The sequence below is a fragment of the Silene latifolia genome, unplaced genomic scaffold, assembly GCF_048544455.1.
Source record: "Silene latifolia isolate original U9 population unplaced genomic scaffold, ASM4854445v1 scaffold_222, whole genome shotgun sequence".
NCBI lineage: Eukaryota > Viridiplantae > Streptophyta > Magnoliopsida > Caryophyllales > Caryophyllaceae > Silene > Silene latifolia.
This window is the reverse complement of record NW_027413176.1, coordinates 82999-155087: the sequence shown is the minus strand read 5'-3', so window position 1 is coordinate 155087 and position 72089 is coordinate 82999. Positions and strand designations below refer to the sequence as shown.

The window sequence follows — 72089 nt, the reverse complement described above, 5'->3', positions numbered from 1 at the left end:
TTAGTTCTCAAATCGGTTAGAGCTCTTTTACCCGTCGACCCGAGGGGAAAATTCAAACCTAATTGGGCCGGACCATATCTAGTCAAATCCATACTCCCGGGGGTGCGGTTAGAATCACAGACCTAGATGGGAATGAGTTTTCAAACCCCACAAATCTCGACCAACTGAAACGATACTATGCCTAGGATAAGACAGAAACGCGCCTCGCGTAAACCTACGTGTCGCTCTTGTGGCACTAAATAAACGGCCCCTGGCCCATTTGAATGTCACTATGCTCTTGCATCTTGGCAAACTTGTCATCCTCATATCATCAAACAAACTAAATTCGCACCTCCCGAGTAAGCAAAGCTCATGCTTATTTTCTATGTTCATTACAAGCTCCTGCTTCGAACAATTATTCTTTTACATTTACTCGAACTACGCGCCAGGGTTTGATTTCACTTTCTTTAAGTGAATACGTAGGCAATCCTTCACGGGATTCAACCCGCCATTATATATAAAATAAATGTAAATAGAAGGACATTTGCATTGCACTTGAAATTCGACAAGAATAATTAAAGAAAATGCCAACGGTTTCATAACCATTTAACCTCTTTTATTTCATTTTCTAAATAGTACGACAAATAATAAAAATAGATAGGCTAGGATTTTAAAAATCCCTCCTTTTTATTACAACAATAATAATAATAATCTAATAATAATAATAAGACTTGGGCTATTCCTCCATCTTTCCCTTGCCCTTGTCGTTCTTGTCATATTTCTTGTCACGACCTCGAGCCGGGCGCTCTTGCACCACTTCAGACCTAATCACCAACGGTCTTTCTCGAGGCCTGACCCTCCCGTTCTTGTCAACCACCATCTCTGCGACAGGAGTAGTCTTTGATTTCTTCGAAGGATGAACGACTTGAAAGCCGGCTTCTTCTTCTCCTTCGGTCAGATGCTTCTCTTTCTCTTTCTCTCCCTCGCGCACCTTGTAATCAACGGGCTCGCGCTTCCTCAGTCTTTCGCGCTCTTCCGAAGTTGCAGCCTTCCTCCACCTCAGATAAGAATCCGACACCCACAAAGCATTGGAGGAGAAGCTCAGGAACCACATGTTTCTTTGGGCCCATTTCATAGCCCACTCTCTTCGGCTCTCGGTAGTCAACGCCATGGCAGTCTGCGGGACGGTGTCAAGCCTAGGGATCATCTGCTTCAACCCGACTTGCCTCATCAACCTCTCAGGAAAGATGCACACCATAAACTCCAATCCAGGGATGCGCACGGACCTAGTGGGATCTAAAGAAGACACCCCAAAGGATGACAGACTTGAGGTGCCACCACGGTACAACCCACCCGATCAAAGGGCCGTCATCGGTCTTGACTTGTTCTTCCAATAGTCACAGACCGGGTGAAGTCCACCATGTACAAATGTCCTCATCGAAATCATACGGGCATGATAGGAAAGTGCATGAACTGGGGGCTCAAGCAATCGGAGCCGTTCCATGAGCCAAACCTACCAAGACAGGTATTACGAACAAAAAAAAAAAAAAAAAAAAAAAAAAAAAAAAAAAAAAAAAAAAAAAAAAAAAAACGAAAAAAAGAGGAAAAGAAGATGTCTTTTACCTGTAGGATAACGGGACTTCCCAAGAACGGAAGATCGCGGTTGGATTTCCTATTATCCAAACCCAAAATGATCTCCCTAAGCACGATACAAGTCACTCTGCGCACTCCATTTGCTCAATAAGGCTCAAAAGGCGAGGATCACCTCTCAAGTCCTCATCAACATGTCCCTGAAAGACATACACATGCAACAAACAGAAGCCAAATGCTCTCCTCCTGGCAACATAAGAGACAGTAGGGTCGGCCCTGTTGATGAATCGGTCTATAAAATCCAACATCCGCACGCCTTTCGAAGTAACAAGGCGATCTACCTCGAGTCTAGTCAGTCCAAGCAAATCTCTAAACTTACTCTTATACCCTTGAGCAGTAGAAGGGATGGCAGGTAAGTGTTCAGGGTCCCAACCGCCAATAGCAGCAATTTCCTCTGGAAAAGGACAGAAATCACCTCCTGGAAAGGCGAATACATGATAATTTGGATCCCAATAATCAAGGCAAGCATCTAAGAACGGTTTCACTACCTTGATGAGTTTCAAACTCAATAAAGACCCAAGATTATAAGCACCCATGTCATGCTTCTCAATGTTCGAAAACTCATTAGTCCATTCGTTCAAGCGAACCTCTAAAGTATTCATGATGATAATTTTCTCTTGAAAATTTATTATAGGAGTTTTAGGAGAAGCGACGAAGAAAAGACGGAAGAATTATATGATTCAAAGCTTCGGCAGCGCTTCTATTTATACTAATTTGCTGTTTCCAAAATCCGTCAGAACAAACCCCTCTCGGGAACAAAGCGCACTGCCGCCTCTTCAAAGGGACGCAGCTCATGCTGCGCCTCTTCCCCAGGCTCACTCCTGTGATTTCCGCGTTTGGATCTTTCCTAAGTCTATAACACGCGTGGTTTCCTATTCCTATGGGATTTTATTTTGGTAAACTACGGAAGTTTACCATGTTTTGGGATTTCCTAATTTCGCGGGCACGCATTTCGAGGCGACATTGACATTTTCGCCATTTTATCACATTTGTGTATTTAATTGTCCATTTAATTCTTTTTATTATTCAAACTTTCATATATTTATTTCATTTTCTTAATTTCTTTTGCTACATTTTCTAACTTATGAATTTCTATTTTTCTTTTTTTTCGGGGGTAACCCTCCCTACCGTCCGGTCATTTCCGGCAAATTTTTTGCATTTGGTCCTTTTGAGTCTCATTTTGCACTAATTAAAGGCCTTATATGTATATAAAATGTGTGAATCGCGTGATTTTCCATGTAAATTCCGGTAACATGACGGCGTAAACCGTCATCTACCAAACCTGTTCAAGAACTAACCTGCAGGTACAAACAAACAACCCAGCAGCAAAGGCACTCAGGCCATCATATATACAGCAAAAAGCAAATGTACAAGCAAATCGGGGCTCGCGCCAACAAGTCCAAATGTACAAGCAAACTGGGGGCTTGCGCCCCGACCAAATCAAAAATCCAAGAAAACTGGGGGCTTGCGCCCCAAACCAGGTCCAAAAATGTTTCAAAATCAAAATGTACAAATCTACAAAACTACACAAGCTACTGCTGGGCACCCTCCAACTCAGCAACTCTCGCCATCAGAGCGGCGATCTCGGCATCCCGAAACTCGAGCTCCCTCGACAAGCGAGCCGTCTCCTCCCGAGCCTGGGCCAACTCTCGTCCTGACTCGCGGTCACCCTGCAAACAGCAACGAATCGGCTCACGTCAATCAACTCAATTGGAAAACCAAAAATCAAAAAAAGAAGAAGATCGAAAAATGGGTATAAAGGTTCATACCTGACGACCTCGACCACCGACGAGTGCCTCAATGGCCGTAGCTCGTAGCCGGTTGGCCACCCTCCATAGTGCCACGAACCGAGATGGCGCGACCTGCATTTCAAAAGGAAATTCTCAGCAAATTAAACAAATTCAGTCAAACGTGTTCTTACACGAAAACCATGCAAAATGGGAGCTCACCCTCCGAATCGATCTTTGCCGATCATCCAGCCAAGATCCGTCACAGCTACGTCAAAGTCACGTAACTCGAGATCGTCGTCCTCCCGTAGCGTCGGTGTGTACTCGAGGGTCTCGGGGTACTCTGGGGGCTCGATGCCCGCCGCCTCAACCTCCTACAAGGACAAAACAACTCTCGTTAATCGATGATCCTTCGTCGTAATTTTCAAAATCAAACCAACAAGAAAACAAAGGATACTCACCACTACCGGCCAATAGGCCAACCTCCCGTAAAGGAACGCCGAGTAATCCTCCTCAGGGAGAAGAAGGTCGTCGCCACGGCACCGGCCAGGTCCGCCTCCCTCTCGGCCTCGGAAGGCTCCTAAACATCGTCCTAGGAGGATCGACGGAACCGTCAACGCGCCCCGAAAGCACCGACGAGCCAACCGCTCGCCCGGATACCATACAGACCCATCGACGTCCACAACAAAGCAGCCGACTCTCGAACTCCTAGGACGAAGGGTCTCCGCAACAAAGGGAGGCGCTCCAGCGTACTCCGCCCAAGGTCCTGGCACCCACTGTGACAATATGAAGGCAAAGGTCATTCCTATGATCAATTGAAAACAAAATATGAGAAGATGTGAATAAATACAAATGGGATACTCACGCTGCTCAGCTGAAGGGCGTTCACATCCCGCCGGTAAACATTGTGAGAAGAACGCTTGCTCTTCGTCCGGCACATGACCCAATCCCTCACCACGGGATAGGCCCTCTCCAACGGCTCCGTCCTCTTGGGCGCGAGGTCCGGAAAGTAAGAGTACACCCACGCCTGTAAAACAGAATAGTCAATGACGATCTTTCGATCTTTGATAAAAGAAAGGAATTTACGTTGATTTAAAGGTAGGTTCATACCTCCAACAGTAGTCCAGGCCCGACAGCGCCAGGAGAAGTCCCCTTCTCCATCAGCTCTGGGCGAACCATGGCCCTCATGAAGCGGATGAGGACCGCAAAACCAGCAAAGATGACCCGGTCCCAACGCCCTAAGGAACTCGGTCGAAAAGAAAGGGGAGAAGCTTCGTCGACAACCTCTCACCCTTGTCTCCGAGGTAAATCGAAGACAAGAACCACCGAGCCACGACGAGCCCTCTCGCTCGGGTGCAGACAAGGAGGAGGAGCCGTCTCCCTCCCATCAATCACCACCGATGCCAGGGTCTTCCCCGCAAAGTAATCTCGAACATAGGTACTGGGTACCAAACCCGGCACGCAACAACAGCCTTCGGCGACAGGTTCCGGCCGATCAACCTCCTCGCCTCGGCCGAATCCGCCCTCATGCCACCTCCGGCCACACCATCTCCTCGATCCCCGCACGGCAGACCAGAAATCATGCCGTAGTCCTCCAAGGTGACTCCCACCTCACCGAAAGGCAGGTGAAATGTGGAAGTCGTATCCCAGAATCGATCCAAGAAAGCGCGAACCAAGCTAAGGTTGGCCCGCAACTTCCTCTTCATGATATCCCTCCAAACCTGAACCAGAGGACCAAACGCTCCGCGCTCAATCATGGCTCTCTCCCCCTCCGACAGCCGCTCGTAATGCTCCATCGCCGTCGTATACCCCGAGAACGACCGGATGTTTCCGGCCTCCTATTAAAATTTGAAACAAAGCTATCTTTAGTTTTGGAATAAATTTGGAAGAGATTTGAACAAAAATGGAAAAGGATAGGTAAAGAGTTAGGGAATTCCTACTTACCAAGCTCTTCACCGTCCTGTAGGACAAGTGACCCTCTGCAGCCCACACAAGGTGCCTACTCTCCCAGGTCTCGGCCCACGCAGGAGCACCTCTCAGCTGGCGACCCCCTCGTCCGAGGTGGGCCCGTCTCGGAATCTCCTCCTCGTCAGCAGCCTCCTCCTCGGGGACCTCCTCTGCAGCAGCCATCACCGCGGCGGTGAAGGCCTGCTCTAAAGCCTCCTCAACAACAGCGGCGTCTATGTCCATGGGATCTCTCCCAGAAGAAGAAGCGTCGTCACCTGCAACGATTAAAGCAAATCCAGGCCGCGTCACATGACGACAAGCCCTTGTTAAGTAGTTTTCGAGCCTTCAAGGCCCAGAAATCGCCCCTTTCCGGCCATCCTTGGCCATGTTCCCGCCAAACCCGATCACTCATGTGATGGATAGGGTCAAGTCGAGTCAAAGTCAAAACCTAGTTCCGAGTTCGAGTCGAAAATTCGGCAGCATTTCGCTATAACGGCGATTATGCCCTAAAAAAAGTGTCCTGCAAAAAGTTGTCACAAACCAAATTTCCGAGATGACAGGAAGTTTACCCATCATCCAAGGGTCCCAACTATCAAATTTCATCACAAATGGGCAATCCTAAGGCCATTTTCGAAGCAATTTTCGATCTAGCTGTGAAACCGTCTCAAAATTCGCTCAAGGGCTCAAAACTTGATGAAAATTCGAAGTAAATACATGGTTATGTTCCTAACATTGCCTACTACTCGTTTCTAGTATCAATTTGGCATGACAAATCCATTTGGGGGAAAAGCCCCAAATTTTCGATCAAAAGGGTCGAAAACCCTAATGTTCGCAGCTCAAAATTCGGCAAGTATGAATGATTAATGCAAGATTAAAGCACATACCTCGATTAGTCATATTTTAAGCAAGCTTTTGAATCCAACCTTGATAGAAATGGTGAAGATTTGAGAGAGAAATTGAAGGATTTGTGTTTCGAATGAAATGGAATAAAACCTTTCTGATTTCGCGTTTTTACGCGGAATTCTTTGAATTGGAAACAGACGCAAAGCGGGCGCTGCGCCTCTTCCAAGAGACGCAGCTCTTGCTGCGCCTCTTCCTTTGTTTCCCTCCTGATGGATTTTCAAAAATCCGTTATGAGTTCGTTACTCGTGGGCCCATCTTTGGTGCGCCTCTTCTTTGATAACATTTTATCACTTTGGTCCGTTTCGACGATTTCCTCTCGTTCCGCCCGCATTTTATCCAAAGTCGACAAAGATTTTGCAAAGATTGTCCAAATTCATTTTATCCCGCGCAGCAGTATTTCGCAGTATTGCTCAACCATTTTGTCTGGCGCAGTAGTATTTTGCAGTACTACTAGTCGTCGACATATTCCCCAACAAGAGTTCGCTTGAGACCGACGCAAGCAGATTCAACTTCCAAATTTCGCAAGAATTCGCTCGAGACCGACGCAAGCGGATTCCCACAGCAGTTTCTACCAACGTCCTGCTGCTTTCAATATTTCTTGTTTCCCGCGGAGTTCGACGGTGTCGTTCTCCGTAAGTTCCTATACCCAAACCTTAGTTGCCTTTAGGTCGAACTCATATTTGGCCTCCTTCCCGTCAATGCTTTCCTTTAGGGTCCCACACCCTAGCACATTCATATATTACCTTTAGGTCTTAACCTTAGCTCCTATGCACCTCCGAAAGCATCTCGAGGAAGAAGTCTCGGTATGGTCCTTTCTTATGGTCAAGGCGAGCCTCCTTACGTAGTCTAATGGACTTTAAACGACCCTCCCCGATAGTCGACAGACTCTAAAATGTTCCCGACGACAGGTCCTTGGCTCAGACCCCTTGAGCCGCCTCGCGTCGCCATAGTCGTCAGGTTGTAATCTTCGATTGACCTGATGGCTATACTTTGACTTTCGCCTTGTCCAAGCCTCGGTCAAAGTGGGGGCTCTGAGACACCTCGTTTCGCACCCTCGCAAACCACCCGGTGATGATTGGGCCGCATGTTTGATTCGCGGAACGATTAGTGACAGTTCGTAAGATTATCGTCAAGTGATTGCTCAAATATAAATGTCAACCTCTTAGTTGTCATCTACGTGCCGATACGGTCGTTTTGGCAGTAATTAGAGTACATTCGGAGTCCGGGTCAAAAACCGTCTCCATTTTCTCGATAGTTTGTTAAATCCCGAGTCGGAATGTTCTGGAATGTTCCGGATATTTCTATTCCATATGTTATCAAATTTTATCTTTTGGCAAATAATATCCCGTAATATTCAAAAGATAATCAAATTAAATCCGTCCTACCATAACTAAAACGCGGAAATCTTTCTTAGCGGAGGAAACCTCCGGGAACAAAGCGCGCACTTCTTTGCGCCTCTTCCAAGAGACGCAGTGGCTGCTGCGCCTCTTCCCAGGCCCTTCTTTGCATGATTTACGTATCTTTTTTATATCTTTCCGAGATTCACTTCCAAAGAGTCTCCGAAACCCTATTCCTTCACGTGATTAGTATAAATAGGAGCTTTCGTTCCTCATATTTCTCACGCGAGTGTCCGCCCTTCTCTTCTCCCTTTGCATTCTAGACTTTGTTCTTACTAATTGGCGCCTACGTGCTTGGACTTCCGACCACGTAAGCTCGGATCTTTCCGGGTACCAGCCTCTCCGTTGCATGACCGACCAATTTGACCACTACACTCAATCAATCTAATTAATCAACTTGTTAAATCGTTTTCCTCTTTCGAGGGCACTCTTTCCTTGCATTCGCGTCGAGCATCACTAATCGATTTTCTTAGTTCTTCTCGTTACAACATGTAAGTCTGAGGGTGTAATTCCTTTTATTTATTGTATTTTATTTATCGTATCACAATTGTAAGGTTTGTGTCGAAAGTATCTCATTAAAACCGATTTCTAAAACCGTCTTTAAAACCTGTTTTGCGGATTTCCAGTAGATAGACAGTCGAGAAAAGACGCAGCAACTGCTGCGCCTCTTCGAAGGAGCGCAGCACCTGCTGCGCCTCTTTGTGAGGCTGCCGCAGTCCCTGCTTCTTTTCTTCTTCCTCCGTCCTCTGCAATTCGTATTAAATTTGTTTGTTTTGTTTGTTCGTCTGTTAATTCTCCGCCATAAAACCATAATAATTAGCATGTATATTGTATCATATATTTCATCATTCATTTACATGTTTAATTCATCTAATCCGACTTAAATCCCTAATAATTCATATTTGCGGGTTTTCGTCACTAATAATATTCAATTCGAGTTCTAGGGATTCAATTCGTTCATGTTGAGTTTCTGGGATTCATTGTTGATATATTTTCATCATGTTCATTGTTAATCCGTCATCAATCCATCATATTTAGTCTAAATTAGATAATCACTTGTTTGGTTCGTTATTTAACATCGACCCTTCACATGTTCAATCCGTTTATTTCCGTCTCATCCATGTTTATTGTTTTATGACTCAAATCACATGTTAAATAACATGCTAATCACTTTCATCCGAGTACATAATCTAAATCAATCCCTTAAATTCGCCAATTAACGTTAACAATTGCAGTTTTGGTTTCACAGCCAGAGTTCGTCCTTGGAACAGACGCAAAGAATCGCGCGCCTCTTCCAAAGGGCGCAGATGTCTCTTCTGTTCCAGGACGACTTCTGTCCCTGAACTCCTTTTCTGCCTTGACCTAGATTAATTAGTTTACGTATCAATTAACTAATATTCGTAATATCGCTAATTCCTGTTCGTTAATTTGTTGTTTTATTCCTTTATTCCTTTTTTATCAAATCATCCGTTTTAGCGGTACTTTCGACATAAATCGCCTAATCCGTTGTAATTAATGTAATTCTTTTTATTGTAGTTATATTAATTTATTGTATCCCTTTCATTTATCATTTGTATGCTTCCACATGTAATTCAATATTAAATCCTACTTCGACCCCAATTGTTTGCTAACTTAATTGTTCACCGACTTAGCTAATTTCACATGCTAGGATTAATCTAATGGATGTTGCATTGCATGCATATAGCCGACGATATATCAAGTACGAATAACTTCCCTAATCATTAGTAGAGGCCGCTATCGAGGCGGGCGGGATTAGGTGTTCGATCAAAAGAGCTTCCTAATACGTACCCTCACCCCTTACTCCAGATCTCCGTGAGCACCCGTGTTCATTGGCATCCACGAGAGTCATTCTAGACATAGAATGCTAAGGGTAACGATTGCTTAGTGTTCATGTCACTACTTTGTGTCTTGACATGACACGAGGTATTCGAACGGTTCCAATTTCCCATAAAAATTGGTGGCGACTCCATACAAAATGCAAACGCTTGTTTTCGAGCCCCTTCACTCCCAAGCGCCCCCGTGGGCGGCCCGCTGTCCACACTTTCCCGTGGGATAAATTTGACCAGCTCCTGGACGAGATGGCTGATGCCGCGGAGGCTGCGGCTGCGGAGAAGACGGAGGCGGCGAAGGCGGCTCAGATAGCTGAGGCCAAGGCGGCCTATGATGCAAAGGTGAAGGAGGCTGAGGGGCTAGAGGCACTTGAAAACGTCGAGCCCTCTTCTGAGCCGGCCGCCGAAGATGTCGCTGCTACTGATGGAGGGCAGCGACAGGCATAGGGAGACGGGCGGTCGTCACCAGACTCACCCGGCGTCTCGGATAGCTTTAGCTGTTCGGGGGCCAATTATTGAGCCTTCTCTCCCTGCCATCTTTTGGCGCTTCAAATCACAAGTCTGTAACCTTTTGTTTTTTTTTTGTTTCCTCGCTTTTTGTAAAGCTTTGGTAGGTAGAGTTTAGGCTATCCTTATGGGGACGGCCGTCGTCTGTACTCTCCTTGCAATTATTTTCAATAAAGTTTTGTTATCGGTCCTCGGCTTTGGCCGGGGCTTTGATCATCATTCTTCACTTGTCTTTTTGCGTCATTTAATTGAGTGCCTTCGTTTTTACCGTCGGCATGGCCGAGGCAGTTGGAATGCCTATCTCAACTGTGTGACGTCTTTTTGAACATGACATATTGGTCGTCTCCTTTTTTACTCTCGGTCATTGTGTCCCCGTCGCTCTCGGCTAAGGCCGAGGTAATCGGGGTTATGGCTCGATAGCAATTCTTCTAGCGTATCGGTCATTGTGTCCCCGTCGCTCTCGGCTAAGGCCGAGGTAATCGGGGTTATGGCTCGATAGCAATTCTTCTAGCGTATCGGTCATTGTGTCCCCGTCGCTCTCGGCTAGGGCCGAGGTAATCGGGGTTATGGCTCGATAGCAATTCTTCTAGCGTATTGGTCATTGTGTCCCCGTCGCTCTCGGCTAAGGCCGAGGTAATCGGGGTTATGGCTCGATATAAATTCTTCTAGCGTATCGGTCATTGTGTCCCCGTCGCTCTCGGCTAAGGCCGAGGTAATCGGGGTTATGGCTCGATAGCAATTCTTCTAGCGTATCGGTCATTGTGTCCCCGTCGCTCTCGGCTAGGGCCGAGGTAATCGGGGTTATGGCTCGATAGCAATTCTTCTAGCGTATCGGTCATTGTGTCCCCGTCGCTCTCGGCTAAGGCCGAGGTAATCGGGGTTATGGCTCGATAGCAATTCTTCTAGCGTATCGGTCATTGTGTCCCCGTCGCTCTCGGCTAAGGCCGAGGTAATCGGGGTTATGGCTCGATAGCAATTCTTCTAGCGTATCGGTCATTGTGTCCCCGTCGCTCTCGGCTAAGGCCGAGGTAATCGGGGTTATGGCTCGATAGCAATTCTTCTCTTTGAGTGCCCGCCTGGTGGCAATTGTGGAGGGGACACTTCGATGGAAAACTTGGGTGATTCATTTGTTTGTTATGATCGTGCGTTGGGGTGTCCACAATGGGTTTGGCTTTTCTTGATATGTGCATTCGGCCAGGAAATCTGCAAGTGCTTGCCCTTTTATCGAAGGCCTTGGTTTGTACTGAATGCCGAAGGCAGAGAGTTCAACTGCCCATTTGATGAGCCTACCGGATTGTTCGAATTTTTCCAAAGCTTTCTCCAATGGCTGATCGGTTAGGACCGTCACGGGGTGTGCGTCGAAGTAGGGTTTTAACTTCCTTGCGGCAGCGACGACGGCGAAAGCTGCTTTTTCAATTAGTGGGTAATTTCTCTCGGCGGGTAACAGCGTGTGGCTGACAAAGTAGATTGGGTGCTGCTGTTTGTCCTCTTCCCTGATGATCACAAAGATCGACCGTGGCCGAGGTGATCTGCTATATATAGGTATAGCGTCTCCCCAAAGACCGCCCGGACGAGTTGGGAGAGTCTCGAAGATGAGCTTTCGGTTGTTTGAAAGCCGTGCTCTGTTCCTCCCCAGTGAAGTCTTTATTCCCCTTCAACACTTTGAAGAATGGGGTGCTTTTGTCGGCTGACCGAGAGATGAAGCGGGCGAGAGCCGCCATTCTCCCTCGATCATAACCTCTTTTCGATTCCTTGGTTCCGGCAGTCAGGATTGCTCGGACTTTGTCCGGATTGGCATCTATGCCTCTGGCACTGACAAGTACACCTAGGAATTTACCTGCCCGGACACCGAAGTTGCATTTCATTGGGTTGAGCTTCATCTTGTATTGTCTTAGTGAACAAAATGTCTCGTGTAAATCGGCCAAGTGCTCGCTGTCAGACTTGCTTTTTACAATAGCATTGTCGACGTAAGCCTCAATGTTCCGTCCTTTTTTATTTTGGAACACTTTGTCCACCAGCCTTGTGTACGTTGCTCCGGCGTTCTTCAAACCAAACGGCATCATTTTGTACATATAGGTGCCGTTAGCAGTGATAAATGCGCATTTAGGCATGTCTTCCTCGGCCATGAATACCTGGTGATACCCCGAGAAGGCGTCCAAAGCGGACTCGAGATGGTGTAGCTGCCGTGGCGTCAATTAAACTATCTATTCGGGGCAAGGGATAACAATCTTTGGGGCATGCTTTATTAAGGTTGGTAAAGTCTACACACATTCTCCATGCCCCCGATGACTTCCTCACCATTACAACATTGGCTAACCACTCAGGGTAAGTACAAGGCATGATGAAGCCCGCCGCTAGTAGTTTATCTACTTCGGTTTTGATGGCCTCATCCTTCTCGGCTGAGGAGTTCCTCATTCTCTGCTTGACTGGGCGAGCGGTGGGGAGTACGTTCAGCCTGTGAACAATCACCTCCTTGCTCACGCCTGGCATCTCGGCCGCTGAGTAGGCGAAGACATCTTTATTCTTCCTCGCAGTCCGGGAGGGTCGGCTCAATTTTGGTTCCGAGTTGACACCGACGATTCGGTGCGGCCGGTCAATCTCTACCTCCTCGGTCTCTGCTCCTTCGACCATGCCGACGGTCCGGTCGTTTCCGGATCTGGGGGTGTACCGTATCTGGAAGGATTTTAATTTTGAAGCGCCAGCCCTCACCCTCTCTAGATACTTTATCGTCTCGTAGTCCCGAGCTTCGTACTCTCCTCTGATCTGGTTGGTCAATAAGAGCGAATCTGTTTTCACCACGACATGCTCCGCCCCGGCGGTTCTGGCTAGCTTGACTCCGGTTATCACTGCCTCGTACTTGGATTCGTTGTTTGAGGCCAAGGAGGTAAGCTTTAAGGCGTGCTCAAACACGTCTCCGTTCGGGCTAAAAATAACGATGCTGGCCTTCGAGCTATCCGCTGTGGAAGGGCCGTTAGCGTGTATCTCCCATACGCCGGGATCCTTCTCGTTCCTCGAGACGAGCTTATGTGCTTCCCCCCGGTCCGAGACGTATATCAATGTCAGGGCCCGGATGGATATCACAGCGTCGATTTCGCTCAAAGTGACCCGACCTATGAGAACGTTGTAGGCAGACGTGCCGTCGATGACTACGAATTCAGACATAACATTCTTGGCTGCACCTCCCTCGCCGAACCTCACCGGCAATCTGACTGACCCCAGGGGTACCAGACCGACCCCAGCAAAGCTGTACAACGGGTTGGTGCAGGGGCTCAAGTCTTCAACTCTCAGACCGAGGCTGAGAAAGCATTCTCTGTACATAATGTTCGTGTAGGCGCCTGTGTCAATCAGGCACCTCTTCACCAAGTGGTTGGCTATGTCCAGGTGGATCAGTAAGTGGGTCGTTTGTGAAGAGCGATGACTCCCTCGTAGTCCTCCTTCCCAATGGTCATATCGGGGATGTTGGGAGCGGGGGTGGCTGTGTTGGGCACAAAGTTGATGGCCTAATATGGTTCATTCAGGTGCCGTTTGTGCCCATGAGCGGACCCACCGTTCCCGCTGCCCCTGATGACAACATGGATTACTCCTATTCGTTCAAAGACGGACTTGCTATTTGACCCGCCGGCATCTGGTTTTTGGCCTCCGACAACATATTTGCCGAGGCTCCCCTTCCGGATCAGCTCTTCAATGGCGTTCTTCAGATGTCGGTAGTCGTTGGTTAAGTGACCGGTGTGGCCGTGGTACTCACAGTACTGGCTCGTGTCACCGTCACTCCTCGGCCTAGGGGGTCTTTCCCACTTCTGACCCTCGTTCTTGCTCAAAGCGAAGACCTCGGCGGCCGATATGACTAGGGGGGTGTGATCATCGTATCGTTTTCGGTAGTACGTTCCCGAGCTCCCCCCGGCATCCGCCGAGTTCTGTTTTCTGGCAGACTTGTCCGACCGTGACCTGTTATTGTCACGGCGTCTTTCTTCGGACCGTGACCCGTTGTTGTCACGGCGTCTTTCATCCGGGTTGTCCTCCCGGCGGCTCTTCTTTTCTGAGTGTTCGGCCTCGCTGGGGCCTACCCAGGTCTTGTGATAGTCCTCTACCTTGATGGCTTGGTCAGCCATCTTCCTGGCGGCGTCCAAGCCCAGGCCCCCGCACTTGATGAGCTCATTTTTTAAGTCTCCCCTTGGGAGGCCCTTCATCAGCGCGAAGGCCGCCAGTTCGGGATTAATTTCTCGAATCTGCTGGACCTTTCCGTCGAACCTCTTCACATAGCTTCGCAGAGACTCGCCCCCCTTCTGTTTGATAGTTAGGAGGTCCGACGTCTCCACGGCCCTCCTCTTGTTGCAAGAGTACTAGGCTAGAAAGGCGTCCCTTAGGTCGGCGTAATAGTATACCGTGCCGTCGGGAAGCCCTTTGTACCAACTTTGAGCCATCCCATGTAGAGTTGTTGGGAAAACTCGGCACCAGACCTCATCGGGCTGCTCCCATACCGACATGTAAGACTCGAAAGCCTCAGCGTGGTCGGCTGGATCACTACCTCCTTTGTATGATATGAGTGGCAACTTGAGCTTAGTCGGCACCTGGACTTCTAGGACGTAGGCGCTGAGGGGCTGTCTGACCACGTGTCGAACGACATGCGGCGATCGGCTCCTCGCATTCCTAATTCGGCTCCTCCCCTCGTAGCGGGAAGGACTCCTTCGACTCGGACTTCTTCTCCAACTCTGCTGAGTCGGACTCCTCTGGCTCCTTTGGGGTAAGCCTCGTTCGTGCTGCGGGGACGCTGTCCTCCCACGAGTGCGGGAAGGACTTAGGTCTACCACGCCCACTTTGGGCTCCCCCGGCGACCTGACTGGGTCAGCTTCTCCTAGTGCTCCGTTCAAATTTCTCGGAGTCACATTTCGGGCCCTGGTCTCCTGTACGGTTTCCGCCGCTCTTGTCGGCGTGACAGTGTGAGCAGGCGTATTACCAATTAGGTCCAGGAGCATTTTCAGTTTTGCTATGTCAACCACATGTCCCATTATGGTGACCTGGTTGGCAGGCAACGGTGTGTCTGGTATTATTGGCATCCCGAACTCCGGTTGGATTACTCCGCCGGTGGAGGGCTGCACGACTCCAGAATTGTTGAAGGTATCATCTTGGTAGAGTGCGGTTTCGTCGGTCACGACTGCGTCTTGTTGTTTCGACATCTTCTTAGCTTTTTGGGTGGGTTTTTGTTGTTTTTTTTTTTTCGTTTGGGAATGAATGTGACTAGCTTCTAGTAGCGTTTCCCACGAGATTTGCCAATTGTTCCGGTGTAATTCCGAGCGAGATATTTGTTACCACTCGTAGCTCGTAGAATGACGTCTTTGCTTGAATCCTTCTTTCGGTCTCCTGAAACGATGAACAAACCGAGGGCTCGGCTTGGGGCCGAGCGAACTCACTCCGACGCTCAAGTCAGTAAACTTATGGGATAAGTTGTTGTTACTTGACTAAATGTGTATTGTAGAGAGATAAGGAAGATAATACCAGATGAATAGTGATTCTTAGGTTAAGTTGTGGATCCTTTCCTCAATGAAGGTTGAGGAGTATTTATAGACTTTCACCTTTTGTCACGTAGTGGCCAAGTGGCCAAGTGGCTAGCAGGTGGAAAGACTGATCTACCCCTCGGCCGAGGGACCTATGGCAGGCCGGCGGGCCCTGTTGACTCACCGCCGAGGGGTCTTGGATATGAGTACGCGGGTATGTGCCCCGGCTGGCAGGTTGCCATGCCGAGACCCAGGTTGACAGGCCGATGGGCTGCATCGGCTAGACTGTCTTAGTCGCTGACTTGCTGTGGTCGTCTTTGACCTTGCTCAATATGTTGACTTGGTCAGCGGTGCAGAATATGCCCCATCATAAGTATTTGTGTTGATTATTACGTTTTTAATTGTAATTTAATTAGGTTTTGGTGAAATTGAGATTAAGGGTTGTGTAAATTGGGGGTTTTGATAGTGATGGTTGTGTTGTTGATTTTGATTAATATTAGTTTTGTTAGTTTTGTTGATTTTGTTTATTGTTTAGTGAATTAGTATAATGTTAGTAAGGTGGAAGTTATTATATGTTAGTAATATTGAATATAGTAAGTTAGTATAAAGTTTTGTTTTTTAAAGGTAGTAAATTATTTTAATTAGTTTGATGTGGAGTATTGTTTTTTAAAGGTATTAGTATAGTTAGTATAATTTTAGTTAATTAGTATAAATTAGTATAATTTTAGTTAATTAGTATAAATTAGTATAATTTTAGTTAAGTATAAATTAGTATAATATTAGTTAATTAATATAATTTCAGTTAATTAGTATAGTTAATTAGTTTGTATGGATTATTATTGTTAAAGGTGGTTCTATGTTTTATTGTTAAAATTATGGTTTATATATTATTTAGATTAAAATGAAGAGATTGGAACGTGGATGGATGTACGAAGAAAGAGTAGATAAGAAGAGACGTCCTACCGCTAGATTTATAAAGGAGGTTCGTGGATTTATTGAATTTGCTAAACAAAATGATGAATATGATTTGGTAGAAAATAAACATCTTTATACAAATGGGTTTTGTCCAAACTATTACAATTGGATTTCTCATGGAGAAGCATATTCTCCCGAACAACCTCAAATCCAACAAAATGAGAACCCATATAGAGATATGGTTGTTGATGCCTTTGAGTCTAATATTTTCAATAATGACGATCATCTTGCAATGAATGAAGAAGAACCACCAAATCCACAAGCAAAAGTCTTTTTTGACATGTTAAAAGCTTCTGAACAACCACTATATGAAGGGAGCAAAATGTCATTGTTACAAGCCGCCTCTAGGATAGTAACGGTGAAATGTGAGTTTAATATGCCATTTAATGCCGTTGATGCCATTGCTTCTTTGCTTGAGGATGCTCTCCCCGAAAATAATGTCATGACCCGAAGTTTCTACAATACCAAAAAAATCGTTAAAGGTCTTCAACTTCCGCATCAAAAGATTGATGCAAGTCCCGAAGGATGTATGCTCTTTTGGAAAGATGATGCTTTCCTTGAAAAGTGCAAGAAATGTCAAAGAGATAGATATGAGACAAGGGAGGGAGATATTGTTTTGAGGGGAAAAAAAGGCAACAAGGGTGTTAAGAGAGGTGGAAAGAGTAAGAAACCAATATCAATAAACCCGCCATTAATTTACTTTCCACTCGCTCCAAGACTTCAAAGAATGTATGCAACAAAAAATATTGCCGAACAAATGAGATGGCACAAGGAAAATCCTCGTACTCCGGGAAAGATGTGTCATCCGAGTGATGGGGAGGAATGGAAGCGTTTTGATATGATCTATCCTGATTTTGCCGATGAACCCCGCAATGTGCGACTTTGTTTGTGTACAGATGAGTTTTCTCCATTCGATCAGTTTGGTAAGCCTTATTCATGTTGGCCTGTAATGGTCACTCCATACAACTTACCACCTTGGTTGTGCTTGAAAAAGCAATTTATCTTCCTGTCACTTATTATTCCCGGTCCAAAAAATCCAAAAAGTAATTTAGATGTTTATTTACAACCATTGGTGGAAGAGTTGAAACATTTGTGGGATGTTGGTGTGGAAACATATGATGTGTCCAAAAAGCAAAATTTTCAACTAAGAGCTTCACTTTTATGGACAATAAATGATTTTCCCGCTTATGGAATGTTATCGGGTTGGTCTACTGCTGGGCAAAAGGCATGTCCTTGTTGCATGGAAGAGAGTAAAGCATTTTATCTCCCTAATTACAAGAAAATAAGTTGGTTTGATTGTCACAGACACTTCTTATCGGAAAGACATGGACATAGGAGGAACAAGAAAGCTTTCTTAAAAGGTAAAGAGGTGCGTGACGATGCTCCGGATCGACTTCCGGGGGATGAGGTATGGGAGTTGATTTGTGATTTTCCAACTACTGTTGATGGTACAGAAGAAGAGTTTAAAGAGTTGAAAAAAAAATGGTTGGTTTAAAAGAAGCATTTTTTGGGACCTTCCGTATTGGAAAACAATGTTAATTAGGCACAACTTGGATGTAATGCACATAGAGAAAATTTTTTTTGAGCTACTGATTCATACGATTATGGATGTAGAAGGAAAGTCATGTGATACTATTGCTGCAAGAAAAGATATAAAGAAATTTTGTGACCGTCCCAAATTGCACATTCGGAAAGACGGGTCAAAGCCAAAATCCATTTTTACTCTTGACAAAGCTCAAAGGAAGGTATTGTGTTAGTGGGTACGAAAGTTGAAGTTTCCAGATGGATATGCATCGGATTTTAAACGATGTGTTGATATGAAGAAGCTAAAGTTGCAAGGCTTGAAAAGCCATGATTGTCATGTCTTCATGGAACGATTATTACCCGTTGCTTTGAAACATCTTCTCCCGACTACCGTGTGGAATGCAATTGTTGAGATTAGTCAATTTTTTCGAGATTTATGTTCCTCCTCAATATGCGTTGAGGACATGATACGTCTCGAAGAGCAAATACCAGAAATATTGTGTAAACTTGAGATGATCTTACCTCCTACATTTTTTAATTCCATGGAGCATCTACCGGTTCACTTGCCTTATGAAGCCAAAGTTGGAGGACCCGTCCAATATAGGTGGATGTATCCATTTGAAGGGTAATAAAAGTTAACTAGTATTATTGGCATTATAACTATTATTCTTTTATACACTTTAATTTTTTAACTTTATCAACTCTAATTAAGCTCTATAATTATATTATAGGTTTCTTAAACACATGAAGAAGAAAATTGGTAACAAAGCTCGGGTAGAAGGTTCTATATGCAATGCATATTTAACAGAAGAGATTGCAAATTTTTGCTCGCTTTACTTTGAAAAACATATAGAAATCAAGGCAAAATACTTGAACATTGACAAAGAGGATGAAATTGATGCAAGTTTACCCGAGTTTTTTCAAACTCATGATGATGAAGGTTGCTCAACAATTGGGGGAACAAGATATTTGGATGACAAAGAATATAATCGTGCTCACCTTTACGTTCTATCTAATTGTGAAATCTTAGAACCATATGAAATGCAGTTTGTGACTGATTTCATGAAAGAGCATCCTAATGTGAGGAGGGATGATGTTTGGAATAAACACGAGGAGCAATTTCCATCATGGTTTAAGAAGCATGTTATTGAGTTGAATATCGAAGATGATTTGATAAGGAGTTTAGCCTCTGGTCCTTCACGAATGGTTAGAACTTGGAATCGATACCTAGTTAATGGATTCAATTTTTATACATTCAACTATGGTAAAAATAAGGCTAGATGCAATTATGGTGTCACTATTTCTTCTCTTGATGGCAATGACTATTATGGTATAGTAGAGGAAATATTTGAGATGTGCTATAATGGGCGTGAGCGTGCTTATAAGACTGTTTTATTCAAGGTTGAATGGAAGGACAATTCTATAGCCGGAACAAGAGTACATGAACGTTACAAACTCGTAGAAGTGAATCATACTAGAACATATTCTAAGTATGACCCTTTTATACTCGCACATCAAGCTCATCAAGTGTATTTCTCTTCTTATCCATGCACGAGAAATGATAGAAATCAAAAGCAATGGTGGGCAGTCTTTAAGACAAAGGCAAGATCAAAAATAGATACCTCTTTTTTCCAAGAAGAAGTAGTATCAAGTAGCACCATTTTGTCTCCAATTGAAGAAATCGATTCGAGAATGGGAATGAAGAGGGTGAAGAGTTGGAAGATGAGGAAGAGGAGGAAGAGAATGGAGAAGATATAGAGTTGGAGGAGTGGGAGGAGGAAATAGATAATGATAATGATGATGATGATGATGATGATGAAGTTGATGATGATGATGAGGAGGAGGAGGATGAAAATGAGGATGAGGATGAAGATGAAACTGATGAAGAAGATGATGAGGATTAATGTTAGTTATTTTGGTAAATTTACTAACAACATTGTTTAATTTTATTTTATATTTTATTGCAATTATGTTTTTATTTTACTAACAACATTGTTTAATATTTTTTTTTTTGCAAATGTAGATGGCAGGAGGTCGCGCAGGACGAGGTAGACAGCGAGGCGGGGGTAGTCAGCGTCGTAGTACGTCTTCTTTAGAGGAAGAGGAGATGAGATTGAGCAGGCGTCGGTCAAGGAATCGACCAATGATGACTCATCAGATCAGGGACCCGAGATTCAGTGGACTAATGATGGGAAGATGATACTTGATCCGGCTGGTCTTTGGTAAGATATATGTTACTCATATGTTCATAACTCGTACTTGTATTTAACATATTGTATTTCAGGTTTAACTGCAGAACGGTTGTTAGTGGTTGTTCGGCAAGTACGAAACAGAAGATGACAGGGGATGTTCCTACTTGTTGGACTGACGCTACGCCCCAACAAAAAGAAGAATGGTTCAACATCTTTCGGGTATATTTTTGTATATATTTAATTTGTTAATTTATATCTAAATTTCAATTAGTAATTTATACTAATAAAAACTTTTTATAGAAATCCTTTGATTGGCCGGCGGGATTGGAGTATATTGTCCGTGAAAGGTACAATCATATTTGTACTAAAAGATATAGAGATATCATCTATAAGACCGTGAGGAGGAAAAAGGAGCCCGAGCATTTGAAAGGTGTGTATTATTTTATTAGTTTGATTACTTGTATTTAGTTATAATAAATTTACGTAACCATTTTATTTTTTCTAACACTATTTTGAATTTTAGGTGACGCATATGAAGGCCTAATGAAGAAGCGTGATACCCCGGAATTTAAGATAAAGTCGGAGCGAGGTTCACTCAACAAAAGAGGAGGAAAGAAAGAAGGCATTGTTGAGGCTACTCACTACGGGGGATCTCATTCTTTCTTGGATCGTGTTTTGGGAGTAAGTATACATAACAACACCTTAGATTATTATTTAAAAAAATTTAACCGTGAAAACCATGAATTTATGCTTTGTTTGTTTTTAGAAGGGGAAGAGAAAAGGTAAGGTAGAGATGACGGCTCCCGAGCTCTTTCCAGACACGCATAGCAAGGTTGATGATAAGGGTATTAGGCATTGGACTAAGGCGAAAGATAAGGAACTATATGTATGTTTCATTTAATTAGTCAATTTCCTTTGATAACATTATATATTATAGGTAAATTTTTCATGAAAGAATAACCTTTAATGATATTTGGTTTCACTTGTAGGATGCTTTTTTGCGTGAAAAAGAGAACACCCCCGATAGGCCCGATAATGATATTTGGTTTGACTTGGTTGAGGGGTACAAAAAGGGCTCGGTGTATGGAACCGGAGAAGCTCATGGAGTTTTCTTCAAGGCGCCAAAAGCAAGGACTTCTTCAAAGTCCAAACAAACTTATGAGCCGGGAATTGTAAGTGTCTTACAATCACAACTTGATGAAGAAAGGCGCCAAAATGCCGAAGAAAGGCGCCTAAACGCCGAAAGGGATCAACAAATGCGGGAAATGAAAGCAAAGTTCGATCAAATGGAAGCCTTCTTCAGTTCGTGCAACTCCGGTCCCCGTCCCCATTGGCAAGATCCTAATGATCCATCCGGAGGAGGTGGATTTGGCGCGGGTGCTTCTTTTCCTGTTGCTTGACTTATGTGCCCCTTTCCCAAAACTTAAGAACATGGTAGTGGGTATTGTTAGTTAGACTTGGTAGTGGGTATTGTTAGTTAGACTTGTGACGGATTTGGTTTGTTGAGGATTTGTTGGTACTTGTTAACTTGGTTTATTCTCATTTTATATATGAGATTTGGTTATTGGTGTTCCATTTGTGTTGTGTTGTGAGTTTGGTTTGCTCAGTTGGTGCTTTGTAGTAATAGAAATGCAGGTACGAGCAATGAAAAGGATAGGGTAGTATGAAAAACCGAATTTTCATACCAAAATTACAAAGGAATTGGCGATCGAAATGTAATTTTGGCGACTACTTTCGATCGCCAAAACAGTACCCAAAACAAAACCTCCGATATGCCATGCCAAAGGCGACTCATCGGCGATCAAAGTAGTCGCCAATTTGGCGATCGAAGGCAAAGTAGTTGCCAAATTGGCGACTGATTTCAGTCGCCAATTTGGCGACTACTTTGCTAATCAGTCGCCAAATTGGCGACTACTTTCAGTCGCCAATTTGGCTATTTCGCGACTACTTTGTCAGTCGCCAATTTTAGCGACTGACTTCAGTCTCCCGATTTCCAATTGGCGACTAAGGGTTGCTACAGTGCGCTGGCGACCAATTTCAGTCGCCATTTTCCTTTTAGCGACTGATTTCAGTCGCCAAACGTAGTCGCCCGAAACAGGATTTCTTGTAGTGAAAGGGTAGAGAAATATATGGATGTGACTATTTTTATTTGTATGGACTATAGTATATATCTAGGAAAAGGTAGCAAGTATTTTGAGTTGTGAATGTCATAGAGGCAGTAGAATATGAAGTAGCAGCGAAGTGCTGAAAGCGATATTGAAGAACTATGAAGAAGTTCATGGTGATCAGACCTTGATGAAGATGAAGATGAGTAAGAATATGAGAGAGATTGAGAGAAAGAATGAGAGAGAAAGAGAGCTTGAGAGAGAATTGTAAAAGAGTAATATGTGAATTGTATTGAATGAATTGTATCGTACAAACATGTGTTTGTGTCCTTATATAGGACTTACAGATAAGGAATAACAAACTTCTAACCGACTTGGTTAGTTTCTAACTAACCAGTAACCAACTTAGTTAGTTGGTTCTTATTATATTCCAACACCCCCCCCCCCCCAAGTTGGAGGGTGTGGTAACATCCCCAACTTGCCACGAAGAACTGCATGTTGAGGTCCTCCAAGTGCTTTAGTTAGAATATCTGCTGGTTGAAACTGAGTGGGAATATATGACAAACTGACTAACCCTTCCAGCAGCTTTTCTCAAACAAAATGGCAATCCAAGTCTATATGTTTGGTTCTCTCATGGAACACGGGGTTCTTGGCAATGTGTATGGCAGCTTGACTGTCATATTTGACAGGTATAGGCGTGATATTAGGTACTTCGAGTTCAGCAAGGAGCCTGCTAAGCCATGCTAACTCAGCTGTAAGACGTCTCAGAGACCTATATTCTGCCTCTGCAGACGACAAGGAAAGTGTTTGTTGCTTCTTAGACTTCCATGACAGTAAACTTCCTCCCATAAATACCAGAAATCCACTAACCGACCTTCTAGTATGTGGACAGGCTGCCCAATCTGAGTCACAGAACCCTTCAAGTGCAAAAGATTGTGTCTTGTTCAATAAAATACCTTGAGCAGGGTCCCTGGCCACATATTTCAGAACGTGAATAGCAGCATTCCAATGCTGAGTTCGTGGTGCTGACATAAACTGGCTTAGGAGTTGGATGGCAAATGCAATATCAGGTCGTGCGTTGACTAAATAATTCATCTTTCCTACTAGCCTTCGATATTCTCCAGGATTATCAAGTAATTCTCCTGTGGTGGGATCAAGTTTGAGAGTACTGTCTAGAGGAGAGCTGACAGTTCTGAAATTCTCCCCTCCAAATTCTGCTATAAGTTCTCTTGCAAACTTGGATTGAGTAATAGCAAAACCAGTAGGCAGTGAAGTGAATTCCATTCCAAGGAAATAATTTATGGTGCCTAAATCCTTGATCCTGAATGTAGTGTCCAAGTAATGCTTCAAATTATTAATCTCTTCAACATCATCACCAACAAGTAATATATCATCTACATAGACTGCTATGAACACAACTTTCCCATTTTGCCTCTTTTTGAACAAAGAGTAATCATTGAGGGACTGTTTGTACCCCCTTGTTCTTAAGAAATGACTCAACTTGGCATTCCATTGTCTGGATGCTTGCTTCAATCCATACAAAGACTTTTGTAACTTGCAAACAAGGCGCTTGTCTTGAACATTCAAACCTGGTGGAATGCTCATATAAACCTCTTCATCTAGGTCCCCATGCAAAAATGCATTATTGACATCTAGTTGAGACATCACCCATCCTTTGTTAACAACTACAACAATGAGACTCCTTATGGTTGTCATTTTGACAACAGGAGAAAAGGTCTTAGTATAATCAATGCCCTCTTTTTGTGTATATCCCTTAACCACCAAGCGCGCTTTGTACCTTTCTATACTGCCATCAGCTTTGTGCTTGACTTTGAAAACCCATTTACATGAAATAGATTTCTTATTTGGTGGTAATGGAACAATGGTCCAAGTATGGTTGGCTTCTAATGCTTGAAATTCAGCTTGGATAGCTTCTTGCCATTCAGGGAAGATTGAAGCCTCTTTATATGTTCTAGGCTCTTGGATTGGTACATGACCACTTACACTCAAAGAAAAATTAGTAGTAACAGAATAACAAGAAGAAACATCAACATTTGTTTATGTTGATGTCAAAGTGTTACAGCAATCAGCGGGAAAAATAGCATGACAGGCAGTATTTTTCTTTGAACAAACATAATCTTGTAAATATGAGGGAGCTCTGGATGTTCTAGTTGACTGTCTAGCAGGGCCAATAGGTCTAGAAGAAACATTCTGGTGGACAGTATCAGAAACTGAACTACCAGTAACCATGTCTGTATTTGAAGGACTGGTATGAGGTTGAATGACCTCTGTATTGTTGTGTGGTTGTGTAACAGATGGAGAAATAATAGGAACATAGTTATCAGTAATAGCTATGGGCATAAAAGAACTTGATTTGTCAGAAATATATGGAAAGACTGTTTCATGAAACACCACATCTCTGGATACAATTATAGACCTGTTTTCCATGTTCAATAATTTGTATGCTTTCTTTCCAAAAGGGTACCCAAGAAAAACACAAGGTATAGCTCTAGGTGCAAACTTGTCTCTACCAGGTTTAGGCGTGGATGCATAAACAAGACAACCAAAACTTCTCATGTGAGATAAATCAGGAGCTTGACCAAAGAGTAATTGATAAGGAGACATATTTTGAAGTAACCTAGTTGGGATTCTGTTAATGATGTAAGTACTAGTTAGAATACAATCATCCCAATACTTGGTTGGTAGATTAGATTGAATTTTTAAAGCTCTAGCAGTTTCTAACAAATGTTTATGTTTCCTTTCTACAACCCCATTCTGTTGAAGGGTGTGTATGCATGATGTTTGATGAATTATTCCATTATCAACAAAATATTGAGCAATGAGAGTGCTACTCCCTAATTCAAGGGCATTATCAGATCTGATTATTTTAACTCTTTTATTAAACTGTACTTCAACCATTTTTAAGAAGGCTTTAATGAAAGAGAAGGCATTACTTTTGCAAGTTAACAGATGTGTCCAAGTACACCTTGTAAAGTCATCAACTATGGTCAAAAAAATACTTGTATCCATTGTAAGTCTGGGTGTGATATGGTCCCCAGAGGTCAATGTGAATCAATTCAAAAGCAACTAAAGAAAATGAAGAACTAAGAGGAAAGGACATTCTGTGTTGTCTAGCTTTAGCACATATAGAACAAATGGATAATTCCTTTTCATATAATGAGAAATCAGTACACAAATGCAATTGTCTCATTTTGTAAACTGGTAAGTGACCTAATCTGGTGTGCCAGATACTACAAGAAACATTTATTACATCAGAACTGAAGTTAACAGAATGATTATCAAATCTAGCAGATGACTGATTAGTAAAATCTGAGTGCAGCAAGTACAAATCATGATAATTTCTACCAAGGACCAAGGGCTTCTTGGAATAGTCCTGCAAATAACAAACATCGTGTGTGAAGCTAACCTTAGTCCCTAATTGCTTTGTTAGTTTACTAATAGACAAAAGATTGAACTTAAAACTAGGAATATATAGCACATTTTTCAAGGAGAAATTCGAAGCTATCTGTACAGTACCTATAGTATCAATAATAACAACATGACCATTAGGCAAAGACACAGTATAGGGTTTGGATATGGCATGAGATTCACAGAAAAGTTTCTTATTAGAACAGAAGTGATCACTAGCACCACTATCTAAAATCCAAGAATTGAGATAAATAGAAGTTTGAGGTTTAGAATGGATGTTACCAGCAAAATTCGCAGCAGTGGCTTGAATTTCAGGAGCATCAAAACCATCAGCATTCAGCCGCTCTTCTGAAATACCACCAGCTGCAGAAGATGTACCAAGATCCTTATTGTTGAACACATTACCAGCAATTCTTCTGTTCCTGTTTATCAAATGAAAGCAACTGTCCACGTTGTGATTATTCCTCTTGCAGTAGACACAGAACTTAGGCTTCTCAGGCTCGTTCTCCACAGGTGCTTTGCCTTTGTAATTCCCCTGACCTCTGCCAGCAGAATGGAAATTGTTGGTATTGTGAGTGAAACTATTCCCTGGGATATGAGAGTTATTGCCCCTATAATTGTTGTTGTTGCTTCTGAAATTGTTGTTGCCACGATTGTTGGTGTTACCAGAATTGTAAAATGGCTTGTTATTGTTGTTGTAAGAATTTCCTTTGTATCCTACATTCTTGCTCATCATGGCTGCAGAATCTGCTTGAACATTGACTGTATTATGTATCTCTCTTTGTCTTTCTTCTTGCAACAAGTTATTATAGATGACTGCCACCTTAGGAAGAGGATTTTGCATCAAGATTGTGCCTCTAACCAGAGCATAGGACTCGTTTAAACCCATCAGAAACTCAACAGCTTTCTTGTCTTCCTGAAACTTGACCTGCTTTTCTTTTGCCCCACAATTACAATTGCAGCTGCATTTAGGATTCATTCCAATTCCATTAATCTCATCCCAAATTGACTTGAGCTTGGTATAATAAGTACCAATACTGTCATTTCCTTGTGAAAAATCAGATAACTTCTTATGAACCCCATAGAGTTGTGCACCGTTGGATTGACTGAATCTTTCTTCAAGTTCTTCCCAAGCATCCTGAGCAGTAGCACTATAGAGAATAGAATCCCCAATTTCTGGAGAAACTGAATTAATGATCCAAGAAAATACTATATCATTACAGCGTTGCCAATTTCTAGCTGTTGCAGCAGTTGCAGCAGGTCTGGTAATGCTGCCATCAATGAACCTAATCTTATTCTTGGCAGAAAGCGCAATGAGCATTGATCTTCTCCAGTTTGCAAAATTCGTTCCATCAAAGGGTGTATTAACAAGCTTTACTCCTATGAGATCAGTGGAGTGAATATAGTGAGGATTGTTTACATCGATCTCAGAATTTTCTATGTTTTCTTGATTTGTCATTTTTGTGAGAATTAATTTGATGAAGAAAAGATGAACTGAATTAAGAGAAAACTTAAAATTGCAGCGGAAAAATGAAAAGAACAAGATTTATAAACGAAAATAAGCAGAAACAGGATCAAAAGTTTGATCCTGCTCTGATACCATGAAGAACTATGAAGAAGTTCATGGTGATCAGACCTTGATGAAGATGAAGATGAATAAGAATATGAGAGAGATTGAGAGAAAGAATGAGAGAGAAAGCGATCTTGAGAGAGAATTGTAAAAGAGTAATATGTGAATTGTATTGAATGAATTGTATCGTACAAACATGTGTTTTGTGTCCTTATATAGGACTTACAGATAAGGAATAACAAAGTTCTAACCGACTTGGTTAGTTTCTAACTAACCAGTAACCAACTTAGTTAGTTGGTTCTTATTATATTCCAACAGATATCGAAGACAAAGTGTAGAAATTTATGTGCTCATGAGAGGCGTTTACAGTTTACTTGAAGAATAGTAAGCGGCAAATTGTTAGGCCAGAGACAAGTGACAACAATACATTTGTACAAACTTCGCTTTCGATATATTTTGAGAACCTTATATTCTCATATGTAAAATTTGCCCAATGTAATTTAATTCATTCACTGTACATCTATGCGAATTTTGACTCATGTATATATTGACATCGTTTGGATTGATATATAATTATATATGTACATGAATTTTTAAAGAGGGTGTTGCGTTTACAAATTTAATACGAAGTATTTATTATTTATACCATATGTAAATGATGGTGTTCGTTTTATTATATTTCTTATTGTGATTGCTATCTAACTTATTTTCATATTTAAAGTCTTACACAATTTCATACTTTTTTTTTTTTTTTTTTGACAACAAGCAGGGAATACCTTACATTATTTCAAAAGTTACAGTGTAAGATATTCGACTAAGTAGCACCAGACACATGAGCACCAAATCTAGTGCTACCAAGCCGATCCTAAGGGTTACATAAACATAAAAGACAGTAACAACAGCTAGAAAAGCATTAAGGGTAAAGTGATAATTGCAAGCGATAGAGCCCCGGGCCATAGAGCGAGCTTCAAACACACGGAAGATCTCCAAAAACCGCCGATACATACGAGCCGCGGAGCGACAAAAGCAAGGTGTACTTACGATCTTGCGAAAAGATCGTAGAAAGACAATGTGGAGAACAAGACGACGAAGTCCGCCCCCGATGGAGATTAAACTCCTACACCTTAGAGATTGAACCCTTAGACCGTAGGACCAACAACCCAAGAAATACAACATGCGTTGCCCAACTCGACCACGAACCCAATGGGAAGGACACCCAAGCTCAAAATCGGGTGCGAAGAAACCAAAACCCAATTAGGAGAGAAAGCCATGACACTACGAGCAGCCCCTAAGGTTAAGGGACAGGACACCCATAACCCAGAGGATTTTATTATTATAAACAAAAGCATATAAAATAACGATAGCATGATAAAAGAGAAAAAGACCATCGAAGCCATCCAATCCAACGCCTCAGCCTACCCACCTTAGTCCAACCCAAACTCATCACAAAACGACTCCAACACCAACACTGACCCACACCAGTCAAGACCTCAACGAAATCATCACAGCACCCAGGGCAAAAAAAGGCAACCCACGACCGCCAACGAAACACAAACACCAAACGATGACCAGAAAAACTCAGACAAACCCGACAGCACCAAAACGACTTACATGCGACCCCAACAACCCCTCAAAGAAACTGAGACCTAAACCACGCAAAAGGAATCAAAGACACTATAACGAGACCCGATTCACCAAAAGACACCTCCCAGGACCACCGTCAAAACAACCAACTAGACCCAAAAAAAACAGACGGACACAAAAGAGAATGAAGAGGGACCGAAAGGTGGGGGGAATGGGGGGATCACCAAAACAGACCCAAAACACACCCTATAAAAGCAACGAGAGGCAACGGATGAGCCACCAAACCTCATCGACCAACACAGAAAACTACAACCAGCCCAAGGGTGGGGGGAGTGGGGGGATCACCCTGGGGTGGTAACGACAGAGACGGTGACAGGACAAGGTGACGAAAGGGCGGGGACGACAGTGAACTAAGACCCAACTCAAAGGGGAGACACAACCCCAAAGACCGAAAAAACCAAAAACCAAGGGAGGCACCATACTGTTGGCGGGGCAAAACCCCAGGGGCCGGGAACACACCCAAAAACGCATGTAAGCCCGAAGAAAGCACGGAAACGGAGATCGTCGGGGAACAGCCGGAGCACCGAGCAACCACCATGGCAACACCCACACACACCCACGATCAGCCCCGGAACAAAAAGACCCGATGATTAGCTGAGGTAACCGAGAGACGCCGGCGCGGGGTCAGTGAGGGGAGGACGAACGGCGAAATGATGAGCGATCGCCGGAGATGGGGCAAAGGAAAACCCCATCTCCGGCGAAAGAGTGACGGCAGGTGGGAGTCAAGAGAGTGGATGGAGGCGGCGGCGGCGCAAAATAAATTAGGTTTTTGGTTTTGGGGGTTTTTTGAGAGAGAAGGGAGAGAAAGTTTTTAGAGTTTACCTTTCCAAAAGTTGCAAATGACCTTAATTTCATACTTATTAAAACACAAGTTTTAATTTGATTTCAATGATGGGGTCTGTTTGTTTCAGTATTTGTCCAAAGAGGGCCAAAAAGGCAGTTGTGATATTGATGATAGTTGCATGAGTAGTTGAGTACACCTCTATTTAACGTAATTTATCGAGGAAACTTTTTAAAGTTTTATAAATACATACAAACTTCGTACATGTTTGAAATGGACATTTATTTCGTTTTAGAAAATAGAGAGAATCTTACCTCAAAAACAATAAGGAGCAAACTAATTACGAGTACAACAAATAAGCCAGAAAAAAAAAATCACAGCATATGAATAATTCAAATAATATCGGTACATTATCTTACTAAACTTTTTAAGTTAAAGATAAAACATAATAAAATAATAATTTTGCTATTAGTTTATTAGAACATTAATCTCATAACTAAGACAAAGTAGCATTTAGGTACGATCAGGAAAACACTTTTTAGATATATTACATTATACACAACAGAGCATTACAAATAGGCCCGTGCATCGCACGGGCATTAAATCTAGTATATATTCATAAAAGAGGCTTTTTTCAAGCGATTCTAAGCTGTCCACATCATCAAAAATTAATTTAGGAAAGTTTTATAAATAACAATTTTTGATGTAAAGAATAAAGTGGAAAACCTTTTAATTATTATAATATAGTATATATTATATATTTCCTAATTTATATTCAAGTCATGTTTCTATTTTTTACATGAAAACTTTTACATTTCATTTGACAAAAAAACATCGTTTAAAAATTTATGAAAATAATATAATTAGATTCGTGGTAAAAAAAATGCTATCATTAGAGTATAAATTTCATATAATTTGCACATGTTAAAAACTGTTTATTTCATAGTATGCTATATGTTTTCACATTGAAAAATCATGTTGGTGAGGTAAATATACTACATATAAATAATATAGAATTGTCCCACATCGAGATTAGTATAAAGTGGCCGATCCTATTACTATAAATATGAGGCATCCTTGGAACTTAGGTATCAACCCAAAATCTTTTGAGTCTCTTAATTATTGTCTTAGAGAGTTCTTAAGAGTTTGTATCATTATCTTCTAAATATGATATATATTTTCTATATTATATTTAAGTGAAGTTTATAATTTTTATATAAAAACTTATACCATTTGAAAAAAAAACGTAAAAAAGTGTGAAAATTATATAATTAGATTCGTGGTAAAAAATATTATCATTAGAGTATTGGTTCCATATCATTATCACATATTTTAATTATGATAAAAAAATAGAAAAAAAAACGTACGAATATTAATAGATAGTATAGTATTTGCTTATTATTAAATCGGGTTGGATGTCAAAGTAGGTTCGAAAAATATGGTGTATTTCTAAATATATTATTCGTTCCACAGTGAAAAATAATGGAAGTGTTATGAATATACTACGTACAAATAGTTGAATTGTCCACATCATAAAATTATCATAAGGTGGGGTGATCTCATGATTATAAATAGGATTCATCCCTGAAACTTACTTATCAACCCAAAATATTTTGAGTCTCTCAAAAATTATCTTATAAAGCTCTTATATATTTTAAGTCTCTCAAGTATTGCCTTAAATAACTCTTATAAGAGTTTGTATTAACGACACGCCTCAGTTACAACAATAACATACAAATATTAATCACGTAAATAATTATAAAGGCAATTACATATTAGTGATATTCCCTCCACAAACCTATTTTCACCCCATTTGCTTTTGGGGGGTCAAAGTTGGAGAATAAAAATTATTAGATTATAAAACAAAAACATTAACACTTATTTTCATGACATTTTTCACGAAAAAAAAATCAAGAAAAAAAGCAACATATAGACTTCGAAAAACAGAGTCAAAGTATCATCTTGGAGACCGCAATAAAGCAAATGAGGTGAAAATAGGTTTGTGGAAGGAGTATTATAATATGATTATTTTAAGACAATCAACAGAATAAATAACTTCATTTATGTCAAAATCACAACTTAAAATAAAATGATGCTAAATATATGTAAATTGGTTATTATTTTGTCATAAATAATGATAATCTCTAACTAAGATAGAAAATTTATAAAATATAATAAAATCAGGTGTTATATAAGAAGATCGTGAATACAAAAACAAATAAATAATTAGTTTTTTACTTTGATGAATAGTTGAACTAAATCTTATAAACTTTCAAATATAGGTAATTATTATGCCTCATAACATTTGAGTAAGATTAAAACACAACGTTATTTTTAACAATTTATCGAAATCGCACAAGAAAAAAAAAAGCATTTTACATTTATTTATACATTTTATTGATTTCTCCATTTCATATAAAAATTCGTGTTAGGAAACAAAATAAAAATATGTAATTTAAACAATTAGATTAGTGAAACTACTTATTCTATATTCCCAAAGGTCAATAATTGCATAAGCTAGGTGGGTATTCCTATGATATAGTTAAAAAAAATTATGAAAATAATATGTTTAAATTCATGGAAAAAAAATGTTATCATTAAAGTATAGTTTTCGTATTATTTGCACATATTACAGATGATATATATTTCTTAGTATGTTATATATCCTAAATTGAACGTATAAATAATAGAATTGTCCCACATCGAAAGATTAGCATAAGGTGGGTGATCCTATTATTATGATAGAATGCATCCTTGAAACTTAGGTATCAACCCAAAATATTTTGAATCTCTCACGTATCGTCTTAGAGAGCTCTTACAATATGATATAAAAAATAAAGTGGGGAATGTTTTAATATTATAATACACATTTCCTATATTATATTTTAGTGATGTTTATAATTTTTATATAAACACTTATACATTTTATTTGACAAAAAAGTATCGTAAAAAAAATTATGGAAATTATATAATTAGATTCGTGGTAAAAAAATGCTACTATTAGGGGTATATATTGCTTTATTATTTGCACATATTTTAATTATGATAAAAAATAGAAAACAAAAACGTACGAACATAGTATAGTACTAAGTACGAAAAAGATGGTGTATTTCTTGGTATGTTATTTGTCTCACATTGAAAAAATAATATAGATATGGTTAATATATAAAGTATAAAGAGTCGAATTGGGGTGATCTTATATTTTCTATGATTATAAATATGAGTCATCTTTGAATTTACGTGTCAGCAACCTAAAATCTTTTGAGTCTCTTAAGTATTGTCACTATTGTCTTAGAGGTCTCTTATTAGAGTTTCTATTATTATCTCTACAATAGCGAAATTTATATATTATTTATTTTTCTCGCATATAATAAACGGTAGGTCTGTATGTATTTATCTTCTATTTTTTTTCATTGAAAGAAATATTGTAATCATATGTACAAAAATAATTATATGTAAAAATTAAAGCCTTATAATTTTTTTTTTCATTATAACTAAGTTAATTACACCGTGCAACGCACGGGCTTTCAACCTAGTGAAATATGATTTTTGGGTGACCTAATGTACGTTCTATGTTATATATATATATATATATATATATATATATATATATATATATATATATATATATATATATATATATATATATATTTTCTCGTTTTTTTGTTATCATTTGATTCCTAGAATATCAAAAAAAGATATTTGATTCCGAGGATATATATTATCAAAAAATATATTGACCATATCTTATTGACTTTCTAAAATTATCTAAATATTAAGTTAATATATATATATATATATATATATTTAAGTCTATGACATTGACTTTCTCAAATAATATCTCATATAATTTGTACTAAATCTTTTTTGTTATCATTTGATTCCGAGATTATTGTGTATATCTCTTTGACTTTCTCAAAATATTTTAATAGTAAGATAATTATTTTAATAGTAAGATAATCCTAACAAATATTCACAAAAAAAAAAGATATTACTAACAATTCATATTTCATATTTGATTTTATTTGCTATCATTTGTTTCTGAGAATATCAAAAAAAATTACGTAAGATCTCTTAACTCAACTGTCCTAAGCTTTTCTCCCTTGTTCTTGGACAAAGTGACTTTTGAACACCCAGTAAACTCTCCAATTACATATGTTGAAACTTAATTAAATATAACGCGAAAATCTGAAACATTTTTATCCAAGATGTCTTGGAACTTAGTAAATCTGAAACCATGATGTAAAATGGATGGAGTGCGCTGGTGGTCAACACGGGTTGTGAAGCTGAAATATAGCCGTTGTTTGTGGTATATTGACACCCTGGTAACATCTGAACCGGTGTTCTCCGCAACCTCCATATTAGCAAAGTTGTATTCATTTCCTTGTTCTATGGTTTTTTGAAACTTTCTAATCAATCCTTTCTGTATAGTTGCTTGAATAACGTTGGACTTTATTTGAAGAAAGAAAGTGTTAGTTCCATATTTTGAAAAATAATAGAATGTAAATTCGAAGGAAATTTATTAGTTTTTACATTAACATTACCCTAGTGCCTCCTCAATGGCCCCCGAGCCCAAATATATGTTATGAAGAATAATTTGTCAAAGTTGATTGCATTTGATGACTAAGTCAAATGGGAATACTATAAATAGTATGCAGGGAGTACTTAAGATGATTTGGTCAATAAGTGTGATTTGAGTTCAGATTTTAGTAAATCAAATTGAAACATGGACTGCATTCAATAACAGGCATATTGGAAGGCTGATTCATTTTCTTTACAATGTGATCTTTGCTTTTTACTGGCTTGCTTAGTAGGCCATTTTTTGATCGTGCAACTCATTCATACTAACGGGACTGAACTATATCATCTCTGTGTTTTTACTGTTTTGATCGTGCTAGTTTATATGCAAGACAGTTTTACATAAACAACTGCATGTTAGTTAACCAAATGAAACCTGTAATTATTACCATTATTGTATATACTGTATAATGGTATAGCGTGGTTTTCCTTGGTATTGGGTGTTCCACAATGCTTCAAGTTTAGTATCAATTTTTTTGACTTAGATTTATAAGTTACACAATGTAGTTGCTGAAGTTGTTTACACCTCGGCCTCGGTCTTAATCATTTTTAATTTTATAATTTTTTTGTGAGACTATTTAAATCCAAATATAACAAATGATCAGGATGAAGAGAACAATTATTTAGTGTAAGTTTGACAATAAAAATCGCAATAAAAGAAATCACAGATCAATACTTCAGTTTTTGATGATTATCGTGTAGGACATTTATTTTGTAAATTAATTTTGTAAAGGAGAACAAACCTGATCATCAAGTAGAACCATGTCTATTGCAAATAATGCGGATTTCTTGCTGTATAAATCTGGCCGTTCCCATTTGCGGATAACCTTAGCCCGAACATTGATGTACTCGTCCTCGCTCTTGATTTGGTTGAACCTGGTGATCATCATGGTTTGTGCCATGGTTAGAAATGATTTGCTTTGCTGTAAAGTTTAGTTTTATTTTCGAGAAAGGATAAATGAATGGTGGAAAAATGAAATGAATATTGACATTTATATAAGTTAATACGATTTTAGGTTTATTGAGATTTGTAACTAATTATTTTGTAGAATATTTTTTGTAGTTCATTGTTAACTGTTATGCTAAGAAAGAATTTTTTTGTTGGAAACTCTTACTGATTTGGCCGAGATTTTTGGCAAATTGTTATTTGCAAGATTTGTGTGATTACACGTAATGTATTTGGCCGAGATTTGCGTGATTATTAGCAACATAATTTTTCTAAGTAAATAAAATCTTTTTACCTAAAAATAGTTAAAAGATAGTCTTTCTACCTAAATAAAATCAGCAATCTTTCTAAAAATCTTTTTACGTAAATAAAAAGATCGTATAAAAATCTTTTAACTATATTTGTTTAGTTAGAAAGATTTTATATAAAGATTTTTGGAATAAATTAATCATAAGCGTGATTTTTGGAATAAATTAATCTTGTAACTATATTCAAAGATTCTGCCAGATTTTTGGAATAAACGTGATTGCACGATCTTTCTAATTTAAAATTTTTCTATAAAATCTTTCCGCAAATAAATCCTTGATTTGCGCAAAATAAGCAATAAAATCTTTGTAACTAAATAAAATCAGCAAATTTTTCTAAGTAAATAAAATCTTTTTACCTAAATATAGAATTAGCAATCTTTCTAAAACTCATAAGCGTGATTTTTGGAATAAATTAATCATGTAACTATATTCAAAGATTCTGCCAGATTTTTGGAATGAACGTGATTGCAAGTTTTTTTTTTTGTTTTTTTTTTAATTGCGAGTGACACGTGGCATTTGATGAGGGTGTGCCACGTGGCGACTAATGAGGCAGACGGTTTCTGCTTTCATATAATATATGATATGATATGATATTGGAAGAGTAACTTGAATTAAACTTCTTCTGAACTGGTCCCTCTATACAGTCTGGCTATTCAACTGAGTTTTCTTCAAATTGTGCTCTTCAGTTAAGAGCTACTGCTAATCCTACCTTGGGTCTCTTCATTAAGAGACGGCTACTGCTAATCCCACCTTGGGTCTCTTCTCAGTGGATTTTATGTCCACCTCGGCACAAAGGGTGACGAGTGACCTTGGACGCCACTCGTGTTGGACCAGTGCATTAACCTTGCCAAAACTGTTGATTCGTGCCTTCACAATTGTTGATGGGTCCATTGCCTGTTGTGCGTCGATAGTGATATCGACAATGTCACTATCTGCCGAGCAGCTCTGTGATATCTCACTGCCGACAGGGCAGCATATAGCATTGAGAAAACGGTAACGAATCGGTCATAAAACACTACCATTACGAGACCCAACATTATACTAACCTGCTGCCTTAGTTTTGTGCAATAACTTAGCTCATACATGAAGCACAGTCTCAACAAAGTCTTGCAGAAACCGCACCAAAACAGGCTGATGCCACGCCACACACGACTCACCTGCCTCCGGGACAGTCACAATAAGCGCCTCAACAGTACGCTAACAGACCCTCCCCCTACAACCGCGACCATCATGGTAACCCAACAGCAACCCGACAATCAATTCTGACTATAACATTAATATTTATTTATATCTTACAAGAACACAATTTTACCTTAATAACAGCGAGACGTTGGTGACGGAATTACAACTACTTAGCTAATGTATGTGTGTTTTAACGAATGAACCCGTCAGAATAGCATAGAAAAGAAAAAGCACTTACAAGGTAAGAGCGTACTGCATCTCAGGCCTTTTGTATGGAACTTCGACGGCGAAAGGAGCAGCTTCAAGAAAATTCAAGTTTTATTTTATGGATATAAAACTTCAAGAAAACGAAGAAGTACGGTAACACCAACTGTTTATGTTGTCAACTAATCGCTTGAGAAATCTATGAGATCATTAATTAGAACATTAAACGATAGCTCACCAAATTGTTGTTAATTCAACTTGTGAGTTGTGACGATCTATCTAAATACATTAGTTTAATCATTGGATTGCTAACAAAATTTTCGATGGCTCTCTCGACGATTCTACCCCATCACTGTATCATGTAAATAAATGAGCCATTCTTCCATTAGGTGATTACAGGTTGTCTATGTCTACGAATATCTAATAAGCTTGAATTAAAGATAAAATCAGTCATTCGCTTGAGAAATCTATGAGAACATTAATTAATTAATTAATTAGCAGAAGGTCTTCCTTAAGACCATTAGTATCCGTCTTATTTATAAGACGGGTGGGCTTGATACTGGATTGCTAATATGAGCTGGGAAATGGATCTGTGGTGGGGTTGGTAGTATTTAATAAGTGAACAGTTTAGTATCCAGAAAAATCTTGCCTCGTTTCTCCCTCCCAGCTGTATACCTCGTTTCTCCCCCTCCATTATTTTCATTTCTACCTTTTCCATATCTACCTTTTTCAATTTCTCTCATCAATTGCTCTCTCCGTCTTCACTGTTGATGCAAGATAATTAATTAGTACCAAAAAAATGGGTAAAATTCTTCTGTACTCCGGGAGGACGGTACTCCTTACACTCAAGCTATTAAAATATTCTATTTTGTGAATTGCTTTTGAGTGTAAGGAGTACCGTCCTCCCGGAGTACACAAGTATTTTTCAAAAAATGGGGAAGAAGAAAATGGCAACAAGAACCACTCCAAAAAAGGCGACAACTACGACGGTGGAAGATGTACCAGCGAGGCCAAGAGCCACCACCGGGAGGAGGAAGGTTGTTATTGAAGAAGAACCTGATGAAGAGATGGAAATGGGTAAATGTTTGAGAAATGTGGCCAACAATTTGGATTATTGTCTCAATATTTTGTGGTTTTTGTTTATTTTATTTCTGGGGTCATTATTTGTAGCGATTTGAACATGCATTTGGATCAAATGTTGTAGATCTGGTTGAATATTTGGTGAATATTTATGTTTGTTAGTTTGGTTTTGTCTTGTAGAACAAGATGCAGTGAAGAACAAGGAAAAAGTCGGTGTGCGGAAAAGAGGGAGGCCGAAAGCTAATTTTGGCAAGAGGAAGGGTGTGGTCATTGAAGAGGAAGTGGGTGAATCCGACATTGAAGAATCTGAAAGTGAAGAATTGGAGCCACCACCAAAAGTGTCGTTGAAAAAGGCGAAGGGAAAAGGAGTTAAAATGTCAACCCTTTTGAAGTTAATAATTAAATTGCTTTTATTCGACCTATGTGGACAGTTAATTTAATAATGTGATGAGTTGTTTAAAAACACAAACGATCTGAAACGGTAGGACAAATTTCAGAGATACTTTGTCCTTTAGTTGTTTAGTTTTTGTAATTTGTCCTTTAGTTGTATAGTTTTTGTTGCATTATGTCACCATCTCTTATTATTTAAAAACATTAGTTGAAGTCCTGATGATTTGTACATAGATAATATATGTAATTTATGGTTAAGATGTTTACCTGTTTTTCTACTATGTTACCATAACTCCGTTTTTGAAATCCTCATAAAATGCATGACTTCCATATGTTTACATTTGGGTTTAATTTGTAACCAGTTATCAAATATCGTATTGAGTTTGCAACATGTATTAAAAATGGTGAAATCAGACAACATAGAACTGAGATCTTCATAAAATGCACGGCAATAATGTTTACTGAGGTGTTAAGTATGTAACCAATGAACATGATTCTGGTATAATTGATAATGTGGTCACAAGAAGTAGAATTTGTACTACATCTAACTTTTAATTTGTTAATGTAATGTGTGGTTCAAATGTTTTCTCTGTGGTGAAATATGTTACCATTTCTCATTTATTAGATGGATGTTGTAAGATGGCTACAATTTGTTGAAATAATATAACAAAGTGGAAATTTGTTGTTTTGAAAAATGTATCCACTTTTCATACAATATGTCAACATCCGGTTTTAATTGAATTAATTTTGCTAATTTGGACACAAATTATGGGAAAAAGACTACATATACCTTAAGTTCGCACATGTTGATTTATTTGTAGTAGATGTTACCATTCTTTCGTCATTGACTTGATAATGATATTGTGGTCACAAGTAACAGAATTTGCAGTACATATAACTACCACTTAGTTAATGTAATATGTGCTTGAAATGTTTTCTCTGTGATCCATTATGTTACCATTCTGCTTTGTATTCGATTGATATTTTCAGATGGTTACAAATTGTTCAAATATTTAAACATTATGAAAATTTGTTGTTACTGTAAAATGTGTCCACTTTCCATGCAATATGTAACCTTTCGTCATAATTGTATTGATTTTGTTAATGTGGTGACAAATTATGGAAAAAACACTACATACACCTAAAGTGCTCACATGTTTATTTATTTGTACAAGATGTAACCATTTGTCCTTTATTTAATTCAGATTGTTAGATGGTGACATTTTGTTGAAATAATTTAACATAATGGAAAGAACATGTTGTTGTAAAATGTTTCCATTTGGGTGGAATATGTAACCATTGCTCCATAATTGAAATGATCTTGGTAATTTGGTGACATTTTATGGAAAAAACCCAACATATACCTAAAGTGCTCACATGTTGATATATTTGTACAAGATGTTACCATTCCTCCATAGTTGAATTGTTATTGATAATGTGGTCACAATTAACAGAATTTGTACTACATATAAGTAAGATTTAGTTAATGTACTGTGTGCTTGAAAAGTCATCTTTGTGGCCCAATATGTAACCATTTGTCCTTTATTTAATTGAGACTGTTAGATGGTTACATTTGGTTGAAATAATTTAACATAATGGAAAGAACATGTTGTTGTAAAATGTTTCCAGTTTGGGTTGAATATGTGACCATTGCTCCATAATTGAAATGATTTTTGCAATTTGGTGACATTTTATGGAAAAAACCCAATATATACCTAAAGTGCTCACATGTTGATATATTTGTACAAGATGTTACCATTCCTCCATGGTTGAATTGTTATTGATAATGTGGTCACAATTAATAGAATTTGTACTACATATAACTAAGATTTAGTTAATGTACTGTGTGCTTGCAAAGTTATCTCTGTGTTCCAATATGTTCCCATTTCTCCTTTATTTAATTGAGGTTGTTAGATGGTTACATTTTGTTGAAATAAATGAACATAATGGAAAGAACATGTTGTTGTAAAATGTTTTCATTTTGGGTGGAATATGTAACCATTGCTCCATGATTGAAATAATTTTTGCAATTTGGTGACATTTTATGCAAAACCCATTACATATACCTAATGCTCACATGTTGATAAATTTGTACAAGATGTTACCGTTCCTCCATAGTTGAAATGATTTTGTTAATTTGCTGACATTTTATGGAAAAAACACTACATATACCTTAGGTGCTTACATGTTGATATTTTGGTTGATAATGTTACTAAACCTCCATAGTTTTGAATTGATATTGGTAATTTGGTGACAAATTATGGCAAGAACACTACATATACCTTAAGTGCTTACATGTTGATATTTTTTGGTAGAATATGTTACCAAACCTCTATAGTGTAATTGATATTGGTAATATGGTGTCAAATTAAGGAAATAATACTACATTTTCCAAAGTGTTAGAATGTTTATGTTGGGATACAATAGTTTATGTTGGGATACAATATGTTACCATGGCTCCATCATTGAGATGATAATGCTAATTTGTTGACATTTTCTGGAAGTTGAACTACATATAAGAAAGTGCTTGGATGTTTATTTTTTGGTCCAATATGTTACCATTACTCCGTAATTGAATTGATATTGCTAAATTGGTGACAAATTATGGAAATAGTAGGACATATAATAAAGTGTTTGAATGTTTATTTTGTTGTACAAAATGTTACCATTCCTCAATAATTCAGTTGATATTTCTAAAGAGGTGACAAATTATGGACATTGTATTTTGGTAAAATAATCTTTTTCCCATAAGGAAGTGCTTGAATGTTTATATTTTGTCAAAATATGTTACCCCCCTCCATAGTTTAATTTATATTGGTAATATGGTGACAACTGTTGATGAAATGGTTACCCCCCTCCATAGTTTAATTTATACTCCCTCCTATTCTACATAAGTGACCCATTGTCCATTTTCGTCTATTCACAATAATGTCCCATTGTCTATTTTTGGCAAAGTTTTATACTTATTTTAATCACTTCAACCCCACAACAATACACCACCTCAACCCAAAACAATACTTATTTTAATCACTTCACTCACAATAATACCCCACAATATCTTCCCTCTCTCCAATTATCTCACACCACCACAATACTTTACATTATTTAACTCATTTCCTTAATTCCCGTGCCAAGCCCACAATGGGACTATTATCCAGAATAGGAGGGAGTATTGTTTTTAAGATTAATAATCTACACTTTCAATGTTTACAGGTAAAAATCAGGAACCAAAACCGCTCCAAAGTGTGACGCCAACGTTTGAAGTTGGGGAGCCTTCAACGAAGGTGAAAGGGAAAATGATTGTGCGCTTGAAAAAGCCAGTAGAAGATGAAATGGAGGTTGAAAATTCTGATGTGAACAGGGTGGTAACGAAGGAGAAAGTAGTAGAAGGTCACGGTAACCCGAGAGCATTGTATGAGCTGATTGAGATGTTGACACCGGCTCAGAAAAAAAGCGTAGAGGATATAGGGTTTGGGGGGCTTTTGGAGTTGAAAGCAAATGCTTTCTATCATCTAATGGCGGACTGGTTGATGGAGTGTTATGATGATGTCTCCCAAATGTTTATGTTCAGTGAGCAGACGAACTTTGTCATCACAAAGCATGATGTATACGACGTTTTCATGCTGCCATGTACAGAGAGGGATGTCCAGTTGACATCTCCAAAGAAAAATGACAACCCGGATCGAGGTTTAGTAATGTCATGGAAGGCGAGGTATAATGTGGCTCCCACTCTTGAGATTTCGCTAGACAAGGTGAAGAAGGAAATGATGGGGTTGGTAGAAGGTGGCAGTATGTTTAAGAAGTTATTTGTGCTGTTTTCGATGGGGTCCTTCTTAGCGCCCACGGTGCACAAGCGTGTTGATCTGAGGTTGCTCCAAGCGGTGGAGAATGTAGATGACATAGTGAAGTAAGACTGGTGTTCCTATGTTATCTGTAAGTTGAGCGAGGCCGTGAAATCGTACAAGAAGAATGACACCACAAATGTTGGTGGCTGCGTGTTCTTTTTGCAGTTGGTTTACTTCCACCGCTTGAGCTGGAGAGGGGATCCCGCACCCCGTGAGCTGCCGTTACTGAAGCATTGGACCTACGACAAAATCAGGGAAAGGGTGAAGGAGGAGAAGGTTGCTTACGGTAGGAATGGCGGCCACTTTGGTATAGGCGAATGGCAGAATGAGTTCTACCCCATATCCCGACATCAGGTTAAAGTCTTGTACCGCCTGCCTGTGGAGGACCCAAACCAGTTAGAAGATAACGCGCGAAGGACCATAACCCTCCCACTCCCCGCTGGACTGATGAATGATGAGGAACTTCAGGCGAAGTATCCAGATGTAAGTATCTTTGCTAGTGTGTCTCAATAAGTATCCATTTATTGAAAATGAATATTTCCTAATTCTCCTACTTTTATGTTTGCAGGTGCGGAGACTGAAATGGATGACCTCAAAACGCAACCTGGAGCTGGTTTCACGGCTCCATAATGATATGACGAAGGAGTTGGAAGCATTCTTCTCTGCCGATGTCATTGCTGATGAGGTGCTTCAGTCCGAGGAGGTAGAAGATGGCAAGGAGCCGACCCAACAACATTCTCAGTTTTCATGGACCCAAGCTTTGGAGAACAATGAAAGCTTCCTCGCTGATTTTCATAAGATGGGACAACTGGTGGACAACGCCGTGGCAGCTGCTCTTATAGAGCCCCCCTCATTTGATCTAGGGTTGGATGACATAGGTTTACCAGAGGGGGAGGTAAGGGATGAAACAGTGGACAACCCCTTGCCCGAGGTTGCTAGCGAGGCTGCTAGCGAGGCAGTTGTTGAGGGGCCGCCTAATTCTGAAACTACGACAGTGGTGACTGCAACTTACAGGAGGGGGGGACCCGAGGGAGAAAACGTGGTGGTAAGTGAAGGTAGTTTGTGAAGGTAGTTTGTGATGACAACATTTTGTTAATATCGCCTACAATGTTATTAGTCGGGGATGACATTTGATTGTAGGTAGTTGTTATCAGTTAAAAACAAGGTTCTCGTATTTTGAAGCATGTTTGAAACATGTTTAGTATGTTGTAAGTAATTGACATGAATGATGCTTCATTTTGTATTCATGTCATGGAAGTAGGGTGTAACCTGCACTAGTTGGTTGTGGTTAACTTGTGAATATAAGTTAATGTTGCCTTATAAACTTGCTTTGTTAGCAATTTATCGTTTCGTATTTTATTGGTCTATCTGATGGTAATTAGTCTAAAAGTGATGACATTTGGTTTCAAGCAAAATCTGTCCCGATAAAAGTTGAAGCTGTCACAAAGACGCATATGATGTTGCCATTTCTGTAGTAAGTTGGATAAAGGATAAAATGGTTACAAATTGGTCAAATAACGCAACATAAAAGAAACTATATTTTAGGTGTAATATGTGACCATTAACAAGTTATTGTAGGTGAAATATAGGCATATAAAGTTGCCATTATGAAATATGTTGGATAAAATGATAATATGGATACAGATAAATCAAATGACTCAACATAAAAAGATTTATTCTGATGGTGTAATATGTCAGCATTAGGAGCTTATCTGAGCTTCTTTTGAAATAACTTGTATAAATGATAATATGGTTATAAAAAGTTATAAATACCACGACATAAATTAATTAAATTATGTGAGACTAATTTTATTCATTAAATTATAATGTTCACAGAAGACAATATAATGTTGCCATTTATATAATAAATTTGATGAATGATGTTTTGGTTACAAGAAAAAACATGTAGCTGAACAATGTCTCCATTAGGGAGTTATATGAGACCTGTTTCTGAAGTTGTGAATTTGACACCATTCATGCAAGTTATATTGGACTGATAAACACCAAGTACACATTTTGGACTGATAAAAACAAATTTCAGATTATTTACACTGAGTTATCTGAAAGATGTTAACACATTATATTACAATGTCACCAACTTCACCTGTGTGGTCACAACAATATTAGGTGGTCGAATGATTTCGAGATTTTTGCAAAATGTGATCACATGGATAATAGATGGTGACACTCCAGTTCAGAGATTTGCACAAGATGTAACCACATTATAAGATAATGTGGTGACATCTTCTCCAAAACGCTGTATACCCCAAAAATTACACAAAATGTCCAAAATATTATCAGGCAAGTTCAGGCGACTTATATAAGTCGTGGAACTGGAGTGTACAACTCCGCATTCGAAGCCACATTGTTACTTCCTTTTTTCGACCGCTTCTTTTTGGCCACACTGCTTGGTTTACGCTTACTCCTTCCCTTGGTAACTGATCGTATGGGGTCGAGAACGGCGGTAGCATCTAGGACTGGTTCTGGTTCGCTGCTCATTTTATCCTTAAATAGTTGTTGAACCTCATCATTGGCTGTGGAGTACAACTTGTCAATAATTCCTCTTGCATCAGGGTCGTTTTGGCACTTTGCGATTAGATTGTACAGCTTTGTCATCACACATCTCCGCCAATTTAAGGTTCCATTGGCAACGGCTCTACGCATATCATTAGGAAGAATACGACTCCACACTTCCCTTTTAGCAAATTTAGTCCACCTCCTTAAGATGTACCTGGTAGGGATTTCATTAACTGAGTGCATATGGAACACGCGGAGAATGTGGAAGCAAAGCATACCCATTTCCTGGAATTTCCGACAAGAGCACTCCACCATATTGTTTACGCAATCAAATGTCACATGATGAGTACTTCCTGACACTCCAGGTGGATCAACACCATACAGCAGAACTGAATTTTCAGTTGAAAGTATTACGGCCCTTGTACCCATAGCCACAACAAACTCTTTCTCGAATAACCGAAACAACTCAATTGTGTACACTTGAGAGGCGTGTTGTAATAAGTCGACTAGAGGATACACGGAAGTAGGGGTCGACCTAATACAATTGAATTCTTTACGCTCCTCCTCATCTCTCCACCGCTTAATTGTGCCTTCATAAATATGGTAGAAATCGATCAAATGAAGTTGTCTTCGTCGCCGAAAACCCATAGCATGATTGGTACTCTCACTCCTTTGGGAAGATAGTATGCCGGCAGAGAAGTACTCTTTGTTTAATGCGGTTGACCACATCTCTTTTAATCCATACAATCTTTTGAACCACTCATTATTTTGAAGTCCATAATGTAACACCCCCATACACAAAGGAGCCTTAACTAGGCCTTCCTTAGCATATAAAGGCGTTACCATCTCGGTTGCCCGAGGATAGTAATAATCAAGTGCCGATAAAAGAACTATTAAATTACTTTACAAGCCATCTATCCAACTAATGATATAAAAGATACAACTCAAAGACTACTTGCTATAATTATTAAATCTCGTGGCGACTCATCCCTGCCCGGACTCCAGCTAGCAACCACACCAACACCTGCTAAGACAGACTGCTCACCATAGGGGATCACGGCAGACACATAAACAAACAAGGCAACCACACAAGGTCAGTACTGAGATAAGACACAACCAAGTTAACCACAACTAACAAAACAACACAATCCAATCAATCACAATCAGGTACTCCACTCCATCTCCGTCACCGACTGTCCACTAGACCAGCCCTGTCAGTGGGGGACCGCAGCCGTTCCCACCTAAGCCCCGCTCATCATACCGAGCGATAACCCTGTCCCATTAATGTGCACATTCCCTTCCGTGGCGGGTTCCACGAAGGGCGAAACTAGGGCGTGAAGCCACTCCCGCAAGTGACTCCACTCAGCCGAGAACGCATCTCGAGAACCACGACAAAAGCAAATACAATCACAATCACATCATCGTCTACATACTGTCACACAACCGCAATCACAGCACAACAACAACGATACAACGATCGACACACTAGACTATCTACAGAAACTGAGTAGGCGAACCTACCTTTACGCAACCGCAATCAATCCACGCCCGACACATGCCATAACCAGCAACCAAGCAAAGCCTATAAGGGCAAAGCAACTATCTATTACTATTAAGCAAACCCTAATCACAGCAATGGAAAAAGTGATGATGATTATGACATACCTATAAGGAGAAACCCGGCAAAAGACCGCTACCTGACTCAAGCTACGCTCTCCTAAGGCATGAGGACCTTCAAAGGGCTTCCATGGATGTTTTGTGGTGAAGGGAAGGGAAAGAGGCGACTAAAGGATGGAAGGAATGAGGCGGAAATGATTTGCGGATTTAACAAAGCGCGATATAAAACCCTCGCTGCAAACTCGATACTCGATCGAGTACCCAACCTACTCGATCGAGTAACCTCCTACTCGATCGAGTAACTAAGCTACTCGATCGAGTAGCCTCTACTCTATCGAGTACCACTCCCAACTCGTAACCCAAGATAACTTTGGTACGTCTTTCTAGGACTATTCTCGCTCCCAAGGTCGGTCAACACTGGTCAAAGGATCTCCAAAAAGGCGGGTATTACAGTCTTCCCCTCTTAAAAGAACTTCGTCCCCGAAGTTCAACTCACCTATCCCAACATATAAGACACGGAAAAACACGACCCAACATATTCTTCCCACTCAAGTCATGACTCCCCAGAAATACCATCCCCCCATGTCATCATCATCACTGTCTACGCTCTACTCGTAACGACTCTTACTACTATCATACGCACATTATCACCGTCAACCGTTACTCTATATATATGAAACATCACTTTCACAATGCAAAGCACAATCCACGATCACCCAACCTATGGTAACAACTATCAGACTATCAATCCGGAACGTGTCTCATATCAACTTTCATGTTGTACAACTAATGCCACCATGTTACTCAACAACGTGATTCAATTACGATTCATTGCACCATAACTATTTCTTCATGACCGCCCATTGAAACATACAACACATTCACTTTATAGAACTAAAGACAAACACATATACTTCGGAAATTTTGTAATTAAAGCAAAACATAATACCAATAAAACATTATAAACAAGCAAAATATAATTCAAAGCAGCCTTTTCCTTTCGCGACGTTACTCTTCCTCTCTAAAAAGGAACTTCGTCCCCGAAATTCACCGTCAAAATCACAAGACACATTACCGATTACTTGTAGCATTACATTAGTTAAAAGCTATATTATTTGTTATGGACGTTACTTACTAACTACGTGCTTGATATCCTAGAAATCATACACAAATCACCGGAATAACTAGCCGCCGTTGATAAAGCATGTTAACATTGTATGTCCAAATGTAAGAAAGGATAGATGGAAATATGGCATACGGAATATTAAAAACAACAAGAAATCATCACCACTTCACTACTTGTTACAAATAGGTACATAGGAAACTCAAACACGACTTCCAACATATAAAATTAACGGTTCCCAGATGTTATTAAGCACTAACAACCACGTTAAATATCAAACTTGTAATTATAAAACAATTGCACACTTTTAATTGTTGAAAACCTCCTGTAACAGTGCTACTCGATCGAGTGTGTGTGGGTACTCGATCGAGTGCCATGCTACTCGATCGAGTGTCTTGGCTACTCGATCGAGTAGCCTGAGTTCAGAATGCTTTCTCTCTTCCTTTCCTGCAGCTACTCGATAGAGTATGGGGTACGCTGTCGAGTACCTACAGGTCAAGTTTCTTACACAACCTGTCATAAACCAACATATATATACATGATCGTCACATAAATTGAGTCGGGATGATGCCCCGACTCCCAATCATCCTGCAATAAGGTCGAAATAGCAAATCCGGCCTTATGGCCAACAATACAAGTTCATAAACCGTGTCTCAATAAAAGAAAAAAAAACAACTACTAACATCTAACAATACTACCAACATCAACTACCATAAACAAAGACAAGAATAAGGAGTATCACTCCTCCTGCTGCTGCTGCTGCTGATCAACCATCACCTCATCATCACCCCCACCCAGGGACGAAGCTAGAACAAAATAATGACCTGGGCCGATTTAAATTGTCAATGTTTATCCTCATTTTTTTATAGGTCGTGATACCATTATTTAGCACGGTCCATAAACGTTTCTCTTTATTGTTTATTTTTTGTATTCTTGGTGAATGCTATTTTAATAAATAAAAATAAAAATTGGAACATAGCTAGTATGATTTTTAGAGTATTGTATTAAACATACAACTAAATTATTATAATTATACATTTTCTTCTCCCATATTTTATAAAACATTGTAACAATAGCTTTATTATACGATTAAAGCAAATAAGTCTTGTATATGATAATTATATTTAGAGTAATGTTTAACTAAGGTGAGACCTCTAAAGTTATGAAATTATTTACTCCGTACTAAACAAGGACTACTCATAATGATAAACGGTTCCCTATTCTATTAAAATAATCGTTGAGGAAAATGAAATTTTAAAAAAAATTATACTCCGTACTTTAATAGTGAAGGGACAGAGTATAAATGTATAGTAGTACGGAGTATATGTCAGGGAATAAAGAATTTTTCAAAAAAAAAGCCAAGTATAATACACGTTAGCACTTAACCTCTATGGAGTGTAAATTGTAAAAAAAAAAAAAGCCTACGATGAGCGCTCTCCAGCGATCGAACACGTCAACACCAAGGCATCCCCACTCCCAACAGACACTTAGCCGCTATGATAGTTAGAGAAATTTGATTAGTTTACTACTTGTATAGTCTATATATTTCTAGAAGGATCACCCGGGCCATGGCCCATTTGGCCAAAGCCTAGCTTCGTCTTTGCCCCCACCACCTCTAGGCATACCTGCACCCGATGAACCAACACCCGCATCCACTCCTGCTCCTGCTCCCGGGCTCACATACCATGGGGTCAATCCACCGTAGGCAAAGGACTGAGGTATCCCCCACGTCGACTGTTCCACCCCGTAGGAATGGAAAACCCCTGAGTAGTCCCCAACTCCACTCCACCAAACTGGATGAGGTCCCTCGGTCCCTATCCCCTGAGTGTACGCCATCTCGTGCATGTTCCTGAGTGTCAAGGTAGATGACACTCGCTCTGCTAAGTAGCTGGATCGCGTCTCCGGGGTGTCGAGGTAAGGGTAGCACGGGAAAGGATGCAGCTGCTGTTGTGGCGCTACCGGCTGTGGCCTAGTCTCCGAGGCCCTCTCCCTCACTCGACGGGGTCCTCTCCCCAATCTAGGCCTCTCCACCACCGCAACTCCCTTATTCTCGCCCTTCATCGGCTCCGGCATCACCTCGAGAATGGTGTCGTCGATGAGATAGGTCTGCAGCTGGCGGGGTCTATCCTCATCCTCCTCCTCCTCCTCCTCCTCCTCATCGTCTACATCCACAGCCACTACCGCCGGCTCTAAGGGCTCCGTCGGTGGGAGGTGCTGAGGAGCTGGAATTTTCATCCAACTCATGCCCCACACCCTCCACGCTAGGCTACCGTCAGCCAAGGTCCTCAACCACTTCAGGTCGAGATAGTAGGCACGGTCCATGGTGGGCACTGGGGTAGCTAGGGGCACGTACTCCGAAGAAGCCTCAAAAGAGGTTAGCTTCTCAGCTAACCGAGTGGCGATGGCGCCACAACTCGTGTGCGGAAGAGGCGAAGCCATCAAGGCAAGGGCAAGACAAACGATAGAAGGAGCATTAAAGACCACTTTCCCGGCCCGCTCCGGGTTGAGGTAAGACATCGAAGCAAGACCTCATGATTATTCAAGCCATCGATATCCTTTCTGTCATAAAGGAGGTTCGAAAGAGAACGGAGAAAGACCCTCAAGGTAACATGTTGAACGTCATTAATCATCATGTTGCTCGAGGTGGGAGCTTGCTTTCCAGTCAGACAAGGCATCAGACAGCAGACACCGCACTCGGCTGGAATATCGGTGATAGAGTCCTTGGGAGGCTTGGCCAACCCGAGGTGAGAGGCAAACAAATCCATAGTCAACAGAAAAATGGTGTTCATCAACCTAAACTCGACGGTCTGGCCCGCTGGGTCATAGCTAAAGGAGCTCATAAACTCCAAAGTGAGGAAAGGATAAGTATGTTTCCTCAGCCTATACAAACCCGTAAAACCCAAGGTCTCGAATATGTGACGGACATCCGTCTCTATTCCCAAATCCTCCAACAAAGTAGTGTTTATACACCTCGTAGGTCTCATTTTGCATTTTTGTAAAGCTACAAAACGCTCTCTCTGCTTGAAATCGACAAAAACAACATTGGGGTACTCCGAAACTGCGGGTACCATAGGTCCACTACCCTCCCCAGGTTCGGGCTGTGAAGCCCTTCCCCGTTTACTCTAACGGTTCCCTGTGGTCGGTCTCGGCATCTGTTTCGGCACATGATGTAAACAACTTTGTATAAAACATGTAAACATATACTTCATGCAATTTGGGTTCTATATACTCAGCAAGGTTCACTAACTCATCAACCAGTTTGATATTTGAAGTGCATGTCTCATGCCATTAAACTTGAATGTTCAACTAGATACACACATTTCACCAATAGTTTCCTCGAATTATATAAACTCAGTTTACAACTACTCACAAACCACGACTATGAAAAATTTGTCATGGTGAATACACATGTTCAACGAATTCCAATATCCTAGCATGATTCTAAGGCTACTCTACAACATTCCCAACAACATGTGAGGCAAGTATACAAATTCGCGGAGAAGTAATTTAGGACATATGACCATCATCTTCAATATTAGAAAAAGAAATTAACTCAGGTAAGCTTGTCAGACGGTCTCTACAGCTGTGCCTATTTCGACATGTTCTTCATCATTTATCATCATTACTATCATATTGAAGTTCAACCTTTACTTAAGCATTCATATACAATGCCAAATCCCACATATAAATCACGAATTTCCACTTAAGGCACTTTTAAGACGGAATTTTAAGGCAACTTTTTAAGTTGAAAATCATCAAAATTCATTCTCCAACATGATACAAACAATGTATAATACTTAATTCCATCATCTAATCAATGTAAATCAATCAATTTCAATTTTGTAAACCCTAGAATTTTCGGCCCCCTAATTGCAAATTTCTAGTCTAATTTACAGCATTTAATCACCAACAAACACGAAAAGTAAGCATGTGAATCATATTTCAACCATTAAAAGCAACAATATAACCATACAAATCGAAAATTTCAGATTACATAACCATCCTCAACAAGTTTAAAGCATAAAAACATGGAAATAGAGAAGAAATCATACCTTGATTAAGTGATAAAGTAAAGGAACGAAAATAAACAAGGAAATTAACCCCAAGAATCACTACTAACCCAAGAGTATGAGAGATTTTGAGAGGAATGAAGGTTTAGGTGTGTCGAAATATAGATGAAGAATGAGGAGATTGGGAAAGAATTGGGGCTTTAAGAAACCCGTATGTCTCACTGCACAGTAACCTACTCGATCGAGTGCCTAGGGTACTCGATCGAGTAGGAGCCATTTCATCGAGTGTCTGCAGAAATTTCCACATCCCGACGTCATAGCTTCCTAACTTGATCAAGTGAGGTCTACTCGGTCTAGTAAGCACCGGCACTCGGTCAAGTGTAGTTAAGTACTTGGTCAGAAGAACTAAGTAACTTTGAAGATACCGCAAAACAACATCAAGCGTGTCGATTCCAAACTAAGTTCGGGATTCGGCACTAATTATCACATTCAATCACGTTTTACAATCATTACCCACGCATAACATATCGCCTTACTAGTAAGGTGTATGTCACACTACGCTACACAATTACCCAACTCGGTTTACCCGCGGTCGAGTCATTCGTAAATATAATTATGCCATCATGTTGTACCGAACTTACTTTATACATTACTACCCATTTGCGTTCATTCAACTTGAAACATGTAAATAACATTAATTCATTCTTTCACATGACATATAATTGCATATTCCTCATAACAAATTAATCTATCACTTCCCACATTCAATCATAAGTAAATCATCTTACACAAATCAATTATTACGCAGCGGAAAAATTCCAACCAATAAACGAGGTATTAACGCATTACTATATGCCATGCTTCAAATTACAACTCAACTATTCTATTACTATCATCATAGCAATTACGATATAACTCATAAGCTCGTATATGACTACCGTAAACTTATAACATATACCAACACTTGCACTTTTCATGTCCCGACATTCACTTTCACATTCTCACGCATCTCTACTACGTAACTTTTATCACGTATCTTATAACTATTGTGTAAGCTTACTAATCACGCCAAGAACTTTACGAATGCCACCAAAGATTACTTGACACGGCCTAAATGCCACTATCACACTTATTGACTCTAGCAACGACTTAACCAGAGGCAACTCCGACTCAGTTAACATACATATCACACATACACACACGGACTCCACATTCCCATACCATGTGACTGGCTTAAGTGTCACGGGGCCAAGATTTTGAAATGAGGGCGCCTACTCACCCAAAATCTAGCATCAGCGGGGCTCACATTACACATACACCAGGTTCATTTTATTAGACTCACTACGTTCATTATTTTCATTTGTTACAGGTTCCAAAATCGTCGCTCTGATACCACTTTGTAACACCCCCATATACAGAGGAGCCTTAACTAGGCCTTCCTTAGCATATAAAGGCGTTATCATCTCGGTTGCCCGAGGATAGTAATAATCAAGTGCCGATAAAAGAACTATTAAATTACTTTACAAGCCATCTATCCAACTAATGATATAAAAGATACAACTCAAAGACTACTTGCTATAATTATTAAATCTCGTGGCGACTCATCCCTGCCCGGACTCCAGCTAGCAACCACACCAACACCTGCTAAGACAGACTGCTCACCATAGGGGATCACGACAGACACATAAACAAACAAGGCAACCACACAAGGTCAGTACTGAGATAAGGCACAACCAAGTTAACCACAACTAACAAAACAACACAATCCAATCAATCACAATCAGGTACTCCACTCCATCTCCGTCACCGACTGTCCACTGGACCAGCCCTGCCAGTGGGGGACCGCAGCCGTTCCCACCTAAGCCCCGCTCATCATACTGAGCGATAACCCTGTCCCATTAATGTGCACATCCCCTTCCGTGGCGGGTTCCACGAAGGGCAAAACTAGGGCGTGAAGCCACTCCCGCAAGTGACTCTACTCAGCCGAGAACGCATCTCGAGAACCACAGACAAACAGTCACAATCACAATCACATCATCGTCTACATACTGTCACACAACCGCAATCACAGCACAACAACAACGATACAACGATCGACACACTAGACTATCTACAGAAACTGAGTAGGCGAACCTACCTTTACGCAACCGCAATCAATCCACGCCGACACATGCCATAACCAGCAACCAAGCAAAGCCTATAAGGGCAAAGCAACTATCTATTACTATTAAGCAAACCCTAATCACAGCAATGGAAAAAGTGATGATGATTATGACATACCTATAAGGAGAAACCCGGCAAAAGACCGCTACCTGACTCAAGCTACGCTCTCCTAAGGCATGAGGACCTTCAAAGGGCTTCCATGGAGGTTTTGTGGTGAAGGGAAGGGAAAGAGGCGACTAAAGGATGGAAGGAATGAGGCGGAAATGATTTGCGGATTTAACAAAGCGCGATATAAAACCCTCGCTGCAAACTCGATACTCGATCGAGTACCCAATCTACTCGATCGAGTAACCCCCTACTCGATCGAGTAACTAAGCTACTTGATCGAGTAGCCTCTACTCTATCGAGTACCACTCCCAACTCGTAACCCAAGATAACTTTGGTATGTCTTTCTAGGACTATTCTCGCTCCCAAGGTCGGTCAACACGGGTCAAAGGATCTCCAAAAGGGCGGGTATTACACATAATCTGATATCATCTTCCTCCACGTTGTTTCAAATTCAACCTCGCTATAGCAGCCATTCAAGCATTTGTTGAATGCATTCTGAAATACTCGATCATGTTTTAACAATTCAAAGTGGGAGATCGCATTCTGCTGTATGTGTCACTGGCATAATCTATGTCTTGATGTTTTGTAAACCTGCAAGCAGCCACAAATGTCATGGTAACAGACGTGAATTAATAGCAATGTATGTAAACAATGACCGGGAAAGCAAACCCAAACATAACATTAGACCAATGATTGTTTATACCAACGAATGCACCACATATGAGGTTGTACCTATTTGTTCGGTACGTGGTGTCAAAAATCAAAACATGAAGATATAACAAGTAATCCTCTTTCATCATAGAATCCCGCCAAAACACGTTACATAACCTCCCATCTTTTCCAAACTGAACTCGGAAGAAAAAACCAGGATCCTCTGCTTGTCTACTCGCCAACAACGTCATTAGTGTTGACGCATCACCACCCTCAATAGCTTTCATCTTCAGTCTATGCACAAAGTTAATATGGTCTCTTTTTGAGTGGCCCACTAGATCATCACCCCCCACCGTTTTGGCTGCAATCCTATATTGCACGGTTGCGGGGACCATGGCTTCGGTCATCACCTCTATAAAGTCACCCTCTCGCTTAGTTATTTTTCTCTCGGAACGATGGTGGTGCGACACTTTGTGGGGGAGTTAGTGGGTGATTGTGTTCAATGACATGGCTCAACACTTCCCATACTCCCTTCTCCTTATTCATTTGGACTCTTACATTAGCTTTGCACTTGCATCGTGTCACCACATTTTTCCTCCCCTGCCCGTTTATGCCAGCACTTGCCTCTCCCTTCTTCCCGTTTCCATGGCTACCTTCACACGAGCAAACAAAGTATCTCTCACGTTCAGGAGCTCCAGGAGTATCAGCCCTACGAAGACCGCTTTTCCTAATGCTAAATCCAATAGCTTGAGAGTGCTTTTTGTATAACTCGTACAAAACCTCCCGCTTATCAGCCACAGTCCCTATTAAAGATCCTAAGACTATCACTCATTTGCAAAAAAAAAGTGGTAACATAATTATTAAAAGTGTATACAGTCAGTATTGAGCTATATCACGTAACATATTAACCATAATTGGTGACATATATCTCAGAGAACGAATTAAATGCAGAAGAGAATTAATTTCCAATCATGAGATCATCATAGTACAATGACTAATTTCATTTAATGCAATGATTGGATGAAATGGTAACATAATTATACAAGATCCATAAAAAACAGCATTGTTTAAAATATTCACCAAACATGTGAACTAGAAATGGTGACATATGTTTCAAAAAAATAAAATCATAAAATAATATCGTCATTACATTAAATATTACTATCGAAACATCATACAATGATATCATCATCACATTAAATGCAATGATTAGCTTCAGAAAAAAAAATGTGAATCAAATAAAAATATCAAAAGATTAGTTGCACACAAGATAAACATAAGTGACAACATTGTTTTTGAATTTCTCGAAAAACCAACTTCATTGTCTGACTAACTGTACACAAAAAAATCATAAGTGGCGACAAGTTTGGAAAAAGTCTAATAAGTTGTTTTAGAACTACTAATAAACCATATAAAAACTACATGGATATTAACCATATGAAACACACGAAATTTAAGTTCATTCAAACTACTTTCATCATCTTCATAAACCATATAAAAACTACATGCATATTAACCATCTGAAAACCAATTGAAAATTACATGCACATTAACCATATGAAGACAGACTAACTCACCATCATTGCTAACCACAATAGAGTCCCCTAGTACGACATCGTCATTGCCAACCACAATAGAGTCCCCTAGAACGACATCATCACTGCTGACCACACTAACGTCCCCTATAACGACATCGATAACTTCATCCTCAACGGTGACAATAGTCATGCCTAGATTATTGGCTTCCATGTGTGGCTTTTTTTTACTCCATAACTAAATGTTATGGAGTACGAAACAAGAAGTAGAACGTTGATACGAAGACCGTCTGTTTGATGATAAATTAAATAAAATGAGTGATTGAGAATTATAATTGTTGTTGAAAATTGATTTTTTAATCTATGTGATGAAATGTGATGAAAATGGAGAATGGTTGAAGAGGAAGCCGTGCAGTATGAGATGGTGAAGGTTTAGGTTAGAATAGAAAGAGAAAAGGAAGAATGGTACTATTGTTATTATTATATTAAACAACTCAAATCAGCAAATCTTACACAATCACTTTTTAGACGGCTCATTAATAACTTGTCCCACAATTTGCATTTTCGGACGGGTTGTTTAATGGAATATGGGTGGGTTTGACCCGTCTTATTATTTCAGACGGATCGGCCGGTCTGAAATAAGAATTAGTGATTAATTAGAACATTAAACGTAGCAATTATAATGGAATCAATCATCCGACTTCGAATATTGCCAGCTGCTCTCCCTTAATAGTCTCAATTCTTCCCCCATAATCTTGGAATTCTCCTCCACTCTCTCCATCATCTTTCTATTTTCCTCGATAAGCTCCTTCACCTTCCTTTGAACCTCTTCAACCACTTTCTTGGATTCCTTAACGGTTTTCTCAAAGTTTGAACCTCTTCAACCACTTTCTTGGATTCCTTAACGGTTTTCTCAAAGCCAGCTTTCAGCAACTCGTCTCTCAATTTCACCAATTCCTCTGTAATCTCTTTAATTACAGGTTCATTATTCTTAATTGCATTCTTGATTCCATTGTATATTCCTTCAGCAAGAGAAACCGCAACTTTGTCCTGTATAGTCATTTTTTAATGCTGAGAAATTAATTGTTGCTTAGAAAGAAATGAATGGGAATGGCGGTAATGAATTATATATTACTGTAACAAACCCAGTTTGTTCTCAATCTGTCGATGTGGGATGATAATTCCCAACTTAAACCCGTGGGTATGCTTTTATAAGATGATACTACTCTGTATTTTTTATTGTAGGATGATGTTACTCCACAGTTATACATTATGAAAGTAGAGTAGTCACAGAATCAGAAGAGTTATACAACGGAATAAAAGTAGAATTATACATCTAGTACCAAGAGTTATACTCCCTCCGTTCCGGTGATATGTTTACACTTTCCTAATCGAGGGGTACAAGTCAATAGTTTACGCTTCTATTTTAGGAAAGTTATTTGTGCTATGTATATTAGGTGTGAGTATGAAATGTCGGATTTACCCTTCTCCTTCATCTCTTTCATCCCTCCTCTCAAAGGACCAAACCATCCCGCCGTTCACTTTATCCGAACACCCGACACACCACCAAGCCCACACCACCTACAACCACCACCACATTAACCCTACACACCACCAAGCCTATTTGGCGCTACTAATTAAACTCGCCAAAAACAAAATGATCATCAAATCACCATCAACATCATCATAAATCTCCAACAACAATCCACCATATCACATCTCCGGTGATCTTATCGCCGGAAAAAATGGTGTGTAGGTATGTTGAGGTGATCTATTCTTGTTATTTTGCTCGCCGGATTCCCGTCTAAAAGAGGCGATTTGTTCTTGTTATTTTGCTCACCGGATTCTCGGTGTGTAGGTGTGTTGACTCGTTGTGTTGATGTATAAGTTATGCAGTCAGGTGTCTTGTTTTCCGGTGGTTTTTGAACCATTGATTATTAAGCTTTTCTATTATTGTTTTCTGCTGGTGACCATTCAAAAGGTGGGGATAGGGGTACTTGTGTATTTTTGCCCTTGTCTTGATATTAGTGTAAAAAGCATGTGTAAACATTTCATCGGAACAGAGGGAGTACATACTAAATACTAAAGTTATTCAAAATGTAGTAAGAGTTATACAACGACTGCCTGTAGATAAATAAAAGTCAAAACTTTTAACCTGGGTATCAAGTCCATTGTCAATACTTTCTACAAACAATTGGGATTAAAATTATGCATATATTTAGTTGAAGTTATACATCATTCTATAAGAGTTATACAAAAAAGACGAGATTTTTTACCTTTGATTCAGATTTCTTGGAAGTTTTCTTGGCAAAACCATTGTTAATTATCAAATGAACTCGTATTTGATCTGCAAAACCATAATTAACAATTGAACAAATCAACAGCAGCAAACCCATAATTGAAAATTGAAAAATCAAATGAACTCGTTTTATGATAGTTTAATAAAAGACAATAATTAACAAAAAACAAAGTACAAATCACTAAATAAGGAATGGAAAAAATACCTTATAAAAAAATGGAGACAAGCGAGTTTGCAGCCGAGTTGGAATTAATTGGTAGAGATGAAAATGACGAATGGAGTCATCACGAATGTGAAGAAAGAAAAAGGAAGATGAAATGACAGGAAATAGAGGCAAAAAAACCGCAAGTTGTTTTAAATACTATTGGAAATGATGACAGACTGATGGACATAACAGTAGCATGCATTGGTTAGTGCGTAAGAGGAGAGAGGTAAATATGAAATATAAGTTGAGTGGGGTTTACTGCGCTTTTGTGTGCAATCTTGGCCATTGGTTTGCTTGATCCAACAGCCCACATTAAGACTCATGAACTTAATATGATATAAGGGACTTAGTTGATCTCTTCTATATATATATAAGGGTTTACCTTGGCAGGCCTTTGGGAAGGGACTTCAAAGCTGAAAATGGTTTTTAGCCCAGGAGCAACTTCATCACACGTGAAAGTGGCCGACAACTGTAGGACACAAATGGAAAGTTGTTTTGTTTTAGGTAAAATTTGTAATATGATCGTATAATTTCTTACCGTAGACGAAGACACGACGTACAATTTTGTAGTTTCAATATATCTTTCTAATTATGCTTATTTTCAGTATTTATATCGAGATTACAAGGTAATGGTAGTATTTATATCATAGTATATGTATAGATTCCGTATAACATATCTGAAATTCTATCAGTGATTAAAATTATTTACATAACATACATATATAGCAACTTAACATAGTATATCTATAGACTCCGTATAACATATCTGAATATCTGAAATCCTATCTGAATTAATGAAAACGTTCAAGCAATTAAAATTATTTACATAACATACATATATAGAAACTTATCATAGTATACGTATAGACTCCATATAACATATCTGAAATCCTATCTGAATTAATGAAAACGTTCAAGCCATTAAAATTATTTACATAACATACATATATTGAAGAGTGCGTTTTTACAATAAATTATTGCATGTAACAACCATAAGTCCATAACGTATACATTCTCATATTCTTAGCTGTGAACGTCAAACATAGCATACAAATGGTTTAGTGGAATCAGGTGTATTAGTTAGTAGGTGATGAGTTTACACAAATTGGTTTCTATCGTGGTATAATCCATGGTTGAAAATTGATTTGCATCACAAACTTATTTGTAATTCAGTTGGAGTATGACCGTAGGAGCGTATGACACAACAAAATGTTAGTTACTATAGCCATATAGGATAGTATTATTGGTAATTTATGTCATTACCCATCGACCTTCCAGTTTGACCTTTTAACTATGCAAAGTTTCACCTTTTTAATTCTTACTATTACGCCTTTGTATTGAGATTATAGTATCGTAGCATTCTAACTATACAAATCTTGGCACCTATCAAAATTTAATATTATTAAAAGATAAAGTAGAGAGCAAAACATACCCAAAACATAAATGTAAACTATTGACTAAAACACTCAAAAACGGAAAAGTGTAAATTATTGTCCGAGAAGAAGTGAAAACGTCTTTGTTGTGCAGTTTTTGTGACTATTACTCATACTGTTTGTGCATGTTTATATGGTATTCCGTATGCTATTACATGTTAACCATCAATATAAGCATGATGGCCAATCTAATAAAAGCAGTAATAGCATTATATAGCCGCGTCTCCCCACCCTAACTCATGATCATTATGTATGTATGTACTAATAGAGGTCACCCCTTTCAATTTGTAAGATCATAGTATATTATATATAAATATATAACGTGTACGTAGTTATATACTACCAATTAGCTTTGTTGGGCTAATTTTGGTTTACAACTTTTGTCCACTAACTTATCATCTATTAATAAGAATTACAAATGGTACGCTCTTCTTCTTCATCTTCGTGTCAAAAGTAAAGAAAAACAAATGATCGAAATGAAAGGAGTACCGCAACAACATATAATGCATACAATTACTGAATTTCAAGCCATTAAAATTGCGGTGTTTTAGAGTTGGTACTCAAGACTTTTAGAGCATTAAATAGGAACTCTTAATATTTTAAGAGGTTTCAGAAAATGGATCAATTATAGAGTACTCCCATTTTTTGGTGTCTCAATCAATTGTAGCAATTTGATTATTCACAATCAATTTGGTCCACTTGTAATTTAGTAATTGGCCCCTACTCTCCTACTCTTTCCTTTAAGAGTTTGTGTCAAAACCAAAAGACAACACCAAACGACAACAATTGACCGGGACGAGGGAGTATTTATTAGGCGAAAAACGGAACACTACCACCTATAAGAAACGATTTAAGACAATGCCCAGGCTTGAAATACAAACCACCAAAAGAAATGTCGGGTATGCAAACCAGAAGAAATGTTGGGTACCTACATTAGAGCTTGTGTCAACTTCAACATACGCTGAGACATTATTTTGAGTGTCCTGTGGGTTAAGATTGCCAAAGAACAAAGCGCCTTTCATTGTGTCAGATGAAATTGAAGCAATCGCCTGCAGCAAATATGACAATACTCCCAGTTAAAACGATTCATTTTTATTGGACACTCCCATTTAAACACATTCTCAGAGTTAAAACGATTCATTTTTATTGGACACTCCCATTTAAACACATTCTCAGAGTTAAAACGATTCATTTTTATTGGACACCCCCATTTAAACACATTCTCAGAAGAAAAAGAAAAAAAATGTGGAAAAAAGAAACCAGAAGATAAAAAAAAAGTGAATAAAATGTGGAAAAAAGAAACCATACGACGTCAGTTGCAGAAGAACGGGTAACTGTTAACTTGTTAACAATTTGATAATCCTTATACAAAAGACCTGTTATTACATCAAATCACAATTAGTAACCAAATTAAACATGGTAAACTAAATATAAGATTACCCAATCAAATTCAAATTCAAAACTACAATAAAATTGAATAACAAGATAAATCGCAAGAGCACCTCGTGTCATCTTGCCGAAGTCGCTGTATAGACCCGGTCCTCTCGCCATGTTCTATACATAAAACAAACGACAATTAAGTGAATTATGTATTATGTATTGAAAGTATTTAAATTAGATGTAAATATTTGGAAGAATTTCAGGAAAAAAAAAAAAAAAAGACGCCAAATCTGTAAGTAAATACATTAATAAAAATATGATTACGTGTGAAAAATGATACTAAAAAAATTAAAACTGATCACCAGCTACATATGAAAAATGAAATAAAATCAAAATTGATTACCAACTACATATGAAAAACGATAAAATTAAGTGTGAAAGTGGAAGAATATGAGTACAGAGGTTAATATGTTATGGCGCATGCAATCAGAAGGAGAATTAAATATTTGGCACACCTTATTAATTGGATAGAGAAAGAAAGGGGTGAAAGAGTGAAACACGGCTAGGGTGAAACTTAGAAGAGAGAGTAATAGAATGGTCGGAATTAGGAGAGAGGGTAGAAATGGGCGGCAAGGAGAGCAAGGGTGAAAAAGTGACAGATTTAACTAGGGTTTGGATAGAAGGATTGGGTAGATGGATCGGGTGAAATTTCTCTACCCAAACCCCACTTGACCCGTCACCCGTGTTTCACTCGTTATGCTTGGGTTTTCGTCCATTAAAATTAAACAAGTGGTGTAGGCCTGAAAATTTTGTTAAAGTGCCGAGAATAAATAAAATAAATTATTTTAAGTTAATATCAAAACTAGTATAGCAACCTGTGTTACAGCACGGTAATTTTATAAAGGTTAATTCTAGAGTCTAGAGATTTATCGTATTAATATTATTTTAATAAATTGAACATGAACTTAATTTAATGTAAATGTACTTTTATATATAAAACGTAACCATAAGAAATATTTCATATATGGAGGCATAGTGATTGACGGCAATATTATTATTAATTGTGTAGAATATTATAGTAGAAATATTCCATATATGGGTTGACTAAAATATTTTGACTACAATATATTAGAAGGGAATATTTCGTATGCGGGGGGGGGGGGAGGGAGGGAATGAGCGGAAAACTTGAGCAGGAATAACACATCTGTGTTATTCTTCTAGTCTATAGGGGATTTAGCTTAAATTAATTACTAGTATTGCTGCCCGGCTTCGCCCGGGCTACCTCTACTTACCATTAATTTTTTTTCATTAAATAAAATTACTTAAAGTTGCATAACCCATAAATTTATCAATAATACATTTTTCAGTGACATATCTTAAAATTACGATGAAATAAATTTTGAGATAAATCCACTACTCCCGCTATTAATATTTTACTCTTATTAATGAAACAATAGTAATAACATTTCACTACTTTCCCGTAATCATTGTTACTTTCACTACTCCCGCCGTAATTATTGTTACTGTCACTACTGCCGCATTAATATTGATAATTTCACTACTCCCGCCGTAATTATTGTTACTTTCACTATTGCCGTATTAATATTAATTATTTCACTACTTCCGTTGTTGTTTCTACCACTTTCACTAATCTCGCTGATAATATTGTTACTTTTACTATTCAAATGAGTGATTACTATCATATAACTATATCCAATGTTACTACAATTCTTTTATGGCGAAATTACTTTTACTACTTAGGCATGCAATTTTAAGAGGATTATATATTTATATAAATATATTATATATATGTGTTAAATCAAATCGAAAGAATTGTGCAATATTATATATTATGGAATCTAACTTGAATTATTTATAACCTACTTATATTATATTTTTGTATGTTAAATAATTAACATCTCTATACATCCAATAAACTATAAAGTTTAATAAAATTGCATAGATTTTAAATTTAATATATAATTTTATGATGATAATAATTAATACCATAAGTGTGCGTGTTTATACTAATTAATTATTTTATTTTAAGGAACTTGACCATCTTCTAGTCTTCTATAAATATTTAGGAAAATTACCAAGCATCTTCTTTCTTTTAGTCTCCTTAAAATTGACCATCTTAATTAATTATTTTATTTTAAGGAAATTGACTATCTTAATTATTATTTTTTTAAGGAAATTGACCATGTTTTAGTCTCTTACAAATGTTTAGGAAAGTTACCAAGCTTCTATCTAATTTAATTTTAACCCAAACTATATAATATTTGCATTGAGATCCCTTAATCGGGTACATCACATGGTGCTAGTGATTTAAAACTATATAGTATAATTAATTTGTATAACTTTCTTTAATTACATTGAAGTCCTTTGGTTTCTGGATTTAATATATAATATTGATATTTGTCCCGCGTAATAGAATCTGGATCAATCCATATTACAAATTGGGTTATTTGGGCTCTAAAGCAAATAATATGGTCAATTGGGCCCAAAAGAGAAGTCAAGCTCACAATGAAAGCCCAAACTTCAAATCCATTACCAAGGAACAAATCTCTATAAATAAGAGACTTCTCACCATTTCAAAGGGTGAGGAAAAATCACTTTACAAGAGAGAAAATCATTTGTCAAAGTGAAAAGAAAAAGAAACATCAAAAGCTCTCAACTTCTCTCTACAAATCTCATCAATCAACACTAAAAAAAGAAATAAAACAGGCGACCGATTTTGGCGACTGCAATCAGTCGCTAAAATCAATTTGGCGACTGATTTCAGTCGCAGACTTTAGTCGTTTTTTCTAATTTTGGCGACTAATGTCGGTCGCCAAATTTGGCGACTGACCATTCAGTCGCCAAATGACTAAAATAGCGACTGAATTGGTAGTCGCCAATTTGGCGACTGATTAAAGGTAGTCGCCAAATTGGCGACTGATTAAAGGTAGTCACCAAATTGGCGACTGAAAAAATCCCTTTTAGTCGCCAAATTTGGGTGACTAGGCCAATATCACTGAGCCAATTTGGCGACTACCACTATCAGTCGCCAAATTTCGGTCCCCTGTTTTAGTTTTTCTTGTAGTGCAAATTGAAGCATCGAAGGGAGATTCAAGTCAACACGACCCTCTCAAGAAGCTCAAATCAAACTCAAACCAAGCTCAAGCATCGAATGGAGATTGAAGTCAACGCGACCCTCTCAAGAAGCTAAAGTCAATCAAGCGAGCCTCGAAGATTGTAGACTCGTACCTTTAAATATTGTTGTAAAATCAGTTGATAAAATAGAGGTTGTATACATAACTTTCTGATATTATATAAACTCATTTGTCTATCTGTTTTGTGTTACAATTTTATTGCAATACAAAATTTGTTGTTACAAATTTTTGGTGAACCCGACGTGAAAACCTCTACCTCTCATCTCTACAACGAACCAAGTTAATTTCAAGAACAAGGATGTCTTCCAACACATCGAGCAAACCTTCAAGAACTTATGCATCAATCCTCAAAGGATCTCCTAGTGTTGCACCTTTATCAAGCATGCCCTCAATTGGTGTTTCCACAAGAAGAATGGCAAAGAAGGCTGCTATCAATGTTGTTGCTGAAAGCTTGTGCACCGCTCATGTTCCTAAGAGGCCTCGTAAGTACTCAATTGCATCCATTGTTGCTGCCGCAACTGCTATAATCAACAAGGCTTCATCTCCACAAAAGGAGAGCAAGGAGTTCAAAGCTGGTGGTGAAAAAATGTATGTGAAAGAGTAAAGTCTGTATGTGAAAAAATAACTCCGTATCTTCTATATTTATTCAAGTGGGAACATATTGTAGAGAATAAGAATTGATTATATTTAGATGATTGATTTACAATTACAACTCATGGTATATAAGTACAATAGGATGGTCAATAGTCTAAGATATGGAGCCTAAATATAAGGAGATTTACAATCAATTAGAGCTAAGTTAGGAAACTAAATATCAATTAGTTACAAGAGATAATAGGAGAGAATAATATGAATTATTCTCTAACATCCCCCCGCAAGATGGACTGCCGGGACTGAAGGCCAATCTTGGACATTAGCATGGTGAAGCGTGGCCGAGGGAGGGACTTGGTAAGAGCATCAGCTAATTGATCGTCATTAGCAATGGGGACCACCCGTAGGAAGCCGGACTGAACCTTCTCTCGAATGAAGTGATAAGCAAGAGCAATATGTTTCATCCGGGAATGAAAGACCGGATTCGCACTTAAGTTCGTAGCACCTACATTATCACAATAAATAGCAGGCATAGAGGGAAGCTTGATCCTGAGCTCGCTAAGTAAGTTAACGAGCCAAATAATTTCAGCAGAAGCGTTGGCAACCGCCCGGTACTCAGCTTCTGTCGAGGATAGAGACACAGACTTTTGTTTTTTTGAACTCCAAGAAATTGGGTTTCGACCCAAATAAACCATATAAGCACCAGTAGATTTCAAGTCGTCAACACTACCACCCCAGTCAGAGTCGGAATAGGCATGAAGACTAAGGGGGGAGTCACGATGAATGACAATGCCATGAGAAGGTGTACCTGCCAAGTAGCGAAGAAGTCGCTTGAGAGCACTCCAGTGCGACACAGTTGGACGATGCATATACTGAGAGAGCTTATTTACCGCAAAGGCGATATCCGGACGAGTGAGCGATAAGTACTGCAAGCTGCCCAATAGAGCACGATATTCAGTTGGATTGTCAAAATCCGGACTGTCCCGTTGACTGAGTTTACTGACGGAGTCTAAGGGAGTGGAGGCGGGTTTAGCATCAAGCATATTAGCACGACTTAAGATGTCAGTTGTGTACTTTTGTTGATTGAGAAATAGGCCACGAGAGCAAGGTTGAACTTCAACGCCAAGAAAGTAGTTCAAGGTGCCCAAGTCTTTGAGAGAAAAACGTTCCGATAAGGTTTGTATAAAAGCTTGAACACGGTCAGCAGAAGAACCTGTCACAATGATATCATCAACGTAAACAAGAACAAACAAGGTGTAAGTTCCATGAAATAAAAACAGGGAAGTATCCGAGACAGAGTTCGTGAAGCCGTGTTGGAGCAGATGAGCACGGAGCTCGTTGTACCAGGCCCTAGGAGCTTGCTTCAAGCCATAGATGGCTTTCCGTAGTTGACACACATGATCAGGCTTTGCGGGGTCAGCGAAACCCGGGGGTTGCGCCATGAAGACCGAGTCAGTGAGGGTCCCCTGCAAGAACGCATCATTTATATCCAATTGACGGAGAGGCCAGTTGTTGGTGACAGCAAGACTAAGCAATAAACGGACCGTGGCGGGTTTAATAACGGGGCTGAAGGTTTCGGTATAGTCAAGGCCGGGTCTTTGGTGGAAGCCTTTGGCGACTAAACGAGCTTTATGTTTATGGATAGAACCGTCGGGGTTAAATTTGGTACGAAAAACCCACTTGCAACCGACCACGTTTTGAGAGGGGGCCGGAGGCACGAGAGTCCATGTACCATTGGAGAGGAGGGCATTAAACTGATCATCCATGGCTTTGCGCCAAGTCGGGTCAACGAGGGCTTGTTTGATGGTTCGTGGTTCTGTTGAGTGGAGATGGGCACTAAGATTGAGCTTGTTAATGGGTTTGAAGATGTTGTTAGAGGCGCGGGTACCGTGAGGGTGGACTGGAGGGGGAGGCGGTGGAGGAGGGGGTGGCAGAGGAGGAGAGGGAGAAGCTGATGGAGGAGTTTGGGGAGACTCAGGTGGGGTAGGAGTGGTCACGGGTTGAGGTGAGGCAGGGGTGATGGGCGTAGCAGGAGTGACAGGGGGTTGTGTATTGGGAGGGATAAGAAGAGGAATGGTGAAGGCACACCATTCAGGGGAGGTGGGTAAGGTTGCGGAAGTGGCGGTTTGGGCAAAGGGGTACACATTGTCAACAAACTTGACATGGCGAGAGCTGTAGACACGTAGGGTGGTTGGGTCAAGGCAAAGGTAGGAATGTTGGGACGGGGAGTAACCGACAAAGACACAAGCAATGGACCGGGGATCGAGTTTATGGGTCGTGTATGGTTGTAGCCAAGGATAGCAAAGACAACCGAAATTTTTGAAGTTGTGGTATTTTGGTGGGCCGTTAAAAAGACAATGATATGGTGATTTGTTTTGAAGAGTCGGGGTGGGCATTCGATTGATAAGGTAGACTGCCGTTTGAAATGCAAAAGACCAGAATTCGATGGGTAAGGAAGCATGGGAGAGGAGAGCAAGACCAGTATCTACTATATGCCGGTGACGTCGTTCCGCAAAGCCATTGTGTTCGGGTGTGTGAGGCGGTGAGGTAAGGTGTTGGATACCGAAAGTGGCGAAGTCGGATTTTAATTTTTCAAATTCGCCACCGTTATCGGAATAAAAGGTGAGGATGGAACGTGAGAATTGCTTTTCAACTAACGATTTGAAGGTCAAAAAAGTTGTATGAGTGTCGGACTTCTTTTTGAGTGGGAAAAGCCATGTAAATTTAGTGAAATGATCGACGAAAATTACGTAGTATTTGTATCCTTGATTGCAATAGACGGGTGAAGACCATAAATCACTAAAAATTATTTCAAGTGGAAATTGCGAAGTAAGGGAGGACACATCAAAAGGTAACTTATGACTCTTATAAATAGAACATGAATTGCAATTCTCATTAGAAATGGAGTTTTTATTGGGTAAACTAGAAACAATTGTTTTTAAAATAGACAAATGCGGATGACCAAAGCGATGGTGCAAGTCGACACCATCACTAGTGGCTGCGGGATTAGCTTGCGGCACAGGGAACGACGACAAAAAATAGTAGACACCTTCACTTGCTTGTCCAGTAAATAGCTTCCGTCCAGAATCAAGGTCCTTCACAACAAACGAAGAGGATAAGAAATCAATGGAAACATTGTTATCGGAACAAAATTGAGAAACAGAAATAATATTTTTATGCATTAATGGAACATGAAGAACATTATGTAATTTGAAGGAATGAATAAGAGTGGAACTAGTGTTGTGAATGGGAAGCCCAGACCCATCGCCAATGACAATTTCGTCAGTCTCGTCATATGGATGGTGTAGGGCTAGGTTTTCAAGGTCGGAGGTAACATGGTGCGATGCACCACTGTCCAACAACCAGGGAGAAGGGATGGCTTGGGGAATTAGCTGCGTGGGGTTGGCTTGGGCGGTGGCATGGGGGGTTGAAGCAGCTGGGGTACGGGTATAGGGGGGACACGGATGTCGGGGTAGAGCTTTTTGAAAATAGGGCAATAGTAGAGGGTGTGGCCTTGGGTGTGACACCATTGACACTTGCCTTTGAAAGGATTGTTTGGGTTTTGGTTTGGGGGAGTGGGCGTGGCAGCAGGGGTTCGAGGTGTGGAGGCAGAGGACGTGTGACGGGCATAGGTGGGGTGAGCGACAGCAGGGAAGGTAGTGGTTAAGGCAGCAGAAGGGGTGGCGGATTGGGAGAGGCGAAGTTCCTGGTTAATTAATTTTTCCAGGAGGTCAGGAAACGGGATAGGGGTGTCACGGGCATTTACCGCATCGATAACAGGCTGATACGAAGCATCGAGCCCATCAAGGACTTGGTCCGTGACATCCTTGGGAGGGATAAAGGAACCTAGGAGGGCTAGTTCGTCAACGGTGGCTTTGATTTTGGTCATGTAGTTGGTGATGGAGAGGGAGCCTTTGGTTATATGTTTGAGTTTGTGGCGTAATTGTTTTATGTGACCACGAGACGGATTGGCATAGGCGGATTGAAGAGTTGCCCAAGCCTCATTTGTTGTCGAGATGCGGTTGAGGAGGGGGCTAAGGTCGGAGGTAAGAGTACTAGCCAAAGCACCGAATAGAAGCCGGTCTTGCCGATACCATGTGTTGTAGGCCGGATTAGGAGTAATTTTGTCACTAGTCGTGACAGTTTTGGGAGGAGGGGCACTACCATCGATATAGGAAGATAGCCCATAACCTTGGAATAGCGATTCAAGTTGAAGCCGCCATTGTCGATAGTTGGAGCCATCTAGTTTGACGATGGAGTGAACATTTAGGAGGATGAGCGGTTTTTGAGGCTCATCGGAGTTAGGGATGGTGGAGCTCGACATTGAGCGGGGGGGGGGAGGAATTTCCGTGTGGTGTTTTGTTTAGGGTTTTGGGAGAGGATGAAACCTTTCTCCTGATACCATGTAGAGAATAAGAATTGATTATATTTAGATGATTGATTTACAATTACAACTCATGGTATATAAGTACAATAGGATGGTCAATAGTCTAAGATATGGAGCCTAAATATAAGGAGATTTACAATCAATTAGAGCTAAGTTAGGAAACTAAATATCAATTAGTTACAAGAGATAATAGGAGAGAATAATATGAATTATTCTCTAACACATATTTGCCACGTTAACATCTTAAAACAGATATTATCGTCATAAGAGAGACGTGAAAATAAGTCATGCAAAGTCATGCCTTATTAAGCGTGTCAAAGTTTGGAGATAACATGAGGATCCGCGTGCGTTCCTCGTAGCCCTTTGTGTTTAGATCTTTCATCAAACCGTCTATATTTTTGTTTTAACAATCAAAGTTGTGCATTTTGTCAAGAAAAATTATACCCAAGAACGTAATTAAATTAAAAAAAATACTTCCTCTGTCACGATATTTTGTTATCTTTGCCTTTGACACAACCACTAAAAAACTGCAGGTAGATGTCCAACAAAGTACACAATATTGTATTATTGTTTCATCGACTTACACCCTAGTAAATTGCAAATAATTTACATATCCGGTTAAAATTGCACAAGTCTATACTAGTTCGGTAAATCTTGCTTAAAACAAAGTATTGGTCTTAAATTCTAAACTTCGAATGAAGAACTACCATATGGTTTTTCATGGTGATAATAAAGATAAAAAGTTGGCATTTTTCCAAAAAACTTGCTATATAATTTTATATATATTTAATGCTCCCTACCATCCAAACCAAAGGTAACAGTTGCCACACTTACCGATGCACGTTTCGCAACGTGAATACTTTTAGTTACACATTATTAAAAATTATAAAAATTTGATATTCTTATAACATTCATAACGATAAATCAAACAATATTAAAGATTCCCTATGATCATAAATAGAGCCAAAAAATAAGTATTACATTTTATTTGAATGAAAGGGACTATGTTTTAAGTTTATAAGGGGTCGTTTGGTTACCTTTAAACAACACAGGAATTTAAATTCATGTGAATTGCAAAATTGACCTATTGTTTGGTTACCCCAATTCACATGAATTGAAAGTTTCCATAAATTCCAATTCCTCCATAATGGAGGAAGTGACTTACCTAGGTCCCCATAGGTAAGTGATAATGCCTACATGAATTGCACTTCCTATATGGCAACCAAACAATATTTTCTAATTCACATGAATTCTAAAATCACGTGTTTTATGACTTACTAGACAATACAAATTCTTACATGCAACCAAACGACTCCTAGTAATAATTCCCGTCTTAAATGAAACCACTTATAGACATCCAAATACGCGGAACAAAAACACGCAGAAGAAACCGCGAAATATCACGCATGCGCCACGCACAACACAACACAGACTTCAACGCAACCCCACCCCCACGTCACCATTTCCTCTTTCTTCTTCATCGTCTTCATCTTCAACGTCCCTCATTTTCCTGCGAAATCTTCACTAAACATCGACGAAGAAACCCTAATTTAACACTCTAATTCAATTTACACATACAATATCGAATCATTCAAACACAAATCAATCTAATTTTTACAGTATTAATTTTATTGATTGAATTTTGCTTTATTTTGATTCGATTAGCAAAATAAAAACACAACCTAGAAATGGAAGTAACGATGGCTAATCAATTGATTGATCGAAGAATAGGAGCATTGGGAGATATGCGAGTTTTACCAGATGAGATCATTTGCGATATTATTACTGCTCTTTCACCTCGTGATGTTGCTCGTCTTTCTTGTGTTAGCAGGTTAAATTTTAATCGCTTTAATTGATTATTTATTTATATTAATTTGATTAGCTTAGAGATTTTTATTAGCTTGTTGCTTTTTATGTTTCGATTGTTGCTTTTTATTTATTTATATTGCTACAATAGGTCTTGCTTAAGACGGAGTATCCGTTTTATCAATAGGGATTATGATTGAGGATATTGTTATACAGTATGATTGAGGATATTATTGGTGTAGCCGTGTAGAAATGTAGGATGTTGTGTTGCTCATCTTGGATAGTCGAATACTCGAACTATAAGGGTTGAGGAGTTGGAAAGCACAATTTGTACAGTAGTAAATACTAAATAGTTGACTTTGCGAAAATAAGTCAGTTGTTTACCTTTGTTTAGAATCCGTCTTCTAGAAAAAGTAAAGTTAAATAATTGATTAGGACGGAAGAACAATGTCGTATTGATGATTTTAGATGTTATTCCCTCCGTCCCGGTCAATTGTTGTCCTTTGATCTTGGCACAAAGACCAAGGAAAGGCGAAGGGGCCAGTTACTAAATGACAAGTGGAATAAATTGAGTGTGAATGATGAAATTGCTCATCAAGTTCATTCTTAAAATAGAAAGGACACCAATTGATTGAGACACCCAAAAATGGAAAAGGACAATAAATGACCGGGACATAGTAAGTATCTTCTAGTTACCGGGACAGTTATAGTTGAGGAACTTATGAATACCAATTAGACTTAGTTTTCTTTCTGTTTGCAAGTAGATCTTAATTTTAAAAAATTGCACCTCAAGCGCAATTAAGCTCAAGCCTTGTCAGCACGGTCCTGTGGCCACAGCGTGCCTCGCACCTTTTAATATAAAGTATTGGACTATTGTATGAGAATTTGGTCCCTTCTGGTTGGA

At 39.4% G+C, this 72089-nt stretch overlaps 5 protein-coding genes and 1 long non-coding RNA gene across 8 annotated transcripts in view; 2 read left to right on the top strand and 4 right to left on the bottom strand.

Moving 5' to 3' along the window:
* Nucleotides 1-33601: 33601 nt before the first annotated feature.
* LOC141638888 (uncharacterized) lies at nucleotides 33602-35702 on the bottom strand. The gene is made up of 2 exons (XR_012542284.1): nucleotides 34994-35702; nucleotides 33602-34122 (listed from the first exon to the last, which is right to left on the bottom strand). It is a non-coding gene; the product is annotated as an uncharacterized LOC141638888 (long non-coding RNA).
* Nucleotides 35703-36227: 525 nt separating this feature from the next.
* On the bottom strand, nucleotides 36228-37584 carry LOC141638881 (mitochondrial outer membrane protein porin of 36 kDa-like). The gene is made up of 3 exons (XM_074448066.1): nucleotides 37566-37584; nucleotides 36925-36985; nucleotides 36228-36462 (listed from the first exon to the last, which is right to left on the bottom strand). Exons 1-3 carry the CDS (start codon nucleotides 37582-37584, stop codon nucleotides 36228-36230), a joined length of 315 nt encoding a protein of 104 aa, XP_074304167.1.
* Nucleotides 37585-42254: 4670 nt separating this feature from the next.
* LOC141638879 (uncharacterized) lies at nucleotides 42255-43358 on the top strand. The gene is made up of 2 exons (XM_074448064.1): nucleotides 42255-42688; nucleotides 42774-43358. Exons 1-2 carry the CDS (start codon nucleotides 42653-42655, stop codon nucleotides 43269-43271), a joined length of 534 nt encoding a protein of 177 aa, XP_074304165.1. The 5' UTR covers nucleotides 42255-42652; the 3' UTR covers nucleotides 43272-43358.
* A 10953-nt stretch (nucleotides 43359-54311) lies between these two features.
* On the bottom strand, nucleotides 54312-54789 carry LOC141638880 (protein FAR1-RELATED SEQUENCE 5-like). The gene is made up of 2 exons (XM_074448065.1): nucleotides 54447-54789; nucleotides 54312-54334 (listed from the first exon to the last, which is right to left on the bottom strand). The coding sequence occupies exons 1-2, from the start codon at nucleotides 54787-54789 to the stop codon at nucleotides 54312-54314; spliced, it is 366 nt and encodes a 121-aa protein (XP_074304166.1).
* Nucleotides 54790-56289: 1500 nt separating this feature from the next.
* On the bottom strand, nucleotides 56290-61998 carry LOC141638884 (mitochondrial outer membrane protein porin of 34 kDa-like). 2 transcript variants are annotated; one of them, XM_074448070.1, is made up of 7 exons: nucleotides 61650-61755; nucleotides 61369-61420; nucleotides 61175-61242; nucleotides 60799-60915; nucleotides 58816-58902; nucleotides 58206-58232; nucleotides 56290-56979 (listed from the first exon to the last, which is right to left on the bottom strand). In XM_074448070.1, the coding sequence occupies exons 2-7, from the start codon at nucleotides 61415-61417 to the stop codon at nucleotides 56740-56742; spliced, it is 588 nt and encodes a 195-aa protein (XP_074304171.1). In that variant the 5' UTR covers nucleotides 61418-61420; nucleotides 61650-61755; the 3' UTR covers nucleotides 56290-56739. The 2 variants fall into 2 exon arrangements, with proteins under 2 accessions (XP_074304171.1, XP_074304170.1); XM_074448069.1 differs by lacking the exon at nucleotides 61650-61755 and adding an exon at nucleotides 61762-61998 and having other exon boundaries at nucleotides 56292-56979.
* Nucleotides 61999-70762: 8764 nt separating this feature from the next.
* Nucleotides 70763-72089, top strand: part of LOC141638886 (lysine-specific demethylase JMJ21) — a 10031-nt gene continuing 8704 nt past the window's right edge. The window contains exon 1 of one of the 2 annotated variants that reach the window (XM_074448072.1): nucleotides 70763-71210. In XM_074448072.1, coding sequence (XP_074304173.1) covers nucleotides 71068-71210 — 143 coding nt within the window. In that variant the 5' untranslated portion in view covers nucleotides 70763-71067. The remainder of the gene's footprint in view (nucleotides 71211-72089) is intronic. The other variant, XM_074448073.1, reaches the window with a different exon arrangement.

Bases quoted from the DNA above. Each gene is read 5' to 3' on its own strand.
- LOC141638884 (XM_074448069.1), bottom strand. From the start codon at position 61,417: ATGGCGAGAGGACCGGGTCTATACAGCGACTTCGGCAAGATGACACGA. The intron at 60,916-61,174 runs GTATGGTTTCTT...TATTTGCTGCAG, and splicing joins GTTCTTCTGCAACTGACGTC to GCGATTGCTTCAATTTCATC. The intron at 58,233-58,815 runs GTAAACCCTTAT...GGTTTTGCCAAG, and splicing joins CTTCCCAAAGGCCTGCCAAG to AAAACTTCCAAGAAATCTGA.
- LOC141638881 (XM_074448066.1), bottom strand. The intron at 36,463-36,924 runs GTAAGTGCTTTT...CCCTGTCGGCAG, and splicing joins ATGCAGTACGCTCTTACCTT to TGAGATATCACAGAGCTGCT.
- LOC141638880 (XM_074448065.1), bottom strand. From the start codon at position 54,789: ATGGTCCCCGCAACCGTGCAATATAGGATTGCAGCCAAAACGGTGGGG. The intron at 54,335-54,446 runs GTATAAACAATC...GGCTGCTTGCAG, and splicing joins CATATGTGGTGCATTCGTTG to GTTTACAAAACATCAAGACA.
- LOC141638879 (XM_074448064.1), top strand. From the start codon at position 42,653: ATGAATGATGAGGAACTTCAGGCGAAGTATCCAGAT. The intron at 42,689-42,773 runs GTAAGTATCTTT...TTATGTTTGCAG, and splicing joins TTCAGGCGAAGTATCCAGAT to GTGCGGAGACTGAAATGGAT.